The following is a 63,782-nucleotide window of genomic DNA, read 5'->3' as shown; positions in this document are numbered from 1 at the left end:
CCTACAGTCTCTGCAGACCACAGGCGGCCCCCAACCCCAGCCCTGAACGTGCAGACGTAAGTCTTTCATCTGCTCACTGCAGACCACCCCGTGTTCTGCTCAGACAGAATCTTGCCCAGACCCTCTTCACCAGGCTGTGCTGGAAAACAGAAGCCGCAGGAGAGGAGGTTCCCAGCAGCACAGGTGCACAGCCTCCCTCTCCTCCTTCCAGTTCCCGATCCACAGGGAGGTTGTTTCCAAACTCCCCAGCCTGGACTGGAATTGCAGTCAGGCCTGTGGATGTGAACGTGCTCAGAATGTGGAACTGTGGAGTCTGGGGTTGAACTTGTAGGAGATACTGCCTTCTAAAACCTCAGTCAGCTGCTCGTTTCAGTGAATCCAGATGTTTCTGCACTTCAGCACAATACCATGCAGAAAATTCTCAAAGGCTCAGTTTACCAAAAATCTCAGAGTTTTTGTAGCAGAAGCAGTCATTCTTGTTTACTGTAACCTTCTGTGAAATGACTGTGTCTCTCTGCCCCACTGCCTTCTCATATCCAGAGGAAGTTTTCTAATAAGGGTCCCTTCCAGACCATCTCTCCCTACACACATATACAAAATGACACAGCAAGACTCAGTTTAGTTTCTTAGTCTTGGGCCAAACCCTGCCCCCAATCCAGGGTCCTGATTCTCTTCCTTCCCTGCCTTTTCCAGGGCAGCCCATTCAGTTCATGGAAATCAGTTCTCCTAGATCCGTCAGAAAAATCGGGTAAAAATGGGAAACCTTCCACGTCTCACTGATGTGATGCTGACAGTGATACAACTGTCTCCAAGAGAGTGTGACCTGGGTGCCACCACCATGCAAGGCCCTTTACACAAGGATCTCATTCATTCTCCCAACAGCGGCCGTTTATACAGAGTAGGGGTCGCCAGACACTGAGTACTTTACACAGGCTCACTCTTTTCATCCTCCCAGCACTCTGTGGGGGAGGAAGCTGACCCCTGAGCAGTTGAGTCACCTGCCCAGCCGCATAGCATGGAGCAGTAAGGCCAGTACCAACAGTCCAGGGCCCAGACCTCACCCCGTGCTTGGCTGCCTCTCTGTCCTGCCAGATGATCACTCCTCTGCATTTTGAAGCTGAAGAAACCGAGGTTCTGATGTTTCATGATGGGCTCAATGTGACAGAGTTCTGGAGGGGTACAGCAGGGCTGTGAACAGAGCCCAGGGAGGCTCACTTCCAAGTCCAGGCTACGGCTCCTGTAACCTGCTATCACGGTGATAGGGAAACAACTGGAAAGTAATTCCTTCCTCTGTGCAGTGTGTTAGATGTGCAAACAATTATGAATGTTAATTTCTTATTTTCACACTGTGTTGCTTGCAGACCTCCTCTAAATATGAACACATAAATATTTATTGGAAACAATTGTCCTGGGTAACGATCAGAGCTGCAGAGAGGCCATATGATGCATTCATGGCCAAGGAGCTCCTGAGTTCCTATCTTTTGACCCCATCCACAGAGGGAGCACCAAGCCGTGTGTGATAAAGCTGGGGCAGGACTTGAGCCCTCCAGGAAGTCCCAGGTTGACAGATGTCCTTCAAGACAGTGACCTTTGTGAAAGTCCCAGATCATAACTTTGGGACAGTGATGGCAGCCTGCTCCTCCATGCTCGACAACCCTCACCCCCTACTCCTCACACACACACAGACTCTCTCACACACATTCACACATACAAACACGCTCACATGTACACGTGTGCACACACTTCCCTCTGTAATAAGCAGGAAAGCCAGAAATGGAACCAAAGCTCCAAAGCACTGGAGATTAAGGTTCAATCAACCATTTGCCAATCTCTTAAACATCCCTTCACTGTGGAGTCGCTGAGTTGATATAAGAAGTAATTGGTCACTGGCTTAGATCTCTTCATTAATAGAAAACCAGAGGGGAGGGAGACCCTTCTCAGCCCCTAGTCACCTCCCTCACCCCCTTATGATCACACAACAGACTCAGGGGCTCTGCCACGACCCAGGGGCCTCCACCACCACCTGGAGCCACTTGCTCCTCTCCCTCAGCCCACGTACACGTCCCCCTGCAGCTCCCAGTGACGGGCTGCAGCTGAGGGAGAGGAGCCAGGCCTCAGCACAGGTGCCCTGCAGTTGTGCTTTGAGGAAATCAAAGGAGTCCTACGGCAGATGGTAGACACTAGGTCTAGAACATTCTGTTCACCGTCTGGATAAATAAGCAGAAATAAAGGAGCTTAGAAATAAAAATAGAAGATCCCAGTCTATTCACAGTAGCAATGAAAGAACTTACCCACGCGCAGGTGTGACAACGTGTGCTGACCTGTAATAAAAAGAAACCACAAAACTTTACTCTTCGCTATAAAAGAAGACTTGAAAATATAAAAACCTAGACCACAATGTCAGCTTTTCCCAAAAGAATTCATGGGCTTAATGCTGCTTTAGTGAAAATTACAATGAATATTTTTAAGGAATTTGATCAAAATGATCCTAAAATTCACCTAAGTAAATGAACTGTTAAGAGTAGTTAAGGAATTTGGGGTGCAGTCCTAGGGCAGGAAGGGTGAAGGTCCTGCCAGTGAGGGAGACCCTGCTGGTGGGCTTGAGAGAAGAGGGAACCAGCTCCAGTGCCCTGGGGGCTGTGTGGCCCAGGCGCTCCCAGACTGACTTGCGGGAGGGCAGAGGCGGCCTCAGAGGATAGGTAGTCTGGATATGGGAAATGGAGAGGCAGGGAGGACAACCCTGGAGCAGAGGAGCACAGAGGGTGCAGCTGAGACACAGGGACACTTTGGGTGTGTGCGGGCAGTGTTGGCAGTGGGCCAGGAGCCGGCGGTTGGGTGGCCTGGTGGGCCAGGCTGGGCACTGGGGCTGGATTCCCAGACAGTGAGGAAGCACAGCTGAAGGTGTGAGTTGAGGAAGAGGAAGCCAGAGGAAGTTGATTCCATGAGGCCTGGATTGGGGGGGGAGGGGAGGAAGGGAAGGGCCAGGTGACCAGGGAAGAGGAGACACTTGAGTCGGCCTAGGAAGGGAGCTGAGGGCCTGGACAGGCAGTGGGTGCAGAGCACGGATGGGCAGCTGGAGACACTCGTGGCTCAGGACAGGGTTTGGGCAGAGTGGGCCCCGAGGCTGGGCCTGGGGACCTAGAGGCTGAAGAGGCCTGCAGAGTAGGAGGCAGGGGATGTGAACTTGGATGACACAGGACCCGCAGGAAGGTGGCAGGAGAGGGCAAGCCTGAGCCGTGCGTCTGGAAGGGAGAACGGCCAGCTGGGGGTGGAGATCAGAAAAGGGGAATTGCTGATAAATGATCAAAGAAGTTGCTGTCTGCCGAGAGTTCAGGATCCCCTTCATAGTGGTCATTGTGGGTGGTTGGAAAAGAAGCATGTATTTCCTCGTGAATATTTTCCTGTGTTGCTTAGGTTCCCTATAATGGGCAGGTACTACTTTTATAATCAGGAAAAGTAAAAATGTTTATCTGTAAAAGAGAAAATATTAACTTATTGAAGTCTAAGGTGATTTTACATAGAAAGTGACATTTACCAAACTATCTCAGGCTTGTCATGCTGGGGAAAGTCAGAGTGAGAAATCCCTTCCCATCTCTGGGTCTGGTTCTGCCAAGAGGTGCGGGTCCCAAAGCAGGGTGTATTTCCTGAAAGTTTCATCAGATCAGACATCCCTGTGGGTATGGAAGAGGACAAGGTCAGGCTCAAGGTGTCGAAGATTTGTTAAGAACATTCTTTCAAATTCAAGGGGGGTTAGGTGTTCTCTTTTCCTAATGTGGCTGCATTACCAGGGAAAACCACGATCATTCTAAAGGGTCACTAAGGATTTTAAAACCTAGGTGATGAAAATGACAGCCTCAGGAGGGGCAGGCAGTGTTCAGTGGCCTTTGTCACTCACAGGCACTCAAGGTAACACTTCACGCGTGAATGGCAGGCTCACGTAAGCCTGAAGTCTGCACACCACGTGGAGCACCTATAGGGACCAACAGGCCAAGACAGACCCAGCAGGGGGATCAGGGAACTCTGGGCAGCAGGAGAAGGGTGGGCTTGAGACAGGGAAGGAGCTCGGCGGGCCCCAGAGGCCAGGGAAACCGCAACCTTCTGCTCCCAATTCCAGAGGTTCCTAGTGACCTTCTGTCTCTTCTGTCCCCTGCAGGGGAAGTGCCTCAGCTTCGCCCTAATGAAGCCCCACTGTGGGCAATTGCACTGCAGCCCTAAGGTCTGCCTTCAGCCCAGCCAGGAGTGCTTCTCCGTCAACAGCTGCTGCTCACGGAGCCAACACCCCCCGCCCGTGTGCTCCAGGCTTCCCTCCAGGATGCAGCCGCTCATCTCTCCCCCTGCCCGGCCACGCTGCGGAGCCACGTTGTCACTCCAGCCCCCGTAGCCCAACCTCTAAAGCACCGAGAACCCAAGATTGTTAAGAGCCCTTTGTTTGCTGAATTAGACATGTATACTGAGACTTGGTTTACAGTCGAAAGGCGTTGGAATTTGTTGCTGATCAGAGTTTGTTACCTGGTGAGACGTATCTATACTGCTCCTGCCAGGACAAAGCACCCCGGCATCCTGTGGATGTAGACATGATGAGTCCCACTCCCCAAAGCCTGGGTCTTCATCTGTCACCATGCTGGGACGCATGGAGTTTTAGTCAAATTCTGCTCTTTGAACAAAGCCCAAAACGTCTTTGAAACATGAATAGTATCCTGTGTCTCCTTCCCTAATCTGACGCAGAGAGAAGTACTTGAATTTCTCACCTCCATCACTCCGTGCTCCTGGTTTCCATTTTTTGGCTACCTCCGTTGCGAACGTGTCTCAGAAAGAGACGAGGCTCTCTACAGTTCACCAGCCGGAAGTGCATCTTCCAGAAATGCATCTTCTCTTTCCAGGTAAACCAACCCGGTCCCTAGGCACAGGGGAATTTTAGAGGAGTCTCTCCATTTCCATAAAGTTCCACCTCCCCTATTTGCCATCTGCCACCATAGAAGAAACCGTGCTTCCGACAGAGATGTTTTAGCATGCCGTGTCCTCCCTCCCCACCACCCAGGGGGTCTGTATGATACTCCAGCGCCATGCATACAGCCCACGGGAGCACTCAAGGAGGGGTCCCCCGGGGTTGGGGGCCTGGGGGCAATAACCAGTTGTCCCTAATCTGCATTAATAGTGAGTTGAACTACTCTCCACCCTCGCTCCCATCTCCTTGAATGTTATATTTATGCCTTTCAGTTGAATTTCTATAAGACAACTAGAGGTAAAAATATGTCAGGTTTGGGTTTTTCATCTGTACTGATTGAAGTGGATGGATAGTGATGACCATAACTTTCCCTACGTTCAAAAAAAGAAAATGTGCTCACGATACCAAGGAAAGTGTGTGAAACTCTTTTTTTTAGGCAGAAAGGGGGGTTAAATAAAGTGAAATCCTATAGAGAGATTTTATCTCTTCCTTAGAAGTGGAATATTTTAGATTGCTTGTAACTGGTGAAAGCATTGTCCAGGCCTGAGAGTGTCAGGGACACTTTTCTGAAACTGGTTCTGTGCTCCTACCTTATATCTATGTGTCTGCGTATACCTGTAAAATAGTACATACCCATCTCTGAGACTCTGTGACCCTAAATGGAGAAATGTGTCTGTGATTATAATAACGAGCCTAATGTGACCCTGGCTGAAATCCACATGTCTGTTTATTAATGGATGTTGAGAGCCTTCTCATGTTTAGCCCATCACTCCTTCCTGACCTCTGAACTGAGGAGGGAGGCAGTCATCACTTTCATCAGGTGAGGGGAGATCTGGGAGGGACACAAGCCCACAGCTCGGCACCCACACCCACTGACCCCGGCCTCCCTTTCTGCGGTGGACTGTAACAGGAGACAGCAGGAAAAGGGAGTTTCCTTGGCAGTCTCCCCCTGGGCCCCTCTGTCCCCCTGCCTTCCTTCCTTCTAGCTCATCCAATCCCTCTGGTTTGGCATTAACCAGGGGCTCCTCACCCTAGTAAAGAGGAAAGGGGGCACAGCCCTCAGCTGATACCTGACTTGTAGGGCGGCCTTTTGTCCCAGATCCCCCTTCTGTCTGAATCCTGACATGGAGCAGGATAGCTTTAGGTAACAGGTCTCACATCTGAGCTGCCCCAAGCTGAGACCTGTACACAGAGGAATATACTGGGCAGTGCTTCTTCCTTATTTTAGACTAGGGCAACAAAAACGTACATTTTCTGCGTGCCTCTTGGTGTCGCGTAAAGCAGCCTCTGTAGACTCAGATGGACCTCCAAGCCTGGGCCAAAGCTTGAGCTTCTGGAAGCCAGGAACCTCCCTCAAACCCCCGCAGGGTCAGCCACAGGCCTCCTCCGCAAGCACACAAGTAGAAGCCACGCACACGCACCCCCGCGAGGGAACTTGGGTACCTGGCAAAGCTGTGGCCTTGACAGCAGTCCTCCCACCCTCTTGTCTGTGCATCAGGACCCGGCGTGTGCCCAGGACGCAGAGGAGGCCGGGGTGGCAGAAGGGAACTCCGTTTCTCAAGCACTGCCCAGGGCTCCCCGTTGCGCTGTGCTGGGCAATCTGCACACGTGTCCACTCTGTGTCATGCTCTCATTCTGCTTTCCTTTCCACATTCCTAGCAGGGAGCCGGGCCCTTGGTATTGCCTGACTGTTTGCAGTGGGAAACGAGTGCCCCGAAGTCAACCTCTTTTCCATCTTGTGTCAAGACTGAAGCTCCTGAGGGCAATGCTTTGTGTCTCTGAGTGAGGGAGTAGAGTGGAGAGGGCAGGAGACAGAGGTCTGGGGTCAGACGGGCGCTGCCCATCACCGGACTCCAGAGAGGTGGCTGGGTGGTGAGCAGGACTGGGGACCCAGCCTCACCAGAGCCACCAGGACTGCAGGGCCCATGCAGGCCGGGCCCTGGGTCACTCAGGGGCAGCCACAAGGACTACTGATCGGGGGCCTTCTGCATGCAGGACTCTTGCCCAGCCCGGAGAAGGTGGAGCTCTCGGAGCATACAGAAACTATGTTCGTAAATATGAACGAGCCCATTTTTTTTTTTTTTTGCGGTACGTGGGCCTCTCACTGTTGTGGCCTCTCCTGTTGCGGAGCACAGGCTCCGGACACTCAGCGGCCATGGCTCACGGGCCCAGCCGCTCCGCGGCATGTGGGATCTTCCCGGACCGGGACACCAACCCATGTCCCCCGCATCGGCAGGCAGACTCTCAACCACTGCACCACCAGGGAAGCCCTGAACGAGCCCGTTTTTAAACCATGACTCTTTCAGGGGAACCACGCAATTTGCACACATTTCCTAGACCATGTCAAAATGTGGCCCAGTTGACTCATGTTCTCCGTCTACCGGGGATTTTCATGGAAAAGTTTAAGAAATCCTGCCCTTTGAAGTCTCCACACAGGAGAGCCCAGCCTGACCTGCTTCCAAGCTGGGCAGAGGCAGGGTCCACAGCCGATGCCAGAAGGACAGGGCTGGAGTGGCTGTGGGTCCTGACCCACGCGTGGGTGGATAGGCAGCCAGGCCCTGGTGGGGCCAGATGTTGCCAACTCCATGGGGTCCATGCTTGGCCTTCTCTTGCAGGACTTCTCCTGCTCTCTGCACCGTGTCGTCACTGGCCTCTGTCCCTCCCCCTCTCTGTGTGTCTGCTCTTTCTCCCCCATCTCTGCCTTCCTGTGCACAGTTCCTGTTTGCAGGTCCCCTGCTCAGGTTGTCTGGCTGCTCCCCAGTGCCCCAGCGCTGGGGGAGAGATGTCCATGCCTGGTCCAGCCACCAGGGTCATGTACAAACACGGCTGCTGTCAGGCCCAGCACGGGGCCTGGGGGCGGTTTTGAGAGTCTTGACAGTGGGCTGAGCAGGCACCTCCAGCGTATTTTCAGCATGTTAAGGAGCCTGACCCATCTGTCTCTCCGTGAGTTGCCCTTGTCACCCTACATCCTTCATCCCTACTCATTTCTCCCACCTACTTTGTCCTCCTGACACCCTAGGAAGCTGGGCCATGTAGGCAAGCAGAGCCCCTCATGTCTGCTCTTCCCTGCCCCCAACCCCTGCCCCTTCTATGAAGGTCCCACACCTGCCTGCTGCCTCCAGTCTACAGACTGGGCTTGTGATGACTGGGAGAACAGGGCTTGGCTTGGCAGTGGAGGTAGAGAGGGGAGACCCTTAGGTACAGGAAACAGGGTGGTGCAGTGTGGGTTCAGTTAACAGCAAAGCCACTGTATTCATTTGCTTGGGCTGTACCCAACTAAGTACCACGGACTGAGTGGCTTAAACAACAGAAATCTATTACAGGTCTAGAGGCTAGAAGTCTGAGATCAAGGTGTCTGCAGGGCTCTTCTGAGTCCTCTCTCCTTGGCCTGTAGACGGTTGTCTTCTCCCTGTCTTCACATGGTCTTTCTTCTGTCTGTGTCTGCGTCTTAATCTCCTCTTCTGATAAGGACGCTAGTCATGTTGGATTAGGCCCACCCATATGACCTCACTTAACTACCTCTGTAAAGACCATATCTCCAGTCACATTCTGAGGTCCTGGGGGTTAGGGCTTCAACAGGTGAATTTGGGGAGGGCACAACTCGGCCCATAATAGCCATTTATCAGGAGCACCTCTTTTCAAGTAGTGGGTTCTAGGGAAGAGGGGGGTCCTGGGAAAAGACTCCTACAAGCTTTGGAGACAAAAAGGCCACAGGTCCTGCTCAACTCCATTGTGATGGACAAGTTGGATGACCCCAGGCAGGTCACCCTCACCTCCGTAGTGCCCCCAGCTGTGTGAAGACAGAACATGACTGTGTACATAGCTCCCTGCACTCACGTACACAGTGGGGGCCCCTCAGAGACAGCTCCTGCACCATGAGTTCCTGGCAGTTTGAGGCAATGCTGGGTCAGGACCCACTTGCTGCAAGATCAGGAAGGGCCTTGGCCACTCATCCTCACCTTTGACAGGTGAAGAGCTGAGGAAGTATGTGTTGCAGCCCCACGCTTATGATCCTTGTGGAGATTCTGGGGCTCCAGGGGACATCGGGATGCCCAGCACTGCAGCTGATGAGCCCAAAGATGACAAGGGGTTTTCAACACAAAGATACAATTCCTTGTAACTGGAAATCCGGAATTTTCATTCCTTATTTCTCTGCTACCCATGGGTGGTAGGCATCCCAAGGAAGTAAACTCTGGCTCAGAGAGCAGATGGCCACCAGCCATAGGAGGTGCTCACCATGCGAGCAGAAGGACGTAAAGGGGAAGGAGGCCAGGGACGGGGGTCCTGCCCTGTCTCAGAGATGGGCTGGGCCTAAGTCAGCAGCAGTCTAACCCTGGGGGCCCAGGGAGCAGAAGGCACAGGGGGCTAATGGGCATTGCCTACGGTCCCACCCTCGCCCCCCAGGGGCCTTCCTGTCCTATAGCTTCAGGCACTGGGTGCCCAGGTGCCTTGTTGAGGACAGGATGGCAGGAAGCTGGTGTGATGTGGTAAACTGTTCGTGTTCAGAGCTTATGTTTGCCTACTAGCCCAGTTTAAAAATCAGTTTTAAAACAGTGTTAGCAGAGTCATGGAACAAGCACGATGGAGACTTTTGTTTCACTTCTTAGTTGATTTCATGCCCATTATGTGGCCCCTTCTATCACACTGTCAATGGTGAGAGCTATTTTTCCCCTCTCTGGAGACTGGAGATATTGCTTGAAAACCTAGAGAGATGGCAGAGTATTAGGGGGGTTGGGGGGACCCTGCCCTAAGCCCTCAGCGTGGCCTTGTCCCACCCACAGGCTTCCTACCAAATGTGCAGCTTCCTGTGATGAGCAGCAGACTCATGGCTGGGGCAGCTGGGTCTGTGCCAGCGGGCCGGCCCCAGCCCTTCTGCCAGAGCCCAGCGTGCCCAAGTGTAAGGGCCCCGCATGCCGTCGGGGCCCCGTGGAAGAGGCCGGCCACTCTGCTCTGCCATCCTCCACCCTTCTCCCCATGAGCATCCTCTACTCCTCATTCACTGCAGACTCGGGCACCTGGCTGACACTGCCCCACAGCCCAAAGCCCACTGTTATCCCCGGCAACTTCAACATCCACAGGATGACACAGGACCTCTTGATCCTTGACCTCTTGGCCTCCAACTCCCTGCACTGCGAGACATCTCTGTCGCTCACACCCGCATCCTGCCGCCATTTCCATCTCTCCCCTGTCTGTCTGCAACCCCATGTCCCCTCCTCCTCACTTGCCTGGTCTCCGGCCCCCCAACTGGCTCCACACAGCTGCAGGCTTCCAGAATCTGGACCAGATCATGCCATTCTCCTTTGTGCGCCGTCCATACTGCCTCAGTGTGCTCCGGCGAAGCAGAAACCCTTTCCACGGCCTGCAAGGCTCCTGTGTAGTCCCCATTACGTTCCCTGGTGACTGCAGCTGTTCTCGTCCTGAACAGGCCACACCCTCCCACGTGTCCCTCCCTCATTCTAATGGGTAGTTAGCCCCGGGCACACACACCCGACCTGGACATGAGCACCCCACCATGGGCATCCCTTACCTCCATTTTGCCTGTCTGCTATCCCACCTGCAGCCCTGTTCCTGGGCTAACTGCAACCATTCATCAGGGCCCAGAGAAACATCGCTTCCTCAGAGCAGCCTCCCAACACGGGGATCCAGATGAGACCCAACCCCCTGCCCTGCTGTCTGTTCCGACAGCATCCTCTGCCTTCCTCTCTGCCACTCACCTGCAGCTTACAGGGCTTTGTGGACAGGCTTTGCTCCTCCGGGCCAGGGTTGCAGGCTCAGCATGGCCTGCTCTCAGCTGAGCGCTGGGAACACAGCAGCGCCATGGCTCTTGAGTGAAATGTGAGGCTGGAGATCTTGAGACCCCCTCCCCGATCAGAAGAGCCTAACATTCCTCACAAGAACTCTAGCTTGGCCTGGCTAGGTACTGAGCACCTCCCAGGCCGGCTTCTGCCAGCCTCATTGTTGTTTGTGGTCCTCAGTCCCCGTCTGAGCGGTGGGAAGCGCAGACCATAAAGATTTCACCCATGAGGACCCCACACAGAGTGCTCAGTCATCCCAGGGTGCGGCTATCCAGACCCAGCCCTGCCTGACGCCAGGCCAGGGTTCACTCAGCAGGGCTGAGCAAGCCCCATGGTTTCGGGCACCTTCTTCCTGCCTGACTCGGTGACATCACATGGCTATCCCAGCCAGGTAATGTGGGGGAAGAGGATCACTCTTCGGGGCCGGCGAGATGCCCACGCCCAGCCAGGAGTGAGGAAAGGCCATTCAGGAGGAGGAAGTAGGCACAAGGGCAGGCTATGGGCACAAGTGGGTGGGTGAGAGCTTCCAGAATGGACGTGGGGATGACTCAGGACGTCAGAGACCCATAGTGACATGATGTGAGTGGGTGATTCTGGGATGGGGACGTTGAGCCAAGGGCACCCCAAAAGAGCAGGTGCGGACCTTGGGGCTCTCATCTCTGGGGTAGGAGGTACCCAGGTGAGCCCAAAGGGCAGCCTAGCCTCAGAACCACCAACAAAAAGGGGGAAGAATGGAAGCCCAGGGAGGAGTCCTAGGGGACAGTTTGGTTGCAGAAAAGAGATGATAAAGAATGGCCAGGGGTGCTGGCCATCCTAGAAGCTAAGTCCAGAGTTTCAAAACGAAGGTGAGGTACTGCCTGCAGGAGCTGGTCAGGGCGGGACCTGAGAAGAGGGCCCAAGTGCTGGAGGGAGCAGGTCACCGAGGGCAGGACTTCTCCTACGACCTCACTGGGTCGCTGTGCACTGTGGACCCTCAGAGGGCAGGACCCTGTCTGACATTCTCTCTGCACCGGGCTCTGGCCTGTCTTGGTCTCAGAGTCCAGAGCTTCTCTCTGGGCTCGGCCCAGGGCCACCACACTGGGGTGACTTAGCTAGGGTCATCCTCATAACTGACTTTGGACAGACCCCCCTGGAGGATACCCACTCCCCAGACCCTGATCCTCATGGCATGACGTGGGCACGGCTCCCGTGAGCAGCTGAGGTCCCGAGAAAGACTCACCAGTGAGGACGCCTTGGTTCTGGCTCCAAGGGCTCCCAAGGAGGGTGGGGAGTTTGGGGCCCCAAGCAGGCCCTGTCTCAGTCCGTGTGACCTGAAGCAAGCTGCAGTCTTCCTCTTATGGTGGCATCCCACAGCTCTGTGTGATGACCGTCCAGTTCCCACGGCAGCCCTGGGCAGCGGCTGCTCGCCCGGCCCCAGCTGCCTCCCCTCCCCTCCGCATGCTGGCACAGCTCCCTCCCCACCCGCCCAGCCCTCACTTCCAGAAGGAACAGCCTGGGGACTGTGTAGAGAAAGGAGCACTGGAACCAGGGTCAGGAATCCGGAGGGGACAGTTCTTACCTACTACCCTTATGAAATAAAATTCGTATTTTATGGCAAGACAAGAAAAATTTAAACATAAACAATTTTCTCTGCCCTTTGGCCTCCCCTCTGCTGCACTGTACATCCGGCACCAGACCTCCCGTGGGCAGAAACACTTGCTCCGTCATAAAGAGCAACATTCTCCTGGCACAGGCTGGACAATTCCTTAAAAGATAACATTCCTTCTTGATCTTGTAAGGGGTCACATGGCGCTTAGATCTGGATTGCGTAAACTATTAATAACACGTCATTTAATGTACAGCCCTCTGTCTCAAAAGACTTATATAGCTGTGCCTTGACTTCTAACAGGCGGAACAGTTCTCAGAGCCTTCTGAGATGCTCTTCCCTGGTTATAATCCTCAAATTTGGCTCGAATAAAATTTTCCATTGCTTTCTTAGATCAACCAATTAATTTTTCATCAACACCCTGAGAGGTTTCACTGAACGCAAGTCACACCAGCGTGGGACTGTTTTTCTCTGGGGCCCTAGGAGCAATGGGGGTTCTGGAAGCCCTGAGGAAGTAACCCCAGGATGGAGGGGTTACCGGGTAGTCGCTGAGACAAGGTCTTTACCGTGAAGGGCAGGTTAAGGGGTGGCATGGGGAGAGTGGTGCTAAGGAATGTTCTAGGCAGAGGCCCCAAGGAGGGCAAACTCCAGAAAGGAAAAAATTAACCTCTTTCCAAGAGGTTCCTCTCTCCCTTGGCAGCCAGCGTGTCCTGCAGGGCCCGTGGCAGAGCGGGCAAGTCCAAGAGGCCTGGTGGATCACGTGGCTTTTTCCCACCAGAAGTGTGATTTATGCCAATTATCTAAACCTTGGAGTTTCCATTTAACTTTTGTGACAAAGATTAAAGAGGATAGAGTGCACAGAGTGATTAAAGAGGGATCTAGGCATAGAGACGCCCCAACCAGCGGAGGCTGCCATTATTTTATGTCCTTTGCAGAGCTCCCCATTATATTGTTCACTGGGGAGAAGCCGTGCAATAAATAGACTCCTTTTTATAGATCAGGTCTAGCAAAGACCGAATGAAGACCCGTGTTTGCTAAGCGGGGTTTTCACAGGTTGGAGCTCAGTATTCCCAGTCTGTGTAACAGCCACAGCTCAGACATTTGGCGGCCAGCGGTGTGGCCTGAGGGCATTTGGGCCGGTGCCAGGGTGGGGCCTGAGAGCCACAGGAGGAGCCCAGAGCCCGGGGGCAGGACGGGGGGGGGGGGGGGGGGGGGGGGGTGGGGGGGGTGTGTGCAGGTGTGGTACGGGGTGGGGCCTGGGGCCTGCATGCTGGTGCCACCACACCCAACCCCAAGCCGCCTGCTCTTCTGAATGCGGCAGGGCCAAGTGTGCAGAGTCTCAGAGTGGAGGGAGGCCTGACCGGTGCATCTTCATCTCCCTGACAAAAGGCGCGCCGAGGTAAACCAGATGGCCTGGTGGAAAGCCTGGGTAAGTGCAGAGCAAGCAGAGGTGGAGGGTTCCCTCGTGGTGTTGGCCTAGAGAGAGGTCAGCTCGGGCAACCCTCTGTTTCCTGCCAGGGCAGGCACAGGTCTGGGCTGCCCGCTGGGGAGGAAGACAAGGAGATACTGCCCCGGTCCCAGAGGCATTCATGGTGGCCAGGATGGGAACAGGGGAGATGGGCAGATAAAGAAAACTTGAAATGCACCTGGGGAAGCTGAGGAGCTGGGGGAGCCCAAAGGGAGGGGTCAGGCTGCTGGAAACAAGGGGGAGTCATGGTTGAGTCATATGTCCATGTGTGTGCGTGTGCATGTGTGTTTGTGTGTGTGTGTGTGTGCAGTGTATGCACATGTGTGTGTTTAGGGAGAATCAGGCAGATGTTTCCTTAAAGAGGGAACAGTATGTACAAAGGTTCAGAAGACTGGGAAGCTTGGCTTTAAAGAGAAGTAAGCTTGAGGGTCCTGGATGGGAGGGTAGAGGGTCGGGGGAAATGCACCTAAAGAAGCAGGCAGGGCCGGGTGCTGCAGAGCTGTGCATGGCAGGCTAAGGAGCTTGGGCTCCACCCTGAGAGCAATGCGGAGCCATTGAAGGGCCTTGAGCCGGAGAGTCACCTGATTGAATGGGCTGACGTTAGAGGACTCATCAACGTCTTCTCCGCAGGGGATGGGAGGACGACCTGGGCCGCAGGGGCCTTCCACATTTGAAATCCATGAGTGAAATTTACAGAGTGACAGATGGCTGAGTTAAGGGGACAGCACATCCTGCCCCCAAGTCTCCCATGTCCAGTGAATGAACAGATTCTCAGGAGTGTTTCATCTGGGTTTGAGTCCGACGTTGTCTCATGCTAAGGAGTTGAAAACACAAAAGGGGGACGAAGAGAAGGAGCAGGTGATGTCCCCCGGGCAGACACAGCGCTGTGTGCTCCACACACCTCCCTTCATTTCATCCCCAGGCAGCCCTGGGATATCAGGGCTGCTATTTCCACTTCACAGATGAGGTAACCAAGGCTCAGCCATATCTAGTAACTTGCACAGTCCCACAGCTAGCAGGTGGGGGTCTAGTGTGAACTGGGGTCTCTCTCTGTCCCTGCCCCCAGGCTCTCTGTGAGTCTTAGTGGGTGACCCGGGCTTATCCTAATTCAGGAAATCTCTTTGTCACAAACGTCACAACCCAGGGGCCCTCAGATTCAGACATGCTGGGCCTGGACAGGTGGGACAGAGAGGAGAGCAGGGGCAAGGTGTGGCAGCCATCTGGCCCCAGTGAAACAGCCAGGAGAGGGCAAGGGCCAGGGAGGCCTCCAGCTTCATCCTGGCTGATGGGGAACAAGGCTTTGAGGAGGCAGACGTGGCAGGGAGAGTCCAGTGCTGGGCACTTTCCAAAGTCAGCTGCTGCCCAAGGTGGCCTGACTTTGGGCCTTGCTCCCAGTGGGACGGGGCAAAGGCCCATCCTTGGGGCCCACCCAGACAGGCAGGCAGAAGCCTCCTTGCAGGGAGGCTGGATGACAACCTGACAGGATAACAATGACATTCCTTGAGCACCTACTGTGCCCTGGACCTTCCTCTGTCAATATCTCACTTGAGCCTCTGTACACCTCTGCGGTACAATATAGATGCCAATATCCTTACCCACAGGTGAAGAAACGGAGCCACAAGGAGACTAAGACGGTGCCCAAGGTTGCCACACTACGAAGTGTTGGAGTCTGGGTTAGACTCTGAGCAACCTGACGCCAGAGCTCAAACTCTATGGGGTTCGGCCACCCACAAGGCAAGGGCAGCCAAGGGGCATGAAAGATCAGCTTGAGGGGGGCCTGTCTGTGCCTCTCTTGTGGAAATGAAGTTCTGCCTCCCAAGTTCTCCGGGGCAGCCCTGTGATGGGGGAAGGCAAAGGCGTGGCAGCTCCCCTGAGACCTTCACAGACACGTAACAGAGTCACAAGCCAGGCTGAGTCACCTTTTCAGTGAAAACGTTCCTGTCTGGACTAGTCTGCTCTGTGCAAGACCCAGCAAGGGCCTAGGCAGACCCCTCCTCCAACATGGGGTGGGGAGTGGGTAGATAGAACCACCCACTAGGGAGGGGTCTGATTCCCAGAAATTTGTCTTTTTTCCCCCTAACACCTTAGCGTGGGAGGTAAGGCTGGGGCTCCCCAATGCAATGAAATCACAACCCCCAGGGCGTTAGTTACAAACATTGCCACGGGAGCCCAACCTCAGACCCGCTGAATAGGCCACTCCGTGGTGACTGGCACACATGGCCTGGTCGGTCACTGCTGCACAGCCCCCTGAGTGCCAGCCTGCGGTAAGGGACGGGGGAGAGCCCCTCCTGGGTAGCCTCCAGAGCTTAGCACTGAGATCTGACATGACCCCATGCTCACAAACGACCTGCATCCCTGTGGGCAAGGTTTCCTTCAGCGAAGGGTACCGGGAAAACTCAATGTCTGGGAAAGGTTGAGTCATTGAGAGCAGGGGGGCGGCAGACAGAGCTTAGCTTCTGAGTCAGGCTGTGGGTTAAATCCAGCACCACCATTTACTAGGTGCGTAACCTTGCGCACCTTGCGTAACCAGGCGCTCCGAGCCCAGGCTGTAAAATGGGGCATTCATAGCTACCTAGTGTGACTGGCCGAGACAGCAAGAAGAGCATTGCATCTAAAGCACCTAAAGCCTCTAACACACAAGGCCTGGCACATAGGAGGTGCTCAAATCACTGACAGTAGTCACAGCTGCCCATGACTCCACAAAAAAGAGATGCAATAGATGCATGCATGCAGCTGGGCAACATCTGGGACCACAAAGGCTCTCTGGATGAAATTTGCACAGGGGATTACTTCTCGTAATTTCTTCTGTGAAACATGGTGCTAAGAAATAAAGTAGGAAAATCTGTCACCAGATATTTGAAATTCAAGCAAAGGATAGGGAAAGACTTTTTACTCAAAAGAAATATCCTTACAGATATACCATGGATGGGAAGCTGCTCTGTATTTTCAGGATCTGACCAGGGTCAGGAAGGAAGGAAGAAAGGGAGGAAAAAATGATGGATATGGTGATTGGATAGGTGGATGGCTGACTGGCTGACTGGATGGCTGGATGGCTGGCTGCCTGGATGGATGGATGCATGGATGAGTTTATTGGTAGGTGGGTAGGTGGAAGAGTAGATGAGTGGATGAGGGGTGGATAGAAGGAGTAGGGAGGCAGCGTGTTCAGCTCCACTAAGCCTTTCCTTGCTTGATCGCTGTCCTTGTAGCTTTGAGCAGGGTTGTCCCTTCCTGCTGCCTGCCCTCAGATGGCACTGCCTGGGAGACATGCAGCCTGATTCAGAGCCCACGCCCCAGGACGGGGCGGGGATGGGAGAGGTTTTGTGGCTCTGGCTGGCGCCAGCCTGTTAAAACAAGGGGCCGTTCTGCAGCCATTCTGCACAGGAGACAAGGCAGTCCCACAGAGCCCCAAGGGGAACCAGCAATCCCTCACAGTCAGGCCACTGTCTCTGGGGGTACCCTTCTCTACACAGCTAACGCCTCTGAGTGAATAGCCCCTGGGTCATCTGGCCTCGCAGATCTCCTAGGAGATTCCATTGTTGTGCCCTGTCACCACAGTAAAACCATCACTGGACTCTGAAGGATTCTCCCTCTTCAGCGGCCCCCCAAACCCCTGCTGATCTTTTTTCAGGCCAGGCCCCCTACCCCAACTCTATCTCTCCAAATTTTTTGGTTGTTTTTATTTTTTTCCTTAAAGTCCATTGATCGTCACAAAAACCCAGGAAGTGCAAGCAAGGAGAAAACAAATGGCCAACTGTGGATCTAAGGACCCAGAGCTACAGAGGAGGCGTGGCACAGGGCTGCTGGGTGTGTAGGAGCGGGTGGAGGTGTGGTCCCCACGGGGAAGCTGGCCATGGGAGTCTCAGGAGACAGATGAGGCTCCCAACACCAAAGGCTGGAGTCCAGTCTCTAGAGCCTCTTCTTGCTGCCCCACAGTCAGCACGGAGGCTCTGGCAGTGGCCACAGTGCCATCCACCTTTGAGGTCCTTCCCTACACCGTCTGAGCCTTCAAGCCCCAGCTCCCCAGGGCTGGCACTGGGGCTGAGAGCTGGGATTCCATCTCTTAGGGTGGCCGGGTGGCGCCGACCCAGTCCTCCTCAGGAGGCCCCTCCTTCCAGCCTGAGGGCCAAGCTGGCAGGACAGGCCTCCCCTTGGCCAAGGGGCTAATAGGCACGTGGGTCTTCTGCAGCCCTGACCTGAGAGGACCATATGGCAACCTAGTGCAAAGTGGACAAAGGTGCCCCTTCCTCAGCACGACCTGATGGAAACTAACATGTCCAGAAGCTGCAGCCTCTCCTGGGCCTCCCCTCACCCTGGATGGTTGGGCAGGGCCAGGACGGATGGAGGCTCAGCCGCTGGTCTGCAGGGGCCGAGCTGGTGCTCACCCTGCTGGGCTGGCTGCAAGGGGCGCTGCCGTCCCCACATTCCTGCTTTGAGCAGGCGTGGCTTCTCTTGCAGACTGAACAGAAGGGTGTCTCGGTGAAGAGCAGTCCCCACTTCAACCCAGACCCCGACGCAGAGACCCTCTACAAAGCTATGAAGGGGATCGGTGAGTGGCCTTGACCCAGAACACCGTGACTCTCTGGTGCTCTGCCCACTCTGCTCAAGACCCCTCTGCTCACAGCCCTGGGAATGAGCGTCTCCCCATAATCCTCTGGCACCCAGAGAATCACACAGGGCCCACCTTCCCCAGAACAGGTCTACACAGACTCCCAAGACTGGAGAGGGGGGAGGGCAGTTGTGAGTAATGGGGGTGGGGAGGGGGAGGCCATCTGCTGTGTGTTCCTGCGAGTCCTTGTGCAAGAGACCTCCCCCCATTCAGTCTGCGCTTTCTCCCTCATAAAACGGCCCCGAGAGCTCTGAACCCTGCGTGTCACTGAATTTCGGATGGGACTATGTTGGGAGCTGTGCAGAGCTGACCGTCCTGTCTCCAGCGCCTGCTTTCCTGTGTGTGAGCAGGAAAGGGCTGGCGGAGGCCCGCTGGGGTTTGGATAACCCGGCCCAGACAGCCCTCATGCTGTCACGCAGGCAGGATTTACCCTCTAACTGGCTCTGACTGGTGAATTGGGACATTAACAAAAACTGCCATTCCCAGACAAGCTGAGAAATCATGTTCCGTCTTCTGCTCCCTGTGAAATCTTTATTATTATCTCCACTTCCCAAAGAAAAATGTGGACGCTTGGGGAGGTGAGGCTTCTACTCACCCAGCTGCTGGGCCAGGACTCAGATCCAGTTTTCTGGACCCTCTGTCCCCATCCTCCCCCATGGCCACCAGCACAAGGGAGGTCAGGGCAGGAGGTCCCGCTGCCTGAGCTCCGGAGTTTCCAGCTGATGTCCAGAGCAGATCAGATAACCAGAGGGGCCTCAGATTCTATCGCTGTGAGGCTGGGCTTGGCTGCACCCCAACATTGTGTGGATGGGGGGGACAGATGGGTTTTCTGTCTTGTGTACACCACGAAAATCATCAGGTTTGGGAGTTTCCAGGTGGTGCGTCCCCACTGCTTGGCCACCAAGCAGCTACCTTCCCTCCTCCCCAGCCCTCTTCAGTCCCCCAGGGGCAATGAGGGTGCTCATACTGTGCCCCCCGCAGGGACCAACGAGCAGGCCATCATCGATGTGCTCACACAGAGAAGCAACGCACAGAGGCAGCAGATCGCCAAGTCCTTCATGGTTCAGTTTGGCAAGGTAAAGGGGGGCACTTGTGGTCGGGGGGCTGTAGGCACCACTGCTGCCAGAGACAGCCTTGCAGGCAGGGCCTTGCTGGATGAGGTCCAGCTGGTCTAGAGCCCAGCGCACTGGCAACATGGGGCATTTGGGACATACACTAAAAACATGATGCATTGTTTCTCTGAAAATCAGATTTAACTCTGAAATCTTACTGATGGCTCCCCACAGCCCTGGCTTGGTCCAGCCTTCTGATGTCTGGCCCCAACCTCCTTTCCCACCTTCTCTCTCACTTGCTCCTTTACAATTGCTCCACGGCCCCATCCCTGAGCTGTTTCCCTGCCTCTATGCTTTCCTTGTCCTATTCCCCAAGACTGGAAGGCCCTTCTCTTTCCCACACGCCAGAGATGCAGGCCGGGCTCTGCTCTGTGCCGTGCCGCAGGACTGTCTCCTCGTGTTGGAGCTGCTCTTCCCGTGCCCCTTCCCTCCTGCCACAGGCGAAATCCAAGGGCAGGGAGCACGCCGCCTGGACCCTTTGTCCCTCCTCCCGCCGCCCCCAGGACAGAGCGAGGCATCGGCATCCTAGCTAAACACAGGAATAAATGCACACAGAGCCGTGGTGGCCGGAAGCCTCCATTAGCACACATTGGTAATGTGGACACTTGACCCAGGAAGATGAATGATGAAGCCCAAACACTCCATGGGAGAAACCAACGTGCTCTCCTAAAAAATAATTTCTCTCTCTTAACCTTCACAACGATGCATTATGCTCTGCATTCGACGTCAGAGGAAACTCATGTTCTGAGACGTGGAGGATGTTGCCCAGGATCCCAGAGCCTATAAGCAACAAGGTTGGGGTTTAAATCCAGGTCTGACAAGGCCCTTGGTCCTTCGCTGTGCTGTGAGGGGAGATCAGCTGGGTGTGGCCTTGTGGTTTCTTGCGAATATAAGTGCCCTTAGAAGGAGACACACGTGAGATAGATTCCTTAATTCATTTCACTCACTCATTGTCTATGGGCTAAGTGACAGGGACTTGATGAGCTTAATGACAGACTTGTATTTCGGGCTCATGGTGTGCCCGGCGCTGCGCTAAGAGGGATTTCGACATCTCTCCACCAATCGCCTAAGCAAAGGTATGAAGCAGGAGCACCAAGGTCTCTATTTCACAGAAAAGGGTAAGGATGCTTAGAGAGGCTGAGTTGCTGGCCCAAGAAGCCCCAGCCAGCACCAGCGTGTGGCAGAGCCCACGTGGAAATCCAGCCAGAGCCCCTGGGCCCAGCCAGCACCCGCTGCCTGCACTCCAGGGGACACAGGGCACAGAGCACCACCCTTCCCTGCTCCTGCCTTAGGACCTCATCGAGACGCTGAAGTCGGAGCTGAGCGCCAAGTTCGAGAGGCTCATCATAGCCCTCATGTACACTCCATACAGATACGAAGCCAAGGAGCTGTACGACGCCATGAAGGTAACCAAGCAAGTGGGACGGGGGGTGGGGGGGGCAGAAACACTTACAAGGACTGGGTGGGGGAACGATGCCCGGGACTGCTTTCCCCAGAAACCCTGGCACAGGGAGTTCTGAGCTCCCCTTGAGTCACTGTTTGGAACGAGCCCAGCGAGCTTGCAGCGTGCTGCTCGTGAAATCATACAACATGTTTCGGGACTCGGTAGAGCGTAGGTTCTTCCATCTCAGCACGGAAAGAATTCAGTGAGTGGCAAAGTGATAGATAAGAAGTGATTTATTAGAATAGGACTCTTGTGGGGCTTACAAGTAGGTGGGCAAGAGGGTGCTACCCCAAGAACTTAGTGGGCTACAGGTTTTTTTGTTTGTTTTTTTTGTTTTTATTTATTTTTGGCTGCATTGGGTCTTCGTTGCTGCACATGGGCTTTCTCTAGTTGTGGCGAGCGGGGGCTACTCTTCGTTGTGGTGCACGGGCTTCTCATTGCAGTGGCTTCTCTTGCTGCAGAGCACGGGCTCCAGGCACGTGGGCTTCATTAGTTGTGGCATGCAGGCTCAGTAGGTGTGGCTCACGGGCTTAGTTGCTCCGCAGCATGTGGGATCTTCCCGGACCAGGGCTCGAACCCACGTCCCCTGCACTGGCAGGCAGACTCTTAACCCACTGCGCCACCAGGGAAGCCCTACTGTTTCATAATCAAAGGAAGAGTGGGGAGGGGGAGAAGACCACCTTCTTCCTCGTTCTTGAGTAGACTCCACGCTTCTGTCATCAGTTCCCTCCTCCATGTCAGGCAGGGGAGTTTTCTTGTCCCTTGTTTCTTGTTTCATGGTCAAACCGGGACTGTCGTGGTGCAATGGAAATGAGCAAAAAGGATGTGACGTATACTAAAATATGGTAAATCATCTCAGGTTTCAGTATAATATCACCTTTTCCTTATATTTTTGTTTTTAGTGTGCACAGAGGAGCATGTTCTAGGAATCATTAACTTACTGAGTTCACTGGGCAGGATGTGGGTCTCGTTCCACCATTGTTTTATTGTTTGGGGGCCATGCTTCTGTTGCACGGTTTTGTTGCTAAGCAAGCCTGCTTGGTTTTGTGGTTAAGCAAACCTGGTCTCTTGAGTGATCATTAACTGACAGGGGTCTCCCATACTTTTCTTCTCTACTGACAATGCCCTAGTGGGATTAACTATTTAATCACTTTCTTTGTCCCTTTACTCTGTCCCTATCACTCAGACTGCCACCAAACACAGACTGGCCTCCGCCATCATCTGGCCTTGATGGAGCCAAAATGCGTCCTTCTCAGGACATTGCTAGACCAGGTGTGCAGGAATTAGGAACCAGCCTCTGCTGTCTCGTGCCTGGTCCCCCAATTTCCCGTTACTTCCCACTGCTCCTTTTGCATTCGAAGATGATTAAGAAGGAGTCAGGACCAAGTAATAATAATCATCTCCATTGAAAGGGCACTTATAGGGCTTCCCTGGTGGCGCAGCGGTTGAGAGTCCGCCTGCCGATGCAGGGGACACGGGTTCGTGCCCCGGTCCGGGAAGATCTCACATGCCGCGGAGCGGCTAGGCCTGTGAGCCATGGCCTCTGAGCCTGCGCGTCTGGAGCCTGTGCTCCGCAACGGGAGAGGCCACAACAGTGAGAGGCCCGCGTACCGCAAGAAAAAGAAAAAAAAGAAAAAAAAAAGGGCACTTATAACTAATACCAACCTGCTATATAAAAAAATTTAATTTAATTTAATTTAAAAAAAGAAAGAAAGGGTACTTACTCCAAAAAAAAAAAAAAATTTGAAAAGGGACTTCCTTGGTGGTCCAGTGGTTAAGACTCCATGCTCCCAATTCAGGGGGCACGGGTTCGATCCCTGGTTGGGGAACTAAGATCCCACATGCTGCACAGTGCAGGAAAAAAAAGAAAAATTGAAAGGGCACTTACTGTGTGGACATGCCATGCATTTTACATCTATTATCTCCACCTTCGGGGTGGGGGTGGCTTATTATCCCTGTGTCCTGATGAGGACCCTCAGGCTCAGGGAGGTGGAGTGACCTGTTTGGGACCACCCAGCTATAGAGGGCTGAGCTGAGACACAGCTCTCCCATCACATCACTTGCCCACAAGTATCCGCCACTGGAGACAAATGCACGTGATCTCCCCCAGTAACATCCTCCAGCAGAGGTCCCCCAGCAGAGCGCTAACTGGTTCGTCCTAGGACCCTTCCTTTTGCCTCTTGACAAAAGAGAGTGCGGACAGAGCAGGAGGGTGTGGACAGAGCAGGAGGGTGTGGACAGAGCAGGAGGGTGCGGACAGAGCAGGAGGGTGTGGACAGAGCTCTCCAGCAGGCAGAGGTTCTTATCCACAGGGCTTAGGAACCAGAGAAGGCGTCATCATCGAAATCCTGGCTTCTCGGACCAAGAAAGAGCTGCAGGAGATAATGAAGGCATATGAGGAGGGTAAGGGGCCTGCTAAGAGGGAGGATGTGGCCCTGAGTTAAAGGCTAGCTTGGGAATGACCATGAGCTTTGGCAGCCTAGCGGCAAATAAGAGACAAGCCGTGTACAGGGCCACACTGGAAAGGATTCTTTCTGGGCTTTTCCACACACAGATGCTGAGCACCTTCTGTGTGCCAAATCCCGTGTCTGACAGTGAGATTGGATATGAGTCGGGATCCGTCTCTGAGCTCCCTAAGCGCATGGGCTGCTGCGGGGGAGGGCATGCACCCATTAAGTTCTCTGCCCCTTGACAGTGTGGCAGCACTGCGGGCCGTTGGCTGTGTCAGCAGTGGGCGGGGCTGACACCTTCCTGGCCAGGCACAGGCTGACCCTGGGGACCATGCAGGGCCCCGTTGCAGTGGCGGGTGTGGAGCCCTAGCCAGCTCTCGTGGGCTGCGAGGCAAAGCCCATCCTCCACAATATCTGCCTGGTGGGGAGTCCACCGGAAGTTCCTGGCATTGCCGAACCACATGATGAAATAAGGCTCAATCAGCAGCCCCTGGCTCTCTGGCCTGGCCCATCTTTGTGCTTTGAGCTTGGCTGGCAACCCATGTTGCTTCCTAGGTCTGAACAACCACCAGCAGGGAGCCTCTGCCACTCAGACACCTGGACAGAGCAAACTCTCCCTGTGCCAAGGACTCACCTCTCCTGGAAGGCTTTAGTCAGGAAAAGGGTGAGAAATGGGGTGAGGAGGAGGGAAGCAGGTCTGAGCCTCATGGTCCTGATCCCCTGCAGACTATTGGTCCAGCCTGGAGGAAGACATCCAAGCAGACACCAGCGGCTACCTGGAGAGGATCCTGGTGTGCCTCCTGCAGGTATCACAGCCCAGCCTCCTGGGAGCCCCTTGTCTCGGGGATCCCCACAGATCCCCCCTCAGAGAGTGGCTCCTGGGCAAAGCTACTGGAGTGGGGTGGGGGGCAAGGGTGTGGTACAGCCACTGGGGCCTGGGCTCACTGGGTACATCCCAGCGGGCTCGGAGTGTCCTCATGGCAGAGCCCCTGAACCTCTCCAGAAAGTAGGAGAGGGCCCGTCACTGAGCAGGTCCCTCCCACCAGGCCCCATGCCAGGCACGTGGCTCACTTTTGCTCACTGAGTCCCGCAGCTCCTTACGGGACATTCCTTATGACTCTCCCTTTACGGATGAGAGGCCAAGGCCTGGAGAGGATAACTGCCTGCCTTCCTACCTGGCTGTCCCCTCTGTCCCGGCTGCTCTGCTCAGCCAGCCTGCCTTACAGAGTCGCCTCTTCTGTTCCTAGGGCAGCAGAGATGACTTGTGTGGCTTCGTGGACCCAGGACTGGCCCTGCAAGATGCACAGGTAAGGCTACCCCTCAGCAGCTCTGCCCTGCAGGCCACCCTGAACCCCACCCTCTGCCATCTAGACTCCGGGGTGCTGAAGCCTAAAAGCCTCACCCAGCCCCTCTGCCCACGGGGGTTTTCTCTGGTGCTAGGCTGGGCCCTGGCTCAGCTCTCTGCAGGCCTTTACCCTCTGGTGTCTGCAAAGGGAAGTGAGGGTGGAGGGGAGGAAGGAGATTGATTTGGGTGGGGTTCACTGAAGCTCTGCCCGGGCAGGAACAGCCTACGAACCCAGGGATGCTGGGCCTCCGAGGCCCAGATGTGTGCATTCAGCTCTCTATAGGTCTGTCTGCCGGCAGAGCTCTTGAAGGTGCCCAGAGGCAGAGCAAAGCCCCAGAGGGGAGGCGGGACAGTTCCTAGAGCAGCCCGGTATCGAGAAGAGAATTTAACCACGGGGATAGCAGGCTCCCAGTCAAAAAGATGATCGAGCAGAGGAGAATGCCAACCTGGCAGGGTGGATGGGGGGCTGTTCTTCACCCCCCTTGCCCGCCTTCACTGGTTGTCGTGGGCGTCCCAATGCCAGGATCTCTACGCGGCGGGGGAGAAGATCTGTGGGGCTGATGAGATGAAATTCATCAGCATCCTGTGCAGGCGCAGTGCCACACACCTGATGAGAGGTACCGGGGAGGCAGGGAGGTCCTCTCCCTTCACACCACATGCCCAGTGCGCGGCCTTGTCAAATCGTGGAGCTGGGGAAAGAGCCAAGGGGCCCCGGACCCTTTCCCCAGCAGCCAAGTGGAGGCCAGGGGTGGTGCACTGATGTGCAGTCTCCTGTTTGAGATGCTGGGGGGCGTCACGCTGAGATGCGCGTGTCCCCTGAGAGAAGGCGTCTCTCCACAGTGTTTGAGGACTATGAGAGAATCGCCAGCAAGAGCATTGAGGACAGCATCAAGAGTGAGACCCACGGCTCACTGGAGGAGGCCATGCTCACAGTGGGTGAGAGACGGAGCTCCGTGCTCGGGCTCACGTGTGTCCGCTGGCCCTGGGGCTCAGAAGTGGGGCAGCACCAAAGGGCGAAGGGCCCAGGGTGCAATAGCAAGTGCTGGGTCCCTATGTTCACCTTCAAAGCCAACCTCCACACCAGCCACCACTCTCAGCATGTACCCTTCACCCAGGACACTGGAGCTACTAGGGGAGACCCTCGTGTCCTCAGTGTGCCAGAGATTGTTCTCCGTGCTGCCCACAGAGTGCCCAGTGCCGTATGAGTGTGTCATCATGTATGTGCGTGTGCATGAGTGTGTGCACGTGTGTGCGTGAGTGTGTGTGCTTGCATGTGTGTGCGAGTGAGACTGCGTGTGTGCGGGCGCGAGTGGGTGTGAGTGTGTGCATGCGTGAGTGTGCGTGCATGTGCACGTCTAAGTGTGTGAGTGTGTGCATGCGAGAGTGTGTGCACATGAGTGTGTGCGTGAGAGTTGTGTGAGTGTGTGCACACACGTGCAGGATTGTGCGGGGCCCAGGGCCTGGCTCACCCACAGCAGCCGCACAAGGAACATTCCGGTTCTGACTGAAGCCCTGAAGAAGTCACCTAGCTGGACTTTAGCCAGGGGTTTGGTCCCTGCCTCAGTTGCTGATTGAAGAAATGATGATGTGTAGTTGGAATCCAAACTGAGTGATCGGTGGTCTGACACTAGGGGAACACTGAGAACCTTCCACGAAGCATGAGGTCAGATTCATGTAGGAGGACAGGTTGCAGAGCACATCCTGGGGTCCAGAGCCAAAGTTGACAGGGAGCGGAGTCATTGCAGAGTGAAGAACTGAGGCCCAGGGCAGAGGGACTTCCCTCCTCCCTCCCATGATGGAGCCAAGGTCACCTCCACACCAGGCTGTGCCCATTGGGTGCCGAGCAGCCAGGGGAGCTGCACAGTGTGTCCTGGTCCACGGGGGTAAACTGGGGCATCTGACTCTCCCAGCTGCCTTTGACTGCTGTGATAAATCCAATCTATGTCGGAGCATCTAAGCATGCCTCCTGCTCCAGTCTCAGCTTCCAAAGGCAGCCCCTGGATCCGATTTAAACAACTCCTGAATAAAATCTACAGGCAGGGAAAAGCAAGGCTATGCCGGGCCCTGGTGTGCTGGGCACTTCCTGTTTGTTTATCCTTGAAGACTGATCACTCACTTCACACGTGAGGATGGTGCAAGGCAGGGAGATCAAGTCACTAGGCACCTGGTGCCATCAAGCAGGGTTCAAACTCATGCCTACCCCCCTCAAAGCCCTCGCTCTTTCTGCCACCTTGGATTAAAACACCAACCTCCCCACCCAGACACCAAGTCTCTGAAACAGCATCCATGAAAGCGAGGATAGGGCCAGATGCCCTGGGTGCTTTCTCGCTCTGGGTCCAAAACCCATCTGTCACAGGAGAATTCAATCTGCAGGGGCCCTCTGAGAGGTGACATGTAAAGCAGGTACTCAGAGGCCAGTGGTCACCACAACGGTGGCTCCTCCATGGAGCTGTGTGGCTAGATTCTTGGTGAAGCTGTGTCTGGAATGTAAGAGCCCAGGGACTCCCTTGGTGGAGCTGTGCTCTGATGAGCCAGACCAGCCTTGTGGGTCCCAGTGCGATTCACACCTCGCCCTTTTGTCTGCCTACTCTCGGCCTTTGCACCTGTGCCCAGTGCCCTGGGCTTCCTTCCCTGCCCCACCACTCCTGACACAAAGCCTCTCATTTTAGGACTAGGCAGAGCACAGATAAATAGGCCAAGACTTGCACAACACTAACCCTTAAGACCCAAAGCAAGACATAAATAAATAAACATGTATACAATGTCGCCTACAACCTCTGGTTGCTAACAGAACTTTCCTGTTTGCCAGTGAAATGCACCCGGAACCTCCACAGCTACTTTGCAGAGCGCATCTACTATGCCATGAAGGTAACTGTTCTGTCTTCTGGGCGCCTGACCTTCAGTCCTACACGGCACAGCTGCAAAGCCAAGGAGCTCAGAGCCACCACCCAAGTCTTCGACACTTGGGTCTCCTCTTATCCCAGCCTCTTGTGGACCAGAATGGTTTTAGTTCTCAAAGGGCAAACCAAGCTAGGGAAGGGAAGCCACAGCTCCTGAAGGCTGAATTTGAGTAGGTGCATTCAACAGGTGTTCATGGTAATGAACTTTCACCACAATCCTGTGAAACTTATGTAGTAATCTGCCCTCCCAGAGGGGGTGAAACCAAGGCTTGTGGTCAAGGTCACACAGCTAGTAGGTGGCAAAGTGTTGATTTGAGTCCAAGCCAGTGCAATTGTCTTTTTTATTCATGATTTTATTTATGCATCATTGCCCACGTGGCCTCCTTGACAAAGCACAGGTCAGGATTGCCAGGAGGTCAAGGCATCCTTTGAACGGGCATGTTTAAGAGGGAGATTGCCACACACAGCAGTTCAACAACGCTGCGTGTGCCAGGGTGCCCGTCTGGGTTTGCCTGTTGTCCAAAAGGCGGCACTGGCCACTCAGATGTTCAAGACATTCATATCAGGGGAGGCTCTGGTATCTGGAACCACAATGGAAGATAGATAGTGAAAATAATTCCTGGAGATTAAAGTCAGCCCACCTTCACTGATTGATGGTTGCTAACATCACCTGAAGCAAGAACCCCAAGCTCTCTGGCTACATCTGGCCAGGAAATGAGAGAGGGCATGGGATTCCCTTGGTCACGTGGCTCCCTCTGACATGAGAGTGATCAAGGATGAAAGTGAGTAGGAGGGTCCTGCATGTGAATTGGCCAGTTAAGCTGATTTCATGATGTTGCTACCCTAGGAAGAGGCCTTATTCCTGGAGCAGTCTAGAATCTGATGTAGCAAATCAAACACACACTGCCATCTGGGGCATTTGGCGTCTAATAAGAGACAAACGAGCAGTGAGTGAGAAGAGATCAAGGGATCCCTTAGCGCATCCCTCAGCGCATCCCTCTCAGTGCTTCACTGCTAAAGCGGAGGCTCATTCCTGTACCTCCATCCCCTACGAAAGCCCCCTGAACCCAACATAGATTTGTCCATTATCACAGAGATGGACCAGGAAGGCAAGAAGTGATGGTTGACTGCTGTGTCTTATCCAGGGAGCTGGAACTCACGATGGGACCCTGATAAGAAACATCGTTTCGAGGAGTGAGATTGACTTAAATCTCATCAAGTGTCGGTTCAAGGAGATGTACGGCAAGACCCTCAGCAGCATGATCATGGTGAGCCATGAGTTCCCATTTCTAACAGCAGTTTTAAACAGAGACCTTACTGGGGACCCTGAAGGCTGTGACCAATGTCATAAGTCACACGTGTCCGTCCCTCCTCAGTGGGTATCACACTCTTGCATTCATTGCTGTGTGCTATGTACAGGGATCAGCAAGGAGGTCGGTGTAGCTAGTGGAGGCCCCTGTACGTTTCACCCAGAAAGTTAGCTTTGCATTTGAGTTATGGTTGCCCCTTTGAAAATGACACACCGAATCCTTGCAGAAGGAACCATATCTGAAGAGTCAGTGAGGGTACATAGTTTAGTCGGAGTCGAAGCGTAGCATTCAAATACAGATACAGGTAGTCCTGACAGCAAAAATTTAAGGACATAAATCATATGAGCTCCAGTGGGCTGCCTAACCTGATTCCAATTAGTGAACGTTCTAGAGCTGAGAAAACACAGTGATTATCACACTGCTATAACTTCAAGAGAAATAGCTCTTCTGGCCATTAATACCAAATGAGGCCTTGACGGCTTCAATAACAGAAGTCAAGTCATGAGAAATATATCCCTAAGTCTTCATTGGCTATTAAGTCAAGCCTCTAGTTATTCTACAAGTGTCCATTGTTCACTACACTTTCCAAGACACACATAGCTTACAATATGCTAAAAAGACACTTCTGCTTTAAGATGTTTCAGAATGGGGCGGTAGGTGGTAGGGGATTGGGGGTGGCAATAGAAACAGCCTGAAATGGAAAACAAAGAAAGACGGGTGACAGTGAGGGGCCTGTGGCATAGGAACCTGTAGAGGGGTGTGCCAGGTCTCCCCCAGAGAAGCACAGCTCCTAGTAATAAGAGCAGCTGCTCCTGATGGAGGTGACTCCAAGTCAAGCCAATGTCACAAACCAACCCCCCTTCTAATTCTCACGTTCCTCCTGTCCTCAGGAAGACACAAGCAGCGACTACAAGAATGCCCTGCTGAACCTGGTGGGCAGTGACCCCTGAAGGCTCAGAAGGACAAGAGCAAAGGCCAAGAAGGTGGAGCCGCTGGGTCCTGCTTGCTCAACCTTGGCCATGGATGGGGATGGGGGTTGGGGGAACCACAGCACAGCTTTCAATCCTCTATCTCCCAGCTTCCAGTGCTTTCCAGCCAGTTTCCCTGACCCAGAAGTAAGGATCAGCCTGGGGCTCCTACTTCCACTGTCTTCCCAAGTCATTTTCAGGTGTGAGCACATTGCCAACCTTAGCATATATCTGATCTGACAAATACCTCAGCATGAAGGGGTCGACAGGGGCTCGTGATGATTTCTTTCTCCCTACCCAGGAGCTTCCCAAACCTGACTGATCACAGAGTCCCCTAGGCTCTCAGCCCACTCCCATCTACTAATCTGAGATCTGCAGAGAATAGACCAGACAATATGGAATTTTAATAAGTGTCTCAGCTGATATGCCTCTCTTTCAGGCAACCAGAGAAGGCCGTGAGAGCCTGTTTGTTTCTGAGCACATGCTTGTGGGCAGCTGAGAAAGGAACACATATATCCAGGCCAAGTGGGCTATCACCAACATTCATTCACCAGCTTCATTTTAAAATACTAGGCTATAAGTAGAAGAAAAATTCTCTCATCATCCTACCAACAGAGAAAGCTGAAAATTAATGGCCCGACACAAGGACACTGTGTTCTAAGAGGCTTGGGCTTCTCTAGTCCTTGATCAAATTAGTGCTCCTTCCTCCCATGATGCAAGCCTGGAGAATCTCTAATCCTCACCAAATGGCAATAGGAACTGGTTGCAGGAGAAGCTGAGATACCTGTGTTGTGCTTTTCAGAACAATAAAGATTTGTACACTGGAACGTAAGTGTCTTTGGATTTTTAGAGGTGACCAAAGTAGGACCGCTTTGATGAGCCAAATTCTACCCCATAGAGTCTACTCTCCAGACTATGCCATCTAGGGCTACAAAGCTTATCCTTTCCCATTAACAACATTTCTGATCTCTGAAGACAGCCCACATATTCTGCCAAGACTTCTTCTGTCAAAGCTAAATGTCCCCAGTCCCTTCAACTGTCCCTCTTAAAGCCCGGTTTGGGGCCAACTCCTCCAAACATTTTCTAGTTTGCAAACTAGAAACTTTTATAGAGTGCAACCCTGAGAATCGTGTGTTTGTTTTCAGGGCTAGACAATATGTTTATACATGTCCTTGTCAGGTCCAGATGTCACGCCACATCGGCGGGACTTCAATTCATTTACAAGCATCTCATCACAGCTCCTGCCAGGGGTCTCTAGGGCAGGACCAGGCTTTCCCCATGCAGGTCACCACATAACAATGATGCTTTATTAAAGGGCAGGTTAATATGCAGCTTTGGGGAGGAAATACCTGGGAGCAAAGAGTGAGGCAGATCAGTGGGGCTTTGAGCTCACACAGAGGAGAGGTAGATTCTGGCTCTGCGCTGCACTGGCTCTTGCGACTCTGACCTAATCGCTTCGTGTGTGTGTGTGTGTCTGTGTGTCTGAGCCTCAGATTCCTTACCTTTACCTGCAGGGGTGGAAAGCCTGCTGCAATTGCTGCTTTCAAACCACCTCAAAGGTAGTGGTAGAAAACCATCATTTTATGATGCTCCTGGGTTCTGTAGGTCAGGAATTCAGACCTGTTGCCCAGTGCGGATAACTTGTCTCTGCTCCAGCAAGTCTGGAGACTCTGTCAGGAAGACCCAAATGTCAAGAGAACTCTAGGGCAGATGCTGGAATCATCTGGAGGCTTCTTCACTCACATGCTGGGTGCTGGTGAGACGGCTGGAAGGCTGGGCTCAGCTGGGACTGTCCCCTAACACTCCTACATGTGACCTCACCAGGGTTGGGGCCCAGGGTAGTGGAAGCCCTTATGTGGCAGCTCAGGGATGCATTTCCTTCTGTGACAAAACCTCACACAGATCACTTCCGTCATGCCCTATTGGTCAAAGTCATCACAATCCAGCCCAGCTTCAAGGGAAGGAAACACGGTCCCCATCTGTCAATGGGACAAATGTCAAAGAATTTGGTGGCCATTCTCTTAAACTCTGAACAAGTAGTTTAAAATATTGAACAACTCATGCAGCACAACTGCCCCATGTGCATGGCTGCTGTCTGTAGGGCTGGAGCAGGGTCTAAGGGACCCCTGCAGGGCCAGGCCTCATCCTTACTCCTGGGTTTCGGGGCTGTCTGTCAGGCCTCGGGCGAGGCTCTCGGGTGGTAATGATTCTTTTTTCTTTTTTTGTTCAAGTCCCCCCCTGGACTTTCTTCCAGTGCTGAGTCACTGAGTCACTTTCAGCCAAAGCCCTTCAGAAAGGACTTAGAAGATCCCTCCACCCTGCAATCCTTTGGAATGCTGGTTCTCTGGGCAAAAGATTCCCTTGTGACCCACCCCAAAACTGGCTTGACATGTCCAAACAGGAACCTCAAGAAAGCTACAGCCAAGGAGACAGCCTAGGAAACGTGGTGATGTCCAACTATGTGCCCAGCAAGGAAATCAATCTGTTTAGCAGAACCGTGCAGTTCATTGTCACTCCCAGTGGATCTCCCCCCATCCCCACAGGGTGGAAGCAGCAGGTCTCCTCAGGTTGGAAAGATGCTCTCTCCACCCAGGGTCACAGCTAGAGCAGCTTGGGGGGTCATGTGCCCGCCCTGTGAGATGGCTCCTGTCTAGCTGAGGGCATTCTCCAGAGAAGGGGCCAGCTAGGTGTTATTAGCTGACTCTTGTGGCCACTGGTGGGGGAAAGGGGCACCGACTGGCAAAGGACCCTGGCCAGGACACTGAGAGTGTCCTCTACCTCCAAATCGTTTTTGCTGGAATAAGCATTGGGGTACTTCTGATGAAAACAGACCCTTTCCTAAAGTACAATACTTTTGCAATTGGAGGTCTGGTCAGTTTGATTTCAGCAAAGAAGGAAAATGAGAGAGTATGTGTGCCCTGCTCGTGGTTCTATAACGAAAAATGTTGTTTTATTTTCTAACTCTCTATAATACATTATATATTCATGGACTTCCTCGATATCCTCAGATCCAAGGTTTCCCATTCTCTGAAACTGGATTCATTTTCTTCCATTGCAATGCCTGGTGGGGTAGGGCAGAAGCTGCTCTAGTCAACTGAGTTCAGAGTTTGTCCTACTACGTGATTGAGACATCGTTTTCATTGGGTACTGGATTCTGTGAGCTATCAAATGACCTTTCATAAATTCCTTTTCTGCTTATACTATCCAGAGAGAATGTTCTTGTTAGCAACCAAGAAGTCTCTCTATTGCACAGAATCACTGCCCTTATGACATCAGAGGATAATTATCTGTTTATGTGTCTCCTTCCAAAAAGCCCCTTGAGGGCAGGAACTTGGTTTTGTTCATTTGTGAACATGCAGTGGCTGGTACATAGCCAGCATTCCGTGAATATTTTTGAACAAACGACAACAAACAAGAGCATGGACTTTGGGAGGACAGAAGCCATCGAGCCTGAGCCAGTCCTTCATCATCTATGATTCTGAGAAGACACTCTGGGCCTTGTGAACTCCCCCGAGGAGGGATGCCTGCTCAGCCAACCCAATGAAAACAGTCCTGAAAAGGATCTAACAGGGAAGGCAGCTTCTTGCAACTCTTTTGGCACCTACTTGGCCCTGGGCCCTGTTTCAGTTTCTGACACTGCAGTGACAAACAAGCCCAGCAGAATCAATCCCTGATTGAGCCCCCTTGTAAGAGCTCGTCACACCTGACCACCATCCCACGGGGCACTCGGGCAGTGGCCAGAACCGAGCACACGCCCACCAGTATTGGCTTCTTGCCACCAGGGGGACAGGGCTAGCATGCTGGGCCTGGCCTCTTTCTACTTTCTCCTTGAGCAAGGGGTCATTTTGCTGAGGGTTGACTACTTGGACAAAATCAGCATACTTTGGTAAGAAGCAAAAGGAGGAATAGATTTGTGGTCAACACCTTACGTTGTCTGTTACTACGGCCAAGCATTCTAACTGCAACCAGGTTGGAGCTGGCCAGGTATGTCTTCATAAAGAAGGCGATGCTTGAGCAGGGTCTCAAAGGATGACTCTGTGCTTATCAGTTAGACAGGACAGGGAAGAACATTCTAGGCAGAGGGAGGAATGCAAACATCCAAGAAGTCTGGTCTCCATCAGACTGCAGGAATGGTGGGAAAGTCAAAAGATAAAAATGTCAGCAGCCAAGTCAGGGAGGTATCAGGCTGAGAAGCTCAAACTACTTCCAGGGCAACCGGAGCCTTTCAGGGCTCAGGCAAGGGGCACCTGGGATGGAACTTAGTAAGATTTCCGGCAGCGCTACAAAGGTGAGTGTGCCTGCGTGAGTCTGGAGGAGGGGAGCCCAGAGCCGGAGCTATTGCCGCTACCGACAGCAACTCCCACCACCCTTCCTGCCTAGTGCTTTGTGGTCCTGGAGATAATTCCCAAGGGGGAAGCTGAGCTTCGACACTCTCTGTCCTGATCCTGGGAAGTGAAATCTTTCTATGTAGTTGTGATGTAGCCTCAGGCCACTGCATCTCTGTCCCTGTCGTGAGGAGTGGATGTTGATTTCCAAAGCTCTCACCATCAGCCCATAAATTCTGAAATAGCTCTGTGAGCCCTGAGCCTGAGTGTGAGGTTCTGGGGACTTCCATGGCCCTGAGTAGGCGTCCAAGTTCCCTCATGGGATTGGGCTGAAGTGGACCTGTCTGATACCCCGGTGGCCTGGGATACCTTTGTTCCCCTGCCAGCCTGCTCCTGGCTCTGGGCCTGGCCCTGGGGCTGTGCCGTGATGGAATTCTGGGGCTACCAGCTTGGAGATTAGGGTTTACACCACCTCTGTGATGTGCTCTGGAGCTAGACTCCCACCAGCGTCTCCCAGACCCAAAACCTGGGGGTGCCTGACACTCAGTCTTGACTGGACACGCTTGCCTCACTCTGTCTGGGCCAGTCAGCTCTGACACAGGACCACAGCTTTACAGCCAAGCCTTCCTCTCCAGAACTCAGTATTTCTTTTACTCCCAGAATGCCTTGCTGCCAGAGTGACCAGGTTAGCCATGGGTGAGTCATGACTGCCCTATCCCACTGCCCCTGTGTCTGCTGTTTGCAGCTCCTCACAGATAAGTTTCCCCTCCCTCACCTCCATCCCACCCTGTCATAAATTGATCCTAATTGAAACAGAAGTCAGTCATCTAAGCTCTGCCCCTGGCCTGTTGCAATATAGGCCCTCACTGATTAACCTAGGGTGAACCGACTCACCACAAACGCCAGACTCTGCCGTGTTCCCTGGGTCTCCCTGTGCCAGTCTGACCGGGGCCCATTGCCCCATGTTGTCTTTCGTTTCAGCCCCTCCTCCCCTTCCTAGGCTGCCTTTATTCCTCTGTTCCCATTCCTAGATCTGTGTTCTGAAGGAACACACCAGCAGGGGCAGACATTTCCACACCTTAGGTGAAGTCACTGCTCTGCGTTCCTCCCCAGCTCCCTGTGTGACCGTATGTGAACTGTAAAGCCTCCTCTGCCCCCAGAGAGCACAGCACCCTCGCACAAGCAGGCAGAGCCCAGCCTTGCATGGGTACAGCAGGAAGCCCCAAGCTGGCCTAGACTCGAATTAGCAGAAAGGAGTGGACACCCACTGCCCAGGAAGAGAGGGCTGAGGCGCTGTGGAGGGGGATCCCTGGCCCTCGTCAGCACTGGGTACGGGGAATTCCACGTTTTCTTATATATCAGCTTTCTGGAGTGTCCTCACTGCGGAGCAGTAAGCTTCTCCAATTAGATTTCAAAAACACTTGGTTATGAAGATCCTAGGAGCAGGACAGGAATAAAGACGCAGACGTAGAGAATGGACTTGAGGACACAGGGAGGGCGAAGGGTAAGCTGGGACGAAGTGAGACAGTGGCATGGACATATATACACTACCAAACGTAAAATAGATAGCTAGTGGGAAGCAGCCACATAGCGCAGGGAGATCAGCTCGGTGCTTTGTGACCACGGGGTGGGGGGGATAGTTAGGGTGGGAGGGAGACGCAAGAGGGAGGGGATATGGGTATATATGTATATGTATAACTGATTCACTTTGTTATACAGCAGAAACTAACACACCATTGTAAAGCAATTATACTCCAATAAAGATGTTAAAAAAAAAAAAAAACTTACCTGCACTGACCCTCAGTGGGTCACTGTTGCACTCACCTCCTTAGCCCACTTTGTTCCCTGGGGAGGCAAATGCCCAAGGCCACCTGGCTGGACACAATAAAGATACACCTTGGACTTCAAGGCTACTGACTCCTACATATTTTTCTTTAATTAGTTACTTTTTAAATATTAAATGTAATGTGCATCTGGTAAAAGAAAAATTAGAGATAAATCATAGAAATAAACTTAAAAGCTTCTCAAATAGACAGAATATCTTCACCACCTTACAATAAGAAAATATTTCTTAGACAAGACAGAGAAAGCAGTAACTACAATGGAAAAACATTGATAAATTGAACCTCACCAAAATTTTAAACTTTGCCAGTAGAAAAATGAATAGAGGACTTCCCTGGTGGCGCAGTGGTTAAGAATCCACCTGTCAATGCAGGAGACATGGGTTTGATCCCTAGTCCAGGAAGATCCCACATGCTGCGGAGAAACTAAGCCCGTGTGCCACAACTACTGAGCCTGCGCTCTAGGGCCCGCAAGCCACAACTACTGAAGCCCACGCGCCTAGAGCCCATGCTCCCCAACAAGAGAAGCCACCACAAGGAGAAGCCTGCGCACCGCAACGAAGAGTAGCCCACGCTCGCGGCAACTAGAGAAAGCCCGCACGCAGCAACGAAGACCCAACACAGCCAAAATTAAATAAATAAAATAAATAATTTTTTTAAAAAAATCATCCATCTCCCAGTTAGACTGGGAGAAAGTATTCACAAAACATACCAAACAAGGCACTTGATGCCAGAATATTTAAGAATTCGTACAACTCTTAGTCAAAGAGTACAGACTTCCAGTCATAAGATGAATAAGCTCTGGAGATCTAATGTACAGCAGAGTGATTGTGGTTTTAATGCTGTATTATATGCTTGAAAGCTGATAAGATAGTAGATCTTAAATGTTCTCAAAACAAAACAAACGGTAATTATGTGATGTGATACAGGTGTTAACTAATGCTATGGTGATAAGCATTTTACAACACATAATTGTATACTTCCAACTTACACAATGTTATAGGTCAATTATATCTTGATAACGCTGGAGAAAAAGAAAGAATTTCTACAATTCAATAATAAAAAGCCCAATTTAAAAATGGGCAAAAGTCTTGAGAAAACACTTCACAAAGGAATATAGCCAATACTCACATAAAAACTGCATAATCATCAAAAATTTCAAGTAGGCTCATCTATTTTGCTAGTGAGAAAGTAAACGATGCAAAACGATGCTGTACAACAAAGTGAATCAGCTATACGTATACATATATCCCCATTTCTCCTCCCTCTTGCGTCTGCCTCCCACTCTCCCTATCCCACCCCTCTAGGTGGTCACAAAGCACTGAGCGGATCTCCCTATGCTATGCGGCTACTTCCCACTAGCTAGCTATTTTACATTTGGTAGTATATATTAGTCCATGCCACTCTCTCACTTCGTCCCAGCTTCCCCTTCCCCCTCCCCAGGTCCTCAAGTCCATTCTCTACATCAGCATCTTTATTCCTGTCCTGCTCCTATGTTCTTCAGAATCTTTTTTTTTTTTTTTTTTAGATTCCATATGTATGTGTTAGCATACGGTATTTGTTTTTCTCTTTCTGACTTACTTCACTTTGTATGACAGACTCTAGGTCCATCCACCTCACCACAAATAACTCAATTTCATTTCTTTTTATGGCTGAGTAATATTCCAGTGTATCTAGATGCCACATCTTCTTTATCTGTTCATCTGTCAACGGGCACTTAGGTTGCTTCCATGTCCTGGCTATCGTAAATAGAGCTGCAATGAACATTTTAGCACATAACTCTTTTTGAATTATGGTTGAAAACTAATATACGATGAAAGAAATCAGACTACTAATTGCCCTGGGATTTGGGGATGCTGTGATGTAGCAGAGATTAACTGGAAGGGGAACAAAGGAACTTTCTGGGATGTTAGCAATGTTCTAAATCTTATAAAGAGTGGATTATAGGAGTGCATGCATTTGCCAAACATAATGAATTGTAAAACTTATGATTTGTGCATTTCATTGTATGTGAATTAGTCATCAATAGAAATATTATGAATAAAGCTGCTATGAACATTTGAATGCAGTTTGTGTGGGGACTTAAATTTTAATTTCTCTAATAAATTTCTAGGAATGCAGTTGTTGGGTAATATGATAAATGCAAGTCACTGCTCAATGGACATTTAGGATGTTTGGGGTTGTTTGTTATTGAAAATATGCTGCAATAAACATCCTCGTATGACTTCATACAGTACAGTCATAGGATAGACTCCTAAAATATAGTGCATGGATCAAAGCGCATGTGGAATGGTAACTGAGATAAATTTTGCCAAATTGCTCCCAAACTGACATTCTCATCAATAAAGAAGCAAAGTACCAGTTTCCTAACCCTCGCACTAACACAGTAAATTTTCAAAATTTGATCATTGCTAATCTGGTAAGTAAAGTAATAAATTGACATTTTAATTTGTCTTCCTACAACAAGTGGTTTTGAACACGCGATGCTTTTTGCATATAAAAAGCCCTTTGTACTTGTTTTCGTATGAATTGTCAGCCAATGTCCTTTCTCCCTTTTAGTGAGTTTAGTGAATTAGCCATGTTTCCCTGGTTAATTCTCTCTCCCACTACCAGAATGGAATATCACATTTGTTTATCCCTTCATCAGTTGATGGACATTTGGATTGTTTCTACTTTCTGGCTATTATGAGTAATACTGTCATGAATATACCGACAAGAGATTTTGTGAGGGCATATATTTTCAAATTCTTGAATATATACCTAGGAGTGGAATTACTTGGTCATATGGTAATTCTTCATTTCACTTTTTGAGGAACTGCCAAACTGTTTTCCAAAATGACTGAACCATTTTATATTCCCACCAACAATGTATAAGATTTCCAGTTTCTCCACATCATCATAAACACTTATTATTATCTGTCTCTTTTATTAAAGCCATCCTAGCGAGTGTATGGTGGTATCTTATTGTGGTTTTGATTTGCATTTACCTACTGACTAATGATGTTGAACATTTTTTCATGTGCTTTTTGGCCATGTGTATATCTTCTTTAGAAAAATGTTTATTCAGATCCTCTGCCCATGTTTTCATTAGGTTATTTGTCATTTCCTGTTGAGTTGTAAAATTGTTTATATATTCTATATGCAAGTCCCTTATCATATTTATGATTTGCAAATATTGTCTCCTATTCTGTGGATTATCTTTTGACTTTCTTGATAAGGTCCTTTGAAAAGCAAAAGTTTTTAATTTCGATGATATCCAGTCTACTTAGCTTTTGTTTTCTTGCTCTTTCATTGGGTGTCATATGTAAGAATCCTTTGCCAAGTTCAAGGCCATGAAAATTTACTCCTATAATTTCTTCTAATAGCTCTTACATTTAGAATTTTGATCCATTTTGAGTTAATTTTTGTATATAGTGTGAAGTAATGGTCCAATTTAATTCTTTTGCATATGGACATCCAGTTGTCCCAGCATTATTTATTGAAGATTTTGTTTCCCCATTGAATTGTCTTGGCAAAAATCAATTAACCATATATGTGAGGGTTTTGTTTCTGGATCCTCATTCTATTCCATTTCCAGTGCCACACTGTCTTGATTATTATAGCTTTGTAGTAAATTTTGAAATTAGCAAAAGCAGGTGTGCAACATTGTTTTTCTGTTTCAAGATTATATTGGCTATTCTGGGTCCCTTGCATTCCCATATGAATTTTAGCATTAGCTTGCAAATTTCTGAGAAAAAGGCAGGTGAGATTTTTATTGGGATTGCATTAAATCTGTAGACCAGCTGGGAAGTATTGCCATCTTAACAATATTAACCCATCCAAATCCATGAACATAGGCAGTCTTTCTATTTATTTATGTCTTCTTTAATTTCTTTTAATGGTGTTTTATGGTTTTCAGTATACAAGTCTTGCACTTACAACTCTGTCTCCGTCTTTACTTCCTGCTTTCTCTGTGCCTCAAGGTCAGTTGGAGGTTAAGCCCTATGCAGGTCTTGGGCAAGTGTACAACACAGCACATGCATGCAGCCTTCTAGAATTCCAGGAATATGCCACAGCTTTTCCAAGCCCCTATGAATACCTCATTCCCCAGTTTTTCCTTTTAAGCGTTTTGATCAGTTTCTTGTTATCCCCAGCTGGTACTGCCACCCCAGGCCGCTGATTGTTTTTGGCAAATGTCCTCAGATTAGGGCTGTTTGCACAGAGTAAGCTCTAAGCCATGTCAAATAAAAGTAATCCCTAAGAAGGGATATTTTCCAGGGAGCTGTCAGATCAAATACTGACAATTCTTTGGGGATGGGGTTTTTTGGAAAGTTCCAAACCATTCTGTCTTTTTCAGGGGCTGCCAGGCTGCTGGTTTCCACAGCTACCAGGGGTGTGAGGCCTTTGGTTTTCAAGTCTACAGTGGAGCTTGAGAGGAGGATGGGAATAAGGCAAGTTAAAACACCATAAAATTTGCTATTCTGATCATGATTCAGCCATTTCACTTCAATAAATGACACTCAGATTGTTCAAAACCTTTGGTTTTTCCCAAGAGCTCTGAAGAAGTTGATTTCAACAATTTTTGCCAGCATCCTCATTGCTTTAATGGAGGAGCATATTTTCAGAGGTCTTATTTTGCCATTCTGGAAGTCCTTCTCTTGGTTTGAATTTTTATGTCATTTTTCATTTGTTTGTTTTGGGGATTTTTTAAACTTGGCTTTTAAAGGGATGGTTTTTCACTGGACACCCTTAGAATTTTTTTTCTTTAAAGTCAAATATTCATTTATTAGGATCTGTCTCAGTGTTGACCACTCTGTATCAATTTCCCTTTCAGTCAGTACATTCAAGTCTTCCTTTATTTCAGGAAAGTTGTTTTGAATGTTGACCCTAACTTTTTTTCTAACCCCTAGTTCAGATTTCCCTAACCAAGGGGGCAGAATGTCCTCCTCTGCGCTGAATGGCCTCTGTCTTCTTCTGCTGAAGGTTGCCGTGCACCACTTGCAATTCAGAACAGGGCCTCTCTGTGGAATCTTCTCTTTGAAAATACCCAGGACCTCCAAGACTAGAATGGATAGAGGTAATGAAACGCCTCCACTCACTGAAAGCTCAGAATTGTCCTGTGTGCCCCAGTCCCAGAGACCAAAAAAAGCCTGTCCCCTCAAGATTTGACTCCAATACCCGTGGCTGCTGTGAGCATCAGGAGAGTAGCCTGATGAGCGGCCAGTGGGAGGGTCAGAAGTTTGCCCTGCAGACCACAGGGCGCCCTCAGCCAAGGAAGATGGATGGTCAGGGGCTGTGGAAGGCAGAGTGAGGGATGAGAAATGATGCAGCCCTTAGCCCTAATTGGATTCTGGGTTTCCGTGGGGTGCGCTATCACTGCTTATAAATGTGGCCCAGTGGAAGAATTGAGTTATCAACCAAGCAGATTCCTGAGCCACAGATCATCCTGTCCTCCAGAACGTGATTAAAGACTGAGCACTGCTCAGGAAGACCTCCACAGCTGTGGGCTTGGAGGATAGTTTTTTTCTGTTAAAGCACAAGAAAAAAGAGGCCAACAAATATTATCTTAGGCCTGGCTATGTTCCTTGCTGGCTCCAAAAGCTTGAGAAGTCCGGGGTGTGTGCGTGTGTGTGTGCGCGCGCGCGCGCGCGCGCGCGCGTGTGCACGTGTGCAGGAGCATATAATCAGCATGAATAGGTGAAAGTTGACTCCCCCTACACCTCCCCCACCCTGAGTATATAAAGACTGTCCTTTGAGGATGAGAAAGTAGGAAGACATCCCCACACCTCAGCATTCATGCAGTCAATTAGCAAACTTTAGTAAAGTGCCAACAATGTGCAACGCCCAGAACTCAGACATCACATCTTAACCAAGTGACGGAAGAGGAAGAGAGCAACCACTCATGGAGGGCTTACCATGTGCCAAGTGTGTGCTAATTTCATATTATGCCATTAGTAGGCTGTGTCCATGCCTCCTATAGCTCACTCCCACCTTCCACAAAATCACACCATTAGTGATGCATTCCTTTGGGTCCTTGTAAGTTTCCTAAAAGGGAATATAACCACACAAGGGGAAAGAGCACTGAGGGACCTCTTGGGAGACAACTCCAGGTCAGCTGTGTTACCTTAGGCAAATCACCCACCGTCTCTGGACCTGTTTCTCCTTCATAAAATAAGGGTGGTATTCTCCAAGTTCTCCTTTAAAATCTGACTTCTCAGTCATTATTTTGTGAAGCGTAGGTCTTAAGTCCTGAGCCCACCAGAGTAGAGCCAGGAAAAGCCTGGAGAGTTGGGAGAGGGACAGGATGCAGGACTCTGAGTTATTCCTTTGAAGGCTGAGCACAGAAGGCTCAGGCTCTGGCCTTCATGGGCCCCTTAACCTTCTCCACTGGGGCCACACGCCCGCAGTGCCATAGTTTCTGCCCCAGCTCAGCCCCTGGTCCCAACAGGTTGACATGGTGAGCAGGACAAAGTGGAGAGGGACAGCCCACTAGCCCTGCCATTACCAGGAAGTGACCTTGGGGTAAGTAACTTTACTTCTCTGAGTCTCAGCTTCCTCCCCCTCACTCCTGTTCGGGGACCACTCCTCATTTCCCTTCCTAAAGTCTAACCCACCCCATCACCATTATTTTCTCTCTGTCCCTTGGTTTTTCTCTTCAGGGAAATTACTACATTTTGTAGCCATCGTCTGTTTATTAGGGGGAAGGGTATCTGTCCCCCTCTCTGGAATGTGAGCCTCATAAGAGAGGAATTTGCCTCATTCATGTTTAATCTCCAATGCTCACAACATTGTTCAATGTGTATTTCCAACACTAGCAGTAATAAAACAGCAATAACAATAGTAAACCCATATTTGGACCTCACTTTCAGGAGAGAAATAACCCCTGGCTTGGACTCACCTGCTAGGAAGGGCCCCCAGGCCATGACTGCCCCATGATCTTGCCCTTCTGTGCCAGCCTGGCCTCTCCCCTGGGCCGAGTGCTGGCAGGCTGGGCATGTTCCAGGCCAGGGTGCAGCCCTCTTGGGCATGTCCCTCCCAAGCCCCGACTGGACCAGCCCAGTACCAAGCAGGCAGAAGCTCCCTTGCCTCCCCTGCTGCCCTGCTGGGTCTCAGGAAGTGCTCACTGACGATGCCCATGCTTGTCAGTTCCCACAGTGAGATGCTGGGCAGGTCCCAGGTGGCCTCGTTTTTCCATTCAGCCGAGGAACATTTCAGGCTCACCCACCCCCACCAGCATGGAGACCACACGTCAGGCCAACCTGGAGGCATAAGGCTTTAGCAATTTAGGAGTTGCAACAAGGCAGATAAAGAGCTCAGGAATGCCTTCAATCTAAGAAAAGGTGTGTGATCCTCATTCTCTGTAACTCAAGCACCTGATCTCCCCTTCCCTTTGCCAATAAAACACAGTTCCAGCCTCAATTTTCCCCCCATTCCTTCCGCACGGTGAGTTTCCTCACAGCCTCCAAGTCAGGGTGAGGAGAGTGCCCAGAAATGTCCCATTTTAAGCCAACCCAATCGCCCATATTTGAGAAAAGGAGTTAAATAAGGGACAGCAACCAACAAACCAGAGCCTCTTGGCTGTTCTGGTCCTAAAGGTTCTAAAGGTAAAAAGACCTTAGAGCATTTGAGGATCAGGATGGGCAAGTAACACGACCAAAGTCACACAGCCAGAAGGCAACAAAGCCAGGATTTCACCCCGCTGATACCCCAGATGCTGTAGCCTGCTGTGCCCTGCTCACTGGCCACTCGCCGTGGGCTTGTGGGTCAGTCCTGCTGTTGGTGTGCTCAGTAAACCGATCCTTGTGGCATGATGCCCTGCCTCCTGCGTGGTGGGCATCGGCTGACCCTCCCCCAACAAGTCTGGTCCCCACCATCCTCCTGAGAACACTGGCAGGGCTGTTTCATCTGTTGCAAGCCCAGAATTCAGGTCCTCTGAGTTTTTCCAGGGCCTGTAAAAATGTTTGCGACATGAGAAACCATTAGGAGCTCCAAACTTCTCAAATGCTACGAAAAACATCTTTTGACGAAATATGTAGGTATTTTAATCCCAGGCCTACAATATGTAACATTATGTCAACTAGGGAACTTGTTGTTTTATAGTAGTTATATATAAACTGCATGTAATGAGGGTGGATGTGGTGGTTTTACTGTTTGAAATGGGGTGGGTGGAGTCCCCAAGGGATAGAGTGTAGTGGGCAGTGACTTTTTTTTTTTTTAATTAATTTATTTATTTATGTATTTTTGGCTGCATTGGGTCTCCATTGCTGCACGCGGGCTTTCTCTAGTTGCGGCAAGCGGGGGTTACTCTTTGTTGCGGTGCACGTGCTTCTCATTGTGGTGGCTTCTCTTGTTGCGGAGCATGGGCTCTAGGTGCACAGGCTTCAGTAGTTGTGGCTCGTGGGCTCTAGAGCGCAGGCTCAGTAGTTGTGGTGCATGGGCTTGGTTGCTCCGCAGCATGTGGGATCTTCTCGGACCAGGGATCAAACCCATGTCCCCTGCATTGGCAGGCGGATTCTTAACTGCTGCGCCACCAGGGAAGTCCGGCAGTGACTTTCTTAAAATGGCCCCGACCCCCTCCCTTACTCGGCTCAGCCATCAGGAAGCAGTCCCCTCCAAGGGCCACACACCTCCTTTCCTGGGACATTCCTTGGCACCAAAGGTGGTTTAGTCAGACTGTTTCAGGAACCACCAGTGAAAGAGGCCTGTGGTCACCCCACAGGGATGTGCTGCATCTTCCCAGCACTCAGCTTTTGACCATGATGCAGGTGTAAAGATAGTGAGCCATGAATAGGGCATCTCTCTGTGCCAGGCACTGAATCACACTCCCTCTCACTCATCCTCCCAGCAACAATGTGAGCTGCCGAGACAACACTGGAGCTTGGTGTGATCACGCACTTACCCACGCAATGAGTGAGTGAGCAGTGCCAACTCACGAGGCATTGGATCTGCCCAGAACCAAAGTCCAGGATCCTCCCACTGCTTGCCTCTTAAAGAGCCCTTTGAGCTTTCCATTCTTTTATTCCTTCACCTCCTATTCTTCTGAAGATAGCCTGAAATTTAATCTTGTAAATTTAAAATGAATAAAGCCCATAGGGCAGAAGCAAAGAGAAGGGAGGGCCATTAATGAATGAAGGAATCCAACACATTTCTGCAGTGTCAAGTGTATATGAGGATTCCAGAGGAGGTGGGAGAGGTTCTCTTCACACACTTAGCAGGCATGACAGAGGCTGCAAACAGGTAACGTTTCAACACTTCATTCAGAATGGTAAAATACTGATACTAGTAGACTTTGATAAGACATATACGTATTGTAATATCCAGAGAAACCACTATACAAAGAGATACACTCTTAAACCTAATAAACAAATCAATATAGAATCCTAAAAATTGTTCAAGTAACCCATAAGGAGGCAAGAAAAGAGAAACATAAGAACCACAGAAAACAAACCTAAAACAAATAATAAAATGGCAGATTTAATCCCTAACATCTCAATAATTGCCTTAAATTAAATGGTCTAAATGCACCAAGCATGACAGAAATTAGCAAAATGGATGTTAAATGAAAAAAAAAAAAAGACCCAACTATATGCTATTTACAAAAATCTCACTTCAAATTCAATGACAAAGGTAGATAGAACATAAAATGATGGGAAAAAACAATACAAACATGAATTTAAAAATTAGGGGGGGGGGGTGCTTCCCTGGTGGCACAGTTGTTGAGAGTCTGCCTGCCGATGCAGGGGACACGGGTTCGAGCCCTCATCTGGGAGGATCCCACTTGCCATGGAGCAACTAGGCCCGTGAGCCACAACTACTGAGTCTGCGCGTCTGGAGCCTGTGCTCTGCAACAAGAGAGGCCGCGATAGTGAGAGGCCCGCGCACCGCAATGAAGAGTGGCCCCTGCTTGCCACAACTAGAGAAAGCCCTCGCACAGAAACGAAGACCCAACGCAGCAAAAAAATTAATTAATTAATTAATAAACTCCTACCCCCAACATCTTCTTTAAAAAAAAAAATTAGGGGGGACTTCCCTGGCGGTCTAGTGATTAAGAATCCATCTTGCAATGCAGGGGACACTGGTTCGTTCCCTGGTCAGGGAATTAAGATCCCACATTCCACGGGGCAACTAAGCCCATGCACTGCAACTGCTGAGCCTACTCACCACAACTAGAGAGAAGCCCCTACACCACAGCTAAGATCCGATGCAGCCAATAAATAAATAAACAATTTTTAAAAAAAGAAGGAAAAAAATAAAAATTAGATGTGTATATATATCAATATCTGATAAAGGGAACTTCAGAAAAAGGAAAATTACTAGAAACAAAGAGGGACGTTATAAAATGATAAAAGGATCAATTCAGGAGGAAGACATAACAATACTACATGTGTACACACCGAACAACAGAGCCTCAAAATAGGTGAAGAAAAAACTGATGGGGCTGAAAGGAGAAGCACGGAAATCCAAAATTATAGTTGGTAACTTCAAACAACTTCAAATTTGTAACATCTGGACACAAGTGTGGGTAACCTGGAGATGCAGTACTTGTGACTGGCAACTGAACTGAGGTCAGCCTGAGGGACAGAACCCTTAAAACTGTGGGGTCTGTGATTACTTTGGGTAGTTAGTGTCAGAATTGAATTGAATCGTAGGGCACTGAGTTGTGTCACAGAATCAGAGATTTGGTGTTGATCTTGGAGAACTGGAGAACTGATTGGTGTTGGAAAAGATACCACATGTTGGGTGTCAGAAGCAGTGTCAGAAAGAACATCACAGTGGCAAAGGGAAATTCAGGTAGAAAGAGAGCATCCCGGATTATCCAGTGGAATCCCAGCAATCTTTAAACGGGGAAGATGGAGGCAGCAGAGGAGGTCAGAGTGACGTCATGGGAGAAGGACTGGACCCACCATTGCTAGTGATGGAGACGGATGGAGAGGTACCAAGCCAAGGAAGGCAGGCAGTCATAAGAAGCTGGAAAGAGCAAGAAAACAGATTCTCCACTAGAGCCTCCAGAAGGAGGAACACAGCTCTGTGAACACTTTAGCCCAGTGAGACCAATTTCAGACTTCTGACCTCCAGAACTGTAGAATTTGTGAAATTTTAAGCCACTAAATTTGTGGTAATTTGTTACAGCAGTGGTAGGCAAATAATACAGGAAATATAGTTGCTAATACTCATCTTATATGCGATGGGGTGTTCAGTATGCTGTGATTAGCCCTGTATTAGTCAGAAAGCTAATACACTGGGTTAGAGCTAATGATGAAATGTTTAGGCTCATGTAGCCGTGAAGGTCAAGAGGCAAACTAGGCTTCAGGTGAGACGGATCCAGCAGTCTTCCCCATCATCAGAACTCAGTCTCTCTCTCTCTCTCTCTCTCGTTAGCTCCCCCTCTCACAATTGTTGGCCTCTGGGTTGTGTTTCTCAGGCAGGATCTCTCCACATCGTGGCCCAGAAGGACCCTACGAGAGTAAATGTTCCATTTACCTGCTAGAGGTAGTCCCAGAGAAAAAGAAAGATGTCTTAGTAGTAAAAGGCCTGGGGAAGATGCTTAATGGCCTGGGTTAGGTAACATGCCCAGTATTGAGGCAGTTGCCATGGCTAAAGAGATGGAGTGCACTGACTAGCCGGCCAGGAGCACGCTCCAGCCTAGCCCCAGGAGAGAAAGGAAGATACCCTCCCAAAAGAAAGAGGGGTGGGGAGTATGGGAACAGACCAAAACTGGCTGCCACGGTCCATTACCCTGACTGAGGTTAATGAAATGCGGGACCAAGGTATAATTACACAGTGTAGTTATAAAAGTAAATAACAGAAGAACTAAAAAAACTTACGGGAAACCATTAAACTTGGGAAAATGAAGGGAGGAAGGAGAGGCATATCTATGAAGCAATTTCTTTTTTCCACTGTAGGGCTCAATAAATTTTCTACAGATAATGGATCAAGAAATAAGACTACACACGCATGCTATTTAGAGTTATGGAGGTATCCAACAGAAGGACTAAAAATGGAAATGTTTAAAAGAAGTTTGCTTCTGGAGACTGAGACCAGGACTGGGGAGAAATGAGGTTGGCAACTGTTTTCTTTTTTTTTTATTATTTATTTATTTTTGCTGTGTTGGGTCTTCGTTTCTGTGGGAGGGCTTTCTCTAGTTGCGGCGAGCAGGGGCCACTCTTCATTGTGGTGCGCGGGCCTCTCACTATCGCGGCCTCTCTTGTTGCGGAGCACAGGCTCCAGACGCGCAGGCTCAGTAGTTGTGGCTCACGGGCCCAGTTGCTCCATGGCATGTGGGATCCTCCCAGACGAGGGCTCGAACCCGTGTCCCCTGCATTGGCAGGCAGATTCTCAACCACTGCGCCACTAGGGAAGCCCCTTGGCAACTGTTTCCTTTCATCATAAACTCTTCTGTCCTATTTGATTTGTTCCTATTTGTATGCATTACGTCGATGACAAGATATACTGTGATAGTGAAAGATCATTAAATATTGATATTTGGATGACCGGCCTAAGCTAGTATTGTGACTCCATTTGGGATGAAATTTTAGGGTCAAATACAATGAAGATGATTTGAAATCATCTTTATTAGCATTTAACTTATGCTTTTTAAGAAGCAAACTACCTTGTTTCTTATCTGCTGGGCTGAACCTCTAGGAGTTTGACCTGCTATGTCACAAGTTTCTATAAAAGATAGATGTCCCAAGGCTTTAAAAACAAACCAGGCTTCCCTGGTGGCGCAGTCGTTAAGAATCCACCTGCTAATGCAGGGGACACAGGTTTGAGCCCTGGTCCGGGAAGATCCCACATGCCACGGAGCAACTAGGCCCGTGAGCCACAACTACTGAAGCCCACACACCTAGAGCCGTGCTCCTCAACAAGAGAAGCCACCGCAATGAGAAGCCCACGCACCGCAACGAAGAGTAGCCCCCACTCAACGCAACTAGAGAAAGCCTGTATACAGCTACAAAGACCTGATGCAGCCAAAACAAAAAAGTAATAACAAATAGATGAAGGAATGAATGGATGGACCTCTTGTCAACCCCCTTTCTACAGGAGACAGCAAGTTCTCACAAGAAGACCTGCCCCTCCCCCATTTATCTGTTTCGCAGACATATGGCTCATCTGTCTCCGGCATCTGTCCAGAACACTGACCACACCATGCTCATCTCTCTGCTCCTGCCAGCTCTGGCCCTGGGAGATGAATGGAAGCTACCTGAGATCAGCTGGCCGGGATCCCATTCACCTTTGCTTTCCTGAGGCCTGACTTGGTGCTCTGACTCTTGGCCTAGATCCCCATCTCCAGTTGCCCAGAATCCAGGCCTGGCTTCTTCATACCCGAATTTTCTATTGACTTAGAGGTCACAGCCCCTAGGTGTCCACGTTTGGGAAGGTCCCTGAGGTCATCGGCATCCCTTTGTTATCAGTCCCAGGCTTTCCAGACCGTCTTAACCACCTGAAGTGACAGGGACCCCATCCCTCCCTAGTGGCTACTCCTTCCCCAGGAAAGTAAATAATCATTGCCCAGCTTCCCTATGAGCCAAGGGGCAGCACTAGGACCAAGATGTGGGAGCCACTGAGGCAGACTGAAGAGGTCAGGTTCCCCGGGCAAATGGGCCAGAGAATGACATGGGGAGGGGGACAGGGTGGGTGGGTGTGCAGCACAGAATCTAAGGCTATTGAAATCGTTCTTGGAGTCCAACTCCCTCAATTGGCAAATGGGGAAATCAAGGCTGGGAGAGGTTGGAGATTTACCCTGGTCACATAGAGAGTTTGTGGCCAGGCTGAGCCCAGACCTCAGGTCCCTTGCTGCCTGTCACATGACAAAGTCCATGACTCCAACACTCCCTTCTATGTAGTCTTTTGAAGTGTTTATGCACTAAAAATAATTGAAAACCATTTTAATCGGGTACATTGCTTTAAATCCCTTCCCCAACAGGAAATATGCAGACTCGCTGGCGGGAGGCTTGGCAGATGGCCTTGAACTTCCTTGACTTTCCCACGCCCAGGCTGAGGTGTTCGTACAGTGCTGTCGCCCGCCCGAGCCCAAGCTGAATGGCTGAGGCTGGAGTTCAATGATAACAGCGCCTTCCAGGTATCACTCTCTAGCCAGAAGCTGGATTAATATTCAGAGCAGATTGGAGGAGAAATCTAATTGAATTCAAAACATAATAAATTGAAGCCAAATCATTCAATTTATGGCAGTGTCTTCTGGCATCTTGTAATTTTGCGTCACGTTCATTTGGAGCCAATCAAATTAGGGTGCTCGTTAGCAGCCGAGGTGTGCATTGAGGCTGGAGCCATGCTCCCTGCTCTGGTGGTAATGAGGTCTGTGCAGCAGGATAATTCAGGAGGCAGCTGGGTGGAGGAGGCTGTGAGGGCACTGCGATCACTGCCTCGTTATCAGGAAAATTGACTCGGGGAGGAGTGAGCCTGGATTCCAGTCCTGCTGCTTGCTTACAGGGTGGCTTGGCCTTCACCTTCTGCAGCCTTGGTCTTCTCACTGGGATAGGAACAGTGCACACCTCTAAGGCTGAGTGAGTATGAAATGAGATCATGTGGTAATAAGCATCTCCTCCTCCAGTTCCTCAGAGGTCACTTCTGTTCTCTGCTCCACCACAGCCCACAGCCCCATTGATGGTGCTCCTTGGTACCCAGTTCTTGCCCACAGGCCTCTGGCTTAGCCAACCACCTGGGGTCCACCCTACCTCTCCAGGGGAGCCCTGTCAAAGATTCTGTGGCCATCAAAAGACACACGACTCAAAGCAATCTTATGGGCTTGCCGTCCTCAAAGCCCACAACCAGGACTTTGAGGTGTGGCTGGGCCCAGGAGTTCAAATAGGGTCCTCGACACTCCCTAGTCACCTCTAGACTCTGCAGGCCTCCACTTGGCTTCGGCTTCAGACACATTCTCTCCGTGAGACAGCAGAAGGTTGTAGAGAAGCCCCCGCTCACACAGCCCACACAGTACACATAGACAGAGTACTCCTTCCCCAGCATCCATCCTCAGTTCCTGAAAAGCGGGCTCTGGTTGGCCCTGCTGTGTCACATGCTGACCCTGTGACACGTCTAATGTTATGAGACGCTCTAATTGTCCAGCATGTGTCATCTGACCACCTGTGGTTGAGAGGGGGAGTCTTTCTATTATTACCCCCACAGAATCACAGAATGTTGGTAAGAAGGAATCTGTTTCTTAAAGCAGGACATCATAGAGGTAAAACTGTACCAGAAGTCCCTGCAATGCCATGTAAGGGACCACACAACCAGCATCTAGGTGACAAAGAGAAATGTGCCTCTGGAATTTCCTAGGTCCCTTTTTTCAGCCCCTACCCCCAGGTGCCCAGATTGCACCCCACCCCTCTCGTTTCTCCCCATCCTCCCAGACCTCCCGGGCCATCTACCCTCTCGGCCTCCCTTGTCTCCTTCTGCAGAAGACCAAACCTAGAACCTCTCTCTGCTTTCCCTCTGAAACCTGTATCCCCTGCTCTGCCTCCAGATGGATTTATCTCCCAGCCCTCCCCCACTCTCACCCCTCCCTTTAGTTCTGAGAGGAGAAGCAAATATGAGGAGGGCTGGATCCGTCCCCGACTTTTAGGGAAAGACAAGAGAACACATCTGGCACAGGTCAGGAACCACATGGATTCTCTGACATCTGGTGTGTCTATTATAGGAGCACGGGAAGCTTTAGATGGAGGCACAAAAGGGATCAGAGCTCTTTTCCCCCCTGCCTCTCAGTGATATGGAGAGACATAGATTGAGATGCCACCTTTGTAAGAGGAATCCTCAGGTTTGGAAGGCCTCATTGGGCCAGACTCTGGCCTAGCACACGGAAGCATGGTAGGGTGGCGTGAGAGGGAGGGTGCTTCTGCCCTATGCTATGGAAGAAAAGAGCAATCCCTTCATATAAGGTAAACTCCAGGGTCTTCAGTCCAGGTGACCATATGCCCTACTTTGCTGGGGAGAGTCCTGGTATTATATCTTTTGTCCTGGGATAATTATTAGTAAAATCCTAGAATGGGTTGAATTATGCAACACCCCCCCCAAAAAAAATGTGCTCACATCCTAACCCCTGTAAGCTGCAAATGTGAACTTATTCGGAAAAAGAGTTTTTGTTTTGTTTTGTTTTTTGTTGAAGTATAGTTGATTTACAATGTTTCAGGTATAGAGCAAAGTGATTCAGTTTTACATATATTTTTTTTCAGATTCTTTTCCATTATATGTTATTACAAGATATTGAATATAGTTCCCTGTGCTATACAGTAGGTCCTTATTGTTTATTTTATATATAGTAGTGTGTATCTGTTAATCCCAAATTCCCAATTTATTACCCACCCCCTTCCGCTCTCTCCTTTGGTAACCATGAGTTTGTTTGGAAAAAAGGGTCTTTGGAGATGTAATTAAGGATCTCAAGATGAGATCATCCTGGATTATCCACTGGGCCCTAAGTCCAATGATAAGTGCCCTTATAAGAGACAGAAGAGAAGACACACAGATGAGAAGACCATAGGAAGATGCAGCAGAGATTGGAGTCATGCGGCCACAAGCCAAGAATGCCTGCAGCCACCAGAAGCTAGAGAAGTAAAGGAAGGAGCCTCCCCAAGAGCCTTCTGAGAAAACACAGTTCTGCCAATACTTTGTTTCCAGACGTCTGGCCTCCAGAACTATGAGAGAATAAATATCTATTGTTTCAAGCCACCAAGTTTGTGGTAATTTGTCATATAAGCCCTGTAAAATGGATACAAATCCCCTTTCACTTTCAAAAGTATCCAAGTTTCATAATATATTCTCCCCCCTCCCCCCCCCCCCCCCCCCCCCACCCCAGAGAGGAGTCTGAGGGAAGAAAGAAGAAGCAGGCCTCCTAGGCTTGTGCCTATCCTAGGCTCAGGACCAGAAGTTCAAGGGGGGCCCTGGAGGCTAGCAGGTCACCAGCACATGATATGGGCAGGAATAAAAGAATATGTGTCTGAGTCATACTTCCTGATTTCAAAACTCACTACAAAGCTACAGTAACCCAAACAGTGTGGTACTAGCATAAAGAAAGACATATAGACCAAGACAATAGAATTGAGAATCCAGAAATATGCCTATATATCTATGATGAACTAATTTTTGATAAGGCTGCCAAGTCCATTCAAAAGGGAAAGAACAATCTCTTCAACAAATGGTGCTGGGAAACTCGATATTCACATGCAAAAAGACTAAAGTTGGAATCTATCTCATACCATATACAAAAATGAACTGTAGGATTGATGTTATTACTTCCTTAAATATTTGATTGATTTCACCAGTGAAGTCATTCAGACCTGGGAGCTTCTTTGTGAGAAGTTTTTAAATTTTAATGTCATTAACAGTAATAGAGCTATTCAGTTGTCTATTTTTTCTTGAATGGGCTTCGGTAATTTGTTTGAGAAATTTGTGTAACACACCAAGATGCATCCCATGGCCCATTGTGTGATTCAAGGTGGAATTCACATTCTCAAGAACAGACAGCAAGGCTGGGGGATCTGCCTTCTAACTCAGGCAGCTCAACTTGCTAGAAAATGATGGAGAGAAATCCACTGCCAAAAGCCCACTCTTAGCCCCACGCCCCTGTACCGTGACATCCTGGGAGCTTCGTGGTGGCAGGGCCAAAGGCCTCAGTGCCCAGGCTCACAACCGACACGGGAAGGCTGGGGCAGACCATCCCTGCCCCTCCCTCTCTTCCCACTCTCCACCTTCTGCCAAGAGTCTGGCAGGGACTGGGAGGGGAGAGTCCCCTTCTCTCCTTTCTGACAAAGTCCTGGGGTTTCTCCTCTGTGGCTTTTGATTGCGCAACCTCCGCACAGGTGCTTGGTGTTAGGAAGAACTTTGCCACACTGCGCATGCCTCGGCCTCATAGGGACAGCATCCTGGTCATCGCGTGTGTAAGGAAATCACACTTGGAACCCAGGGCTCTAGTCCCAGCTGGCTCTGCTCCTCCCAAGGAGGAGTGCTCAGATACAACGTTGAGGGGAAGCAGGGTAATGTGAGGAGCTCCACACACAGATGAGAGGGCCTCAGGCGTCCTCTCAGCTGGCCTGCAAATGCCCTGGGACTTAACGCAAGTCTCTCCATCCTTCTGGGTCTCAGTTACCTCATCTGTAATTTGAGAGCCTTGACGTAGTCAGATCCCAACCCTAATACTGTGAGCTCAAACAATCTATGATCTGAAGTCTAAAGCCAATGAAAACTTGGAACACTTGAATGACACCAAGCAAACCCACAGAGGAGTTTATCTGGGCACTGGGGGCGCCCTGAGAATTCACACAGCATCTCTTTGTACCAGAGCATGCAAAATGGCTGGATGTTCAGGCAGGAAGGACCTCAGAATACATGTCATAGGTGAGGAACCTGCGGCCCAGGAAGGGGCAGTCACCCGCCCAGGGTCACCAGGCCACTCAGCTCCCCGCTCTGGGCTGTCTTTGCTGCACCCCTTTGCTTCCTGCACCCTCAGTTCTTAGCACTGCCCACGTGACAGACAGCCAACAGAGCCAGCCTCCTACAAACGCCACATCATCACTCTGGAGATTACAGCCCGTTCAGACAGACGCCAACATTCCCGACCGGGACACAGGAAAGCCCATAGCAATGGTAGGACTTATTTGCTCTGGAAGACAGTACTTGGAGGTCTTCTGTCAAAATGCATGTATTTCTGATCTCTGAACCAGGCCTGGGTGTTTGGAGATGAGATGGGATTTGAGCAGGAGCCCTGGTGACTAGATCAGCAAGTGTCCTGTGGGAGAGAAGTAGCCTTGCCACTAAATGTCACCAGTCAGAACGCCCATCCCCTCAGGACCGAGGTGTCTGCTCCAACCCTTTGCACCTCTCACACGATTTTGGAGGAGGAGGTCAGTCAGCACAGCCTTGCTGGAAAGTGGTTTTGCAAGATGCATCAGAAACTTAGAAATGTGCACCTTCTGTTTCCCCTTCATTTTGCTTTTAGGGAGCTCTTCTACAGGAATTCTTAGAACCAGGTCTCCCTGACAGGAGAGCAGAACCCAGGGGACCCCTAAGGACCTCCGTGGACAGTCTTTTCCACCTAGGCCTGAAGAGATTTTTAAAATAGCCTTTTCTGATTATAAATGCCATGTCTGCTTATTACAGAAAACTTGGGAAATGTGAAAAATATAAAAAGCACAAAAACCAATCACTATAATCCCATAATCAGCGGTGTCTTTCCTTCCAGGGATATTGGTTTATTGTTTTTCCGCAATTGGGTAAGCGCACTTACAAATAGTAGAGCGTACACTCTATGGTGCAACGTCCCGATGTCACAGTATTTGGCAGATCATGAGCAATCCCGATACTATTAAAGTAGCAGCCCAGGAGCCTGTCATAGCACGTTATTTAGCTTCCTCTGATTGTAGGACATTTGCTTGTTCCCTATATTTCACTACATGATACAGCACAGAGAAAGGCCTTTGGGTACCTAATCTTACCATCAAATACAGGTCTCCCTTATAAGCGCTGAGCTCCTCCAGGCTGCCTCGTGCACATTTGTAGCCCCGCCCCCCATGGCCCCAGAGCCTGGCACGTGCCTAGGTGGCTGATGCTGTTGACTGAATGACCCTCATTCATTGACGACTCACGCATACCCCATCCCCTCTCATTGTTAAGTGAGAGTGCACGGATCTGACACACACTCACTAAAGAACATGTTAGCTTCCAGGAAGCTAAGGACAGGGACCACAGAAATGCTCAGAGCACAGCAGGGAGACTGAGGAAAGCGGGGGTGTCCAGGCACGGGGCTGTCGCCAGAGGAGGGTGCAGCAGCCGGCACATCATCTGGACCTGTGTCTGTTAAATATTTCTAAAAACCAGAAGTTTCTGAGCCAAATGTCGCTGATCCCTGTCTGCATAAGGAAGTTTGCCTATTTGCACAGGAACACAGCATTTGTTCATTGGTTTCTGTGTTAATATATACAAATGTAGTTTCCTGTGTCAATAGTTCTGCCTGGGGAAAAGAGGAGGAAGTATGACTAGGTGATAAAGTACTGAGCCCAAGATAGAAAGCTTGCCTCCATCAGGCCCAAAGAATTTACAGAGGGCGGTACTCTGCCTTGGTCTCTCTCTTAATTTATATTATACTGCCCTGCTTTCTCAAATACAAAAAATAGACAGCCTACATTCCCTTAGACCCCAGAGTTTAAATGATCCATACGGAGAGTCACACTGCACGCACTGTTGCTAGAGATGTTGTAGCCTCTATTAGCTGCACTGCAGAGAGAAGAGGTTGCCGACCCAACTCTTCCTGGTCTCCTCCCTGAAGCCCAGCTCACCTCTAAGCTTCCAAGTTGATTTGTCTTTTCTTCTTGGTGGACAGCAGCATACTGTCCTTTCATGGGGCACTTACTCAAGGCCAGGTGCTGTGCTGGCAGCTCAGAAGATAAAGGCCCAATTCCTTTGCTTGAGGGGCTACAGACATGAGGAAAGAGAGAGACACCCTTTCTTTTTTCCAGTTCTAAGACTCCCTAAGTGTCCAAGAGAGACATTACAAAGTGCTCTGGGCATGCAGACAATGAGACAAGGGAGCCAGGGAAAGTTTTCAGAGAAGGTAAACTTGGAAAGTGCACAGGAATCCAATAGGCATCAATCTGGACAAAGTATGGCATGTTTGAGGAACAGAAAATAAGGAGTCTGGTGACTGCAACAGGATGGGGGATGCAGATGGATTTAGAACAGAGGATGGGAGGGCCAGCTAGTGGTGGACCATGAATGGCCCAAGGGCCATGTAAAAGCACTGGGACTGTATCTTGTAGATGGTAGGAACTGCCGAATAGATTAGAACTGCCAAAATAGACCTGCCAAATAGACCTGTCAATGTCAAATCTATGACCCGAGTAGAGAAGGGACCACAAGACAGCAAGACTGGAATCAGAGATACCAATGAGCAGAGATACCAATGCAACAGTCCAAAGGGACAGGGATGAATCAGATGCTGTGAATTAGGCTATCAGGTGGTTGCTGATGGGAGTAACTGTGATGGAAAATCCAGTGGGAATCCAAGAGAAGGGCCCCCATTTTGCTTTGCACTTGCACTTCAGGTGCGTGTGGAACACCCAGGAGACAATGTCCAGTGTCAAGTAGATAAAGTCTGGAGGAGATGTCCATTTGGGAACTGTCGACTTGCAAGTGGCAGCTGAAGCCACAGGAACAGAATGCAATTGCTCATGGGAAGTGTGTCAGGTGGGACACAAGCACCAAAGCGGAACTAGGAAAAGCCCGGCATGTGAGGGAGAGGGGAGCTGAGAAGGAGGTGCCAGTGTTAAGAGAACGAGGCTGGACTTCATGTCACAGAAGCCCACAGAAGAGGGGAATTCTGGGACACAATGTCAAAACAAAATGCTACAAAGTTCAGGTGGGGTGTGGACCCAAGCCATATGGTGATGAGTGCGCCCTCCCATTGCTGTGAATTTATGGACAGCAGTTTCAGCAGCAGTGGGTATCAAAACACCCACAACTGAGAAGCAAAGAGAAGGTGAGAAAGTGGTGGCCATGAGTGTAGAATATTCTCAGAAGAGCTTGGCTTTGAAAGGGAAAAAGATCCAAAAAGGAGGTTGGCAGAGTCACAGGAAGGGTTTTTCCTATGTGGGGCTTCACCTAGTTTGTGGGTTGTGATGCCACAGCCTGTAGAGGTAGAGGCTACGAGGATGACTTTGACAATGCCAAGCTGGGAGACTAGAGAATTGTGATGTCATTAATTGCAGGATAAACTTTCCCAAAAGAAGTCACCCTCACAGGCTCTGGATTTGTCACCCTCCACAGGCTCAGATATTTTGACATTCCCTAGTGCAGAGCTGCAGGCCAGTTCAGGCGAGGTGGGAGGAAGGAGAAGAATCAGTGCCCTGTGGAGAAGCTGCCTGGCAAGGCTCAAACACTGACATCCTGAGTCAGCGGAGTGTCGGGAACTCAGCGCTGGACACAGGCCTGAGTTCTGGAGCCACATGGTAAGCTGGCAACAGTGTGACGTGGGCCTCTGACCCCGCTCGTCCCACATTTTTTCTCAGCGTTTTGGACATTTATGGCGCATTATCTAGCACCACGTGTCTTGTCGGTGCACAGTTATAATTCAGATGGATGAGGCTATCGTCTGGCTTTTAATAGCCAATTGCACAGCTCTGACGCGGCTAAGGTTTACAAAATGACTAAATTAACTAACCCAGCCATAGAATCAAGCTCTGGCCTGAGTAGGCCAGGCCAGAAAAATCAGCACAGCCCTCATGAAAATGAGCGTTTGAATTTAACAAGTCAGGCAACACCCGCCATGTAGTGGGAATTCTACTCACTGGTCCTGATACTGGCTCTGCCAGTAAGGGCCTCTGCTTCATTCTCTTTTTTTTTTTTAATTGAAGTATAGTTGATGTACAATGTTGTGGTAGTCTCAGGTATATAGCAAAGTAAGATTTTCTATATATATATATATATATATATATATATATATAAAATATATATATTATATGTATATTTATATATATATTCTTTTTCAGATTCTTTTCCATTATAGGTTATTACAAGATACTGAATATAGTTCCCTGTGCTATAGAGTAGGTCTTTGTCATTTATCTATTTTATATATATTAGTGTGTATCTGTTAATCCAAAACTCCTAATTTATCTCTCCCTCACTTCCCCTTCGGTAAACGTAAGTTTGTTTTCTATGCCTGTGAGTCTATTTCTGTTTTGTAAATAAGTTCATTTGTACTATATATATGTTTTTAATTTAATTTAATTTATTTATTTATTTATTTGCGGTACACGGGCCTCTCACTGTTGTGGCCTCTCCCGTTGCGGAGCACAGGCTCCAGACGCGCAGGCTCAGCGGCCATGGCTCACGGGCCCAGCCGCTCCGCGGCATGTGGGATCCTCCCGGACCTGGGCACGAACCCGTGTCCCCTGCATCGGCAGGCGGACTCTCAACCACTGCGCCACCAGGGCAGCCCTGTACTATATTTTGGATTACACATATAAGCAATGTCATTTGATATTTGTCTGGCTTACTTCACTTAGTATGATAGGTCCATCCATGTTGCTGCAAATGGCATTATTTCATTCTTTTTATGGCTGAGTAGTATTCCATTGTATATATATACCACATCTTCTTTACCCATTCATCTGTCAATAGACACTTTGGTTGCTTCCATGTCTTGGCTATTGTAAACAGTGCTGCTATGAACATTAAGGTGCATGTATCTTTTTGAATTAGAGTTTTCATCTTTTCCATATATATGCCCAGGAGTGGGATTGCTAGATCATATGGTAACTCTATTTTTAGTTTTTTAAGGAGCCTCCATACTCTTCTCCACAGTGGCTGCGCCTCTGCTTCATTCTATGGAAAGACGGGAGGGCTACAGAATTACTCTCTTTCCTACAAAGATAAAGAAATCATGGACTCTCCTAAAAGAGCACAGAATCCTGAATATATTCTAGTCCAACCTCCACCCCCCGTTTGACTAATATGGAAATGAGACTCAGAGTTAACAACTTTCCAGCCCTTTCTCAATGAGCAGGTGACACGGAATCCATTGAACAGTGAGAAGACGGCTACCATGAGATGACAAGGCTTCTATGAGGTCCAGTCACCCCTTCTGGACAACAAACCATACCCTGTGGGGCTCAGAACTAGACACAGAGCCCTCATAATTTCTAGGCTGGGGGGCAAACCTGGGTAACGCGCTGTGGGAAAGAGACTTGGACAGCAGAGGGGAGGCTGAGGAGGAGGTGGGTGGGCACAGCAGTACATGCCCCGTCATCAAGGTGCCCTGCACACCCCCATCATCCTCCAAGTCCCCGCATTCGTCAGGACTCTGTGCTTGTGAATGAGAGCAGCCTCCTTCTGGCAAGCTGAACCAAAAGGCTGAGGAAATGGCCTTAGGGCTGCAAACTCCTTGAGCAAACAAGGGAAAAGTACCTGGAGGCCCACACGCTGCCTGCTGCAGCAGGGTTCAATGGGGAAACCCACAGAGGTAAGCTCCAGAACAGCGCACCGACCTGTTCCCAGGCCTTGCATGGGGATCTAGCTGGACTAGTGTCAGACTCCAGCAGAGGGACCCCAGGCCTTGGGCTTTTATGATTAGAGAAGCAGCAGCCCCTCTCCTGATTGGATCAGGACTCGGGATTTGATCACAGTGTGGTTTGGCAGAACTCTGCTCATCTGCCCTGCTCTTCCAGCTCAGCATTCAGAGTTGGGGAGCCATAGCCCCACTCTGACATAGCCAGGGTTTGGGGTTCCAGCCTATGACATGGCAGTGATCTATCAAGATTGGTCGTCTTCAGGATTCAGCTGCAGCCAGCTTCCTTGGAAATCTGCAGGAGACCAGCCTCTCTGTGAGGCCAGCCTGCAGAGAATAGCTAAACCAGGAATCAGCTGAATACATTAGTTTTCACTACCCTAACCGCTTCTTCTCACTGCAGTCAAAGGCAGCTTTCCTAACCTCAAACTTAACCGTGGAACCGTGCTAAGACCTGTTAGTGTCTTCCCTCACCAGCATGATATAGTCAAACTGCTTAGCCTGGGATGCGAGGCCTCCTCCACCGGATCTCACCTCTCCATCCAGGCTTACCCTCAGCAGCCCCATCCCCAAATGCACTGGATCTGCTACCTCCCACCATTGCTCACAGCAAAGTGAGCCTTTTCCCATCCTGCTGGCCCCGTGAACCTGCAGACGCGTTACGCCAAATGCCCTCACGGAGAACGTCTGGCTCCTTCTCCACACCCTGACTCTATAATTACCCTTGTCATTGCACTGCGTAGTTGTTTTCATACCTGCCTGTCTGGAGGTGGCTCAGTCATGCCATCGGCAGGGAAGGCGCCAATGAATAAGGATGAAGGGCATCAGCTGCATATACCCCTCCCCAGAGCTCAGGCTCCAAGCCCTTCTGCCCTGCCAATAGCCATAGATCCCAGATCTCACAGATGCTGAAACACCCACCCTCTTATATAAGTCATGTTACCTTTAACTGTTTTAAAGCTACACACCGGACAGAATGTGGTGCTCGCCGTTTCCTCTGAATAGTTAAATATACCAATGAGAACCTCAGTATTCCCTCCGCCAGGATGTGACTGAGGCCCCACTGTCAACTGACAGCACACCCTGACAGTGCCCAGGGGTCTGGGGAAAAGGCTGGTGCTCACACCTGCTCAGGTACGGCACAGGTCTCCCACGAGCTCCAGGTACGTGGGTCTGTAAAAGTAAAGGTAGGAAAAGGAGGTCTCTCTCTTTAAGAAATCCTTTGTAGATCCACCCCCACACCTTAAAGTTATCAAACCCAGAAGGGGCTGCAAATGACATTTACAAGGTGGCAACAGGCTGCTAGCCATCACAAAGTGCACTATCTTTAAGGGAGACGTGGTTATCTCAGGAAGCGGAAGTTCTTTGTTCTGAATGCATGCCCCATTTTCAGTATGGTTCCCTTGGCAGTGACTGAATGACTAATCGAATGCCCATTAACAGCTTCATGAATGAAAGGAAATGTATCTTAAGAGAGCTTCGTGCTGGTACCTAATTGCACCGACAAACTCTTTTCAAAGTCTGATAAGAATCAGTTTCAAATAAAGGGTGACATTTAAACAACTAGAAACCTCAAGGGCCATGATTACACAGCCCCATTCACAAGCACCCTCCTGCTCGATGGTTCACTGGCAAGTTCACCCTGCAGATGCCTTCCCAGCTGCCCGAGGTAGGAAGTGCCTGGCTGCTGTCGGTTAAGGAGGCATCTGAATATGCTCTGCAAATCCTTTCCCAGTGTCTTCTCAGGACCCAGAAGCCCCGATCTTGTCTGTCTGTATATTTGCAGCCGTTGTGAGATGTATCAGAGCCTTGAAGAGGTACTCTGGGGAGAAGCCCCACCACCAGACCAGGTCAGGCCAAGGGCCTTGTCACTAAAGATGTCGGTCCAAGTGAGCATGACACGCTTTAAGACAGAGATGACAGCTGTGCTCACTCCTCCACCACCAGACCATCTCTCAACAGGGTGTAGGAATCACAGATTTCTTCTCTGAAGAACTTCCAGGTCTTTTCAGGATTTTCTCAGGCATCATTGTATCCCTACAAAGCAGTAAGTCACAGCAACAACTCCCAACTTCTAGCCGAGAAGCTTGACCTTGATTGAAACAGTCCTTGATTCTCAGAAGAACTGAGGCCACAGGTCACAGATGAAGGGCAACTTACCCGGTGGCATCTCTGGGAAAATAGTTCCTGTGCCGGCTTACTCCACCCTGTCTACCGGGGCATCCTGCTGAGCAGTACCCCACCCCGTATCCCAGGACCCCACCTGGTTTGCTGACCTCAGTGTCCTATCAGCAGATTCAGCTCTGGGAAACTGGAATTCCTTTGGCCCACATCCAGCTCCAGATCAGCTCACACCCCAGTCTAGCCATAACCCAGCCCCACCCCTCAGCATGACTTGGTCACGCCTTGGCCAAAGCTCTCTAGAGCTCCAGACTCAAGCATCTGGCCATCCGTCTGCACACCCAAGAGGGCCCCAAACACAGCATGTCCAAAGATAAACCAAAAAAATAAAAACCCTCTCCATCTCACTAAATGGAGCAGACATATACCTACTTTCCCAAGTCTGGAACCTGGGAATCTTCTTTCTCTCTCCCACACCCAAGTCATCCTGTCCACTTGACACCCAAGTATCTTTCTAATCCATTTATCCTCTCTAAGTCCACTTCTGCTTTTGTTGCTTGCCCGGCACTACTTTCTTTGGGGACTACCTCTATGCCCTGGTATGATAACCCTGCACATCCATGTGATTCAAGTGGGGCTGACCCCACCATCTTGATCTAGGAGTGGTCAAGGGATCCAGGCCTGGATACAGAAAGTGTTCCAGCCACTCAGCCACAGTCATCAGTTAAGGGCTGAACTATCAGAATCCTCCCCGGAGTTCTTACTGGGCATGGCGAGAAAGCTATGCCCTTTCTCCTTGGGCTCACAAGGACCAAGGTAAGACAGGAGCTGTGGGGCCTCTTACTATCACATGTAGAGTGTAAAGCCATGAAGAGACCAGCAGAATCAAGGGATTAGAGAGAGTGATAGAGACCAGGGGGCAAGGAAAGGAGAGCTCTGATGTCATTGTTTTAACCCCTGAATCCAGCCTACAGTCAAAGAACTTCCTTTGGACAGCCCCATGACATGAGTCTATAAATTCCCTATTTCATCGTAACAAGTTTGAATTGTGGTCTATCTCCAACTACTGAACACCTGCTGACCCAATAGCTCACGTGGACGGGTCTCCCTCCCTTCAATCTCACCTCCTGTATTAGTCTGCTAGGGCTCCCATAACAAAGTATTACAAACTGGGTGGCTTAAGCAACGGAGATGTATTGTCTCACAGTTCTGGAGGCTGCAAGTCCAAAACCAAAGGGCCAGCAGGGTTGGTTCCTTTTGAGGGCTGTGAGGGAGAATCTGTCCATGCCTTTCTAGTAACTTCTGGTGGTTTTCCAGCAATCTTTGGCCCTTCTTGGCTTGTAGAAGCATCACCCAGATCTCTGCCTTCAACCTCACATGGCGTTCTTCCTGTGTGTGAGTGTCTCTGTGTCCAAATTTCCTCTTTTTGTAAAGACGCAGTCACATTGGATTAGGGACCCTCCATACTCCACTATGAGCTCATCTTAACTAAGAACATCTTCAATGCCCCTACTTCCAAATAGAGTCACATTCTGAGGTATGCAACGAAATGAATTCTGGAATGCAACGAAATGAAAC

The 63,782-nt window shown here is 50.3% G+C and overlaps 1 protein-coding gene across 3 annotated transcripts; it reads left to right on the top strand.

The window, feature by feature from the left end:
- The first annotated feature begins 13,676 nt into the window (after positions 1-13,676).
- LOC114908897 (annexin A8) lies at positions 13,677-30,070 on the top strand. Of its 3 annotated transcripts, XM_029245635.1 has the most exons (12): positions 13,677-13,754; positions 18,249-18,339; positions 19,381-19,475; positions 20,804-20,917; positions 23,268-23,358; positions 24,132-24,211; positions 24,653-24,712; positions 25,274-25,367; positions 25,591-25,686; positions 27,560-27,618; positions 28,796-28,918; positions 29,851-30,070. In XM_029245635.1, the coding sequence occupies exons 1-12, from the start codon at positions 13,734-13,736 to the stop codon at positions 29,908-29,910; spliced, it is 984 nt and encodes a 327-aa protein (XP_029101468.1). In that variant the 5' UTR covers positions 13,677-13,733; the 3' UTR covers positions 29,911-30,070. The 3 variants fall into 3 exon arrangements, with proteins under 3 accessions (XP_029101468.1, XP_029101469.1, XP_029101470.1); XM_029245636.1 differs by lacking the exons at positions 23,268-23,358; positions 24,132-24,211 and having other exon boundaries at positions 29,851-29,910; XM_029245637.1 differs by lacking the exons at positions 18,249-18,339; positions 19,381-19,475 and having other exon boundaries at positions 13,734-13,754; positions 29,851-29,910.
- Positions 30,071-63,782: the final 33,712 nt, after the last annotated feature.

This window comes from Monodon monoceros, unplaced genomic scaffold (genome assembly GCF_005190385.1).
Source record: "Monodon monoceros isolate NGI ecotype Baffin Bay Population unplaced genomic scaffold, NGI_Narwhal_1 Super_Scaffold_4, whole genome shotgun sequence".
In the NCBI taxonomy this organism is placed as follows: domain Eukaryota; kingdom Metazoa; phylum Chordata; class Mammalia; order Artiodactyla; family Monodontidae; genus Monodon; species Monodon monoceros.
Note: the sequence above shows the minus strand (reverse complement) of the source record. Positions and strands in the feature narration are given on the sequence as shown.

What these genes read in the sequence shown, in the direction of transcription:
- LOC114908897 (XM_029245635.1), top strand. Translation starts at nt 13,734, where the DNA reads ATGGCCTGGTGGAAAGCCTGG. An exon ending in CAAAGCTATGAAGGGGATCG is followed by an intron (nt 18,340 to 19,380) that starts GTGAGTGGCCTT and finishes TGCCCCCCGCAG; the next exon opens with GGACCAACGAGCAGGCCATC. An exon ending in TCATGGTTCAGTTTGGCAAG is followed by an intron (nt 19,476 to 20,803) that starts GTAAAGGGGGGC and finishes CTCCTGCCTTAG; the next exon opens with GACCTCATCGAGACGCTGAA.